General features: G+C 41.1%; 3 protein-coding genes and 1 long non-coding RNA gene across 5 annotated transcripts; 3 read left to right on the top strand and 1 right to left on the bottom strand.

Annotated features, from left to right (window-relative positions):
• The first annotated feature begins 5,412 nt into the window (after positions 1 to 5,412).
• LOC145435849 (uncharacterized) lies at positions 5,413 to 9,528 on the top strand. The gene is made up of 2 exons (XM_080313114.1): positions 5,413 to 5,532; positions 5,750 to 9,528. The coding sequence occupies exon 2, from the start codon at positions 7,231 to 7,233 to the stop codon at positions 9,247 to 9,249; it is 2,019 nt and encodes a 672-aa protein (XP_080169240.1). The 5' UTR covers positions 5,413 to 5,532; positions 5,750 to 7,230; the 3' UTR covers positions 9,250 to 9,528.
• An 83-nt stretch (positions 9,529 to 9,611) lies between these two features.
• On the bottom strand, positions 9,612 to 12,414 carry LOC145435851 (uncharacterized). Of its 2 annotated transcripts, XM_080313118.1 has the most exons (3): positions 11,811 to 12,414; positions 11,119 to 11,761; positions 9,612 to 11,007 (listed from the first exon to the last, which is right to left on the bottom strand). In XM_080313118.1, exons 2-3 carry the CDS (start codon positions 11,624 to 11,626, stop codon positions 10,526 to 10,528), a joined length of 990 nt encoding a protein of 329 aa, XP_080169244.1. In that variant the 5' UTR covers positions 11,627 to 11,761; positions 11,811 to 12,414; the 3' UTR covers positions 9,612 to 10,525. The 2 variants fall into 2 exon arrangements, with proteins under 2 accessions (XP_080169244.1, XP_080169243.1); XM_080313117.1 differs by having other exon boundaries at positions 11,119 to 12,407.
• LOC145435852 (uncharacterized) lies at positions 9,653 to 10,396 on the top strand. The gene is made up of 3 exons (XM_080313119.1): positions 9,653 to 9,862; positions 9,923 to 10,108; positions 10,169 to 10,396. The coding sequence occupies exons 1-3, from the start codon at positions 9,653 to 9,655 to the stop codon at positions 10,355 to 10,357; spliced, it is 585 nt and encodes a 194-aa protein (XP_080169245.1). The 3' UTR covers positions 10,358 to 10,396.
• Positions 12,415 to 48,952: 36,538 nt separating the features above from the next.
• Positions 48,953 to 50,977, top strand: LOC145435848 (uncharacterized). Its single transcript, XR_013914067.1, has 2 exons — positions 48,953 to 49,313; positions 49,874 to 50,977. It is a non-coding gene; the product is annotated as an uncharacterized LOC145435848 (long non-coding RNA).
• Positions 50,978 to 65,158: the final 14,181 nt, after the last annotated feature.

Here is a 65,158-nt window from a genome sequence, read left to right as displayed (position 1 = left end):
AGAGGAAAAGGCGGAACGCGGGACAGTCGGTCATTGACATTTGTGGATCTCATAGAGGAACTCTAAAGTCTAAAACGACGAAGCTGCGGGACACCAATGTTAGAGTGAGGCGAAGTAGAACTTATAAATGGCAGAGAACTGTTGATGGCGCTTCTTCGTTTTACAATACAAAAATTTATAAACGTCAAAATAAATTGTTTTTTCCTTGGGAGAGACGGATTAGGGTTGGCGGAGGGGGTATATTAGGGTTACGTGAGGGGGATATTAGGGTTGAGGAGAGGGGAGATATTAGGGTTGGGGGAGAGGGGGATGTTAGGGTTAGGAGGGTTAGGGTTAGGTTAGGATTAGGGTTAGGGGAGGTGGGATATTAGGGTTAGGGTTAGGATTAAGGGAGGTGGGATATTAGGGTTAGGGGAGGTGATATATTAGAGTTAGGTTAGGGTTATGATTAGGGTTAGGGGAGGTGGGATATCATGTCCCTAACCCTCTTCTCCAACCCTAATATCACCCCTCTCCCCAACCCTAACATCCCCCTCTCTCCAACCCTATATCCCGCCTCCCCTAACATCACCCTCTCCCTCAACCCTAATATTCACGTCCCCTAACCCTAATCATAACCCTAACCTAACCCCTAACCCTAATATCCCACCTCCCCTAACCCTAATATTCCACCTCCCCTAACCCTAATATCCCACCTCCCCCAACCCTAATATCCCACCTCCCCCAACCCTAATATCCCACCTCCCCAAACCCTAATATCCCACCTCCCCTAACCCTAATATCCCACCTCCCCTAACCCTAATCATAACCCTAACCTAACCCTAACCCTAACCCTAGTATCCCACCTCCCCTAACCCTAATATCCCACCTCCCCTAACCCTAATCATAACCCTAACCTAACCCTAACCCCTAACCCTAATATTCCACCTCCCCTAACCCTAATATCCCACCTCCCCTAACCCTAATATCCCACCTCCCCCAGCCCTAATATCCCACCTCCCCAACCCTAATATCCCACCTCCCCTAACCCTAATATCCCACCTCCCCTAACCCTAATATCCCACCTCCCCCAACCCTAATATCCCACCTCCCCCAGCCCTAATATCCCACCTCCCCAACCCTAATATCCCACCTCGATGACCGCGTTCCCGCGTTCCGCTGTTTCCTCGTTTTAGTGCCTACTGTGTGATATATAAAGGTCAATGACCGACTGTTCCGCGTTCCGCGTTTCCCTCTATTTCAGCGCTTTAGGAATCGAGGTTTCCCGCTTTTTCCGCAGTTTCCGCGTTTTAGGGGCCGTTTCCGCGAGTTCCGCGTTTTCCGCAGTTTCCGCGTTCCCTCCTTTTAGGGTTACCCATAAATGTACCTACATTTTCTTGCAAAGCAATAAGTTTAAAAATGTAAAGAAAGTTAAATTCATGGATTTCCTAAGTATGCAGCTTTCAGGATGCTAAATTTCTTATTGCTCATCAATGGTTTTTGGTCATCGCCAAAAATAACACGATAAGCCGAACGTAGTAGTATAGGTAAACCTTAGTTATCTATAGTAGTAGACTCGTCAGTAGTGGTCACTGGGTTGGAACAAAACATTTGAGGTCATAGGTGAACGAACATAATTTATTCAGTTTATCAATCCGGATATGAGATGAACACGACTGACAGAGATAATAGTCGCATAAACTAAGCGACAATTTCTGCATATAGTAAAAATGATATCATATCGTTAAATCATATTTTGGAAAAGGCAATCTCACAGGCATTATTGCAGCTATGGTTCATCTATAGAGGATGTAGGATGGAGTGACGACCCATTGTTCTCTTCAATTGAATGCATTATGACGCTTTAGATAGGTCATGGTCTAGTGCTTAGGGACCGATGTTCTGTTGCGAATCAAAACTGTGTACGGTAAGTAGCAAGTAGGTGAGTACTGCGCTGTCATTTTGTTACTTGTATATGTCTATAGTCTGGTGGACTGATTGGTATGGATGAAGAAATGATATGGGAGGATTGGGAGGGAGTGACGGAAGAAATTATACGTTTCTTCGGAGGCTTGGATAACTGGAGAGGAGCTTCGTGTGCAGAATGTTCTGCCACCTTTCCCACAATAAAGGAGCTTAAAAACACGCCAAAACCCATGATCATCCAACTCCCGACAGCAACATGGATGATGATAGAGCGATCTCCGTACTGACGGCTGCATGTGAGTCAGCCAACTGCTTGATAAAATCAGTTCCACCATTCGAGCAGCTTAATCTATATTATATTTCTTCATTCATAGAGGAGCTTAATTCCAGATATTGTGGAGTTGGCGTGATTGAACCAGTTTTACCAATATTATTTTAACATTTGCCACCAAGCTTCTTCGTTGTTTGGCTTTCCACAATTAGCTGCTGCAATGGTTTTGCTAAAGGTTTTCGATGAGTTGGTGCGTGTAAGAGGAGGAGCCTGTTACTTCTGCTTTTGGTGTCAATGGGCATGAGTCAGGTAAGGAATTATCATTTGCAAAATATTGTCAAAATAGTAGATGGTTTGATATTCACTTATGACGTAAATATGATATTCATTATTAGGCTCTCGAGATGCGTAATAATTCCTGAGATGGTCGGTAACAAAGTAGGCCTTGCTTCTACATTTTCTAAGTAGCCGATATAGGCTTACTCTAGCAGATTTTACCCACTTACATGTATTACCGGTGGTTATTTTTTTTCACTACCTGTTAACTTACAGTAAAGGTGAGGCAAAAGTACTTACTTTTTGCACTCTCAATTTTGTAAAGTAAGATTTTAGTTTGGGATATAGCCATCATGTGTATGATTTAAAATGCCATAAAGAGGCATAAAGAGGGATTGCAACAGTAACTACTTACTTGAGTACATTTCAAATATTATACATCCACCTGAAGTGGTTTTTACATGCCGTGCTGGCAATTTTTTACTGATAATGGAGAGAAAGAAATACCGCCTAAAATATCCGTCAGGTAAGTTCACTGGTATTCTATTCAGATTTTCATTCTCCATGGAAAGGAAGCATCAAAACAAACAGTAAACAGTATCCTCGGATAAATTCGTCAAGACCATTGATATCAAAAGTTGGTTGATTTAATAGTTTTACAGACTTATGAAAGTGTGGAGATCGTGGAGGATGTACTGGACAAGTCCATGATGCACTTTAATAGGATTTTTTAATATAGTTTTGTTCGCTATACCTTTCAGAAAAAGCAAGCCAAAATTTCTAAATATTCAAAAGGGTTACATGATGGATTAAAGGAGGTATCTAAAGTAAGTGAAAATTAGCCTTTCTCCAAACAGTTTTTTTCCCTATTGGACGAGTGCTGCCTATTCCCATGGTGGTTCCTTCTGTCGCCAAGGAAACCAATGCAAAGGTTGGAACCTTGACGTGGTGTGTTGGCTTTTTACACTAATACCGACCGGCAGCGTCTCTCAATACAAATCACTTGTAAATTAAATAATCTTTATTGAAAACTGAATAGACTCTTGAAGGTACAGAGCTCAAACATACAATAAAATCATATTGAAATAAACCCCAATATTTTCGGCTGACACTCATCGGGGATAAGTGCTAGCAACAACAATTCTCTACTAGCTGCTGACGATCACGCCTGATGAGTTTCAGCTGAAAATATTCGGGTTTATTTTAATTTAAATGAAGATTGTCCAGGACCGTTGAACAATCATCATCTGAACCACGTGGAGTACTTTGTCTGTTTGAATATTTTCTGTTGTACCTTGTTTTCAGATCATATTTTCTGCAGACTGTGGATGCCGTATAATTGTTCCATACTGAGAACAGATATACCAATGGTATCAAATTAGCACATTCGTCAATGTTGCTCAATAGCGTCATAAAAAAAATCGGTTACAAACTTACAACTTCACACTGTGGAGCTCTGTACACCAACACAAAGTCTCATTCCCAACCTATACATTGGATACGCCAAATTTCAAAAAGTAACAGACATTAGAAATTGCATATGTATATTCAAAAATTGCTGAAGAGTAGAAAATTTCAAATCACAATTCTGAATCAGTTAGGCTGACTTTTCTATCCATGAAATGCAGCTGAGTCAATATTCAGACTGCTTGAAAAAAAAAATCCTGAAAATTAGTTTCATAGTAACATAATATGAATTGATCACCCATAATTCATTCAATTTATAATGTAGGCTACCCCAAGATTGATACAATTTCATCATCATCATCATCATTGATTTATTAGCAATTTTATTAGTTCAATACACCACAAAAAATGCGATACAATGAAAAGACAGGAAGATGTCGAAGCGACTAGGAGTAGTCTATGGAATCTGACACCCACCTTGGCCTAGGCGATATCAAGAGGAGGCATGCCCACTGAATGAAAGTGAAGAAGATAGTATAGAAAAAGAAAGCGACAAGGAATAGGGCGGCATGTCATGGAAAGCGAGATCGATAGGTCAGTCGCGGTCCGGTAATCTTGAGGATGGACTGTATTTATTTAGTAGTAATTACTTGTATTTCGACTTGAATGTGGACATGCTCGTCGACTGCCGGATGGCAGGCGGGATACTGTTCCACACATCAGGTCCGGCATATTTGATAGAGCGATGATCTTTTCCGTCGATCATATGATATTTGGACTACGTGGACGCGCGTGTGTTGTACTTGTGCGCTTTTGATTCCGAGGTAAAGAAGTCATTGAACAAGTTACCATTTCTCTTACTGAAGCTCCAGACGTCTGCATAAAATATAAGGGTATATGTGAATCATGTTTAAAACTGCAATCACTCGATATATGATTGCTTACTCCTGTATGATTTAATTAATTTTTGTTATGAGAGGACAACATCCTTGATTTCTATGTGTTGGAGTTTCTCTGGAAGTTGCTCCCGAACTGCAGGTCATTTGTCTACCTCCTTCGGCAAATTCGAGTATCAGGTTCACTGGGACCATCGGGCAGCTTCCAATGGATAAGATATTCATGATGCTTCCTCTCATCTGCTTCCGGCACTAAATCAGGTCTACGAATCCTGAAGAATGATCTTTTTTGTTCTTTACTAGCCCGTTTATTAGAGTAACTGCAGCCTTAAATCGCGCAATGAGTCGCCATATTCCGTACACTAACTGTTCAACTGCACCTGTTATGAGAACAGATCTGGCGAATAACTAACTCGCGAGAAAATCGTCTAACAGCAGAATAAAATGCCATTCCACAAGCGCTGCAGCTGATTTTATTTACCTTAGCGACGCGCGTTGTCCCTAATCACTCAAGCGTAGCCAGCCTAAACGGAGAACAATGGGTCGTCACTCCATCCTACATCCTCCATAGTTCATCGCACACTAATCCAACAGAATGAATGTTTGGTTTGTTATTGTTGGCTCATGTTATACCTAGCTCTGCCACTTTATTTATGCCGATTTGCAATGAAAAATGTCATTGTCTTTTGTGTTAGCTGAGGGTGTGTTGGTTGAGGGAGAATAAGAAGTGTCCCGCTGTCGGAAATTTGTTGGATTTAAAATTTATACAGAAAGCAGGTGAGCTGTATATTTCTTTCAATTGGGATTTTGCATGAAATTATGTTAGCTTTGATGATAAGCAGTATCCAAACTAGTTCTTGTAGTTTTCGCCTATCAGGTATACGGTATTCTCCACCATGTAAGAGGAGATCGGTTGCTCGTTACATTGAGAAATAGTAAATAATAGTGTATCGTAACTACTAAAAAGTCGGTAAAGGTTTTGAATTTTACCCAGGTAATCCAATGGATAAGCATCAAAAGAGAAAGTTTTCGGACATCAACCGACATGCAAAAACTGCCGCCATTCCCTATCTGCATGCTGCATCCTACAAAGAAGAGCATATAAAGTCTGCCAATTGTTGAATGGAATTTAGTGCTGAAGATAAACTTGAACAAAGAAAGTTAACATTTACACCCATTTCTCGGCCAATTGGAATGGAACACTCATAGCCGTCAGTACTGATACCCATTGACAGTGCACAAGCCCATGGAAACTCCTGCTCACGATATAACTACTATTGCAGCGATGGTTTTGCAAGTGTCTCTTTTTTCAGTCAGTGCCAGAAACGAGTTTGATAGCAAATCTTGAAACAATTGCAATGTCAAACATTGATCCGGCAATGAGCAATGATTTCAAAACATCTGCTGGCGACAACATTGAGCCTCATCGACAAATTTTACAATGCTACAATCCAAAGAAATAGCCTACGGCGATGAGAAACAGGAGATTTCAATCCAACTCTTCAAAACGAAATCTCAAGTCTTATTCAAAACTCATCCCTGGTTAACTTGTAACAAAAATGACAAGACTATGAAACGCTGTCCATGCCTGAAATTCAACAAATCAAATGATGGATGCAAGTATTCGCAATGGAGGATGCCTCATAAATTGGTTAATCATGCAAAGTGCAAGACTCATCTTACAGTGATGGAAAAATTCTGACTGCGGTTCTGAAAGTGCACTTTCGAAGTTGAAAAGACAAAAAAACATCTCAGATAGACTATGGGTCAAGCATGACTTACCAATATGGCGGTATTTTACCTATCGTCAATATTGAGCACATCATTGATGTAGGCGTATTTGGGTATGCATCATGGCAGTGGCAGAGACAAATACTTTTTTTTGAATCGGTTACACTGACTGCTCAGTCATAAATATCCGAGCCTTGAAATAATTTTGGATTTCGCTTCAGTGATGGGTTATCTTTGCTTTGACTGTATTGCAGTTTGTCCTAAATATAGGTAAGTTCTTCCCAGAGCGTCATTTACACTATTAGGTGCTTTTTAGCTACTTTTGTTGCTCACCGTCTATTTGAGCAAAAAAAAAATTCGCATCCCCAAAAGTTTTTTCTCCCATACACCTATGTTCCTAATAAGTTGACAAAATTGTTGTAATGTGAATGATTGATGATTAATTGATTGTGCTAGACAGCAACCTTTAGTGTTGCCCCTTTTCGTTACTGTGCACGTGCTAGTATGTAGTCTGGCTTATTCCTTGTATTCTGCTGCTGTGTGAGGAACTCGCGTTCCTGCCTTGACAATAAACCGGCTCACACTTGGTAGTTGTGGCGTGTCTGCTGTTAGAATTCAACAGGTTATGGGACCAGCACGCTCCCGCTGCGGCAAGTAACGAGTTTGGGGATTCCAAAGAAGAGATATTGAGAATATTGGATCGTACGGAGAGCTTACAGTTTCTACAATTTGCGTTGGAGCCTAATGACTACTATGGCGTCCGGTGAAGTACAGAAATTCACGGCGGACAAACTGCATAGTGATAACTGGCTGACGTGGAAATACCAGATAACTTGTTTGCTGAAGGCGAAGGAATTATTCCAATATGTTGATGGATCGGAAGTGTTGCCAGGAGGCGCTAATCAGCAGCAGACAAGGGAACATCAGAAGAAGTTAGATAAGGCGCTAGCCATCATTACTTTGGCTGTCTCTACGTCGCAACTGTATTTAATTACATCCTGCAATACGCCGGAGGATGCCTGGAATGCCTTGAAGGAACACTTTGAGGGTGACTCCGCCGGTAATAGACTTTTGCTAATGAAGTCGTATTTTCGATGTGAAATGAGTCAGTCTGACTCAGTCGAGAGTCATTTGAAATATATGAAGAAATTGACTGATCAAATGGCTGCTCTTGGCTCGCCAGTTGAAGAAACACTGCAAGTTGTGACGTTGCTGGGAAGTTTACCTAAGCCTTACGCAACCTTGGTCACTGCCCTGGAAACTCATAGCGAACCAGGTCTCGAGTTGAAATTTGTTCAAAGAGCAATTTTGAATGAAGAATATAAGCTGTATGGCAAGCAAAAAAGGCGTAAACAAAATCGCTATGAACTGGAAGAATCAGCTATGGTGTCGATAAAGAAATTACGATGCTATAACTGCGACAAATTTGGTCACCTGTATCACGAATGTCCAGAGTCTGATGACAGTGATGAAGAATACACATTTTCTGTTGGTGGTCAAGAAGTTTGTGATGATGCTGATCCAAGCTGGAATGTAGACAGTGGTGCATCAAAGCACATGTCGAAGGTGAAAGAATCAATCTCGGACTACACAGAATTTGAGGTCCCTCGACCCATTCACTTAGCCGATGGTAGCACCGTTTCAGCCTTTGGAATTGGAACAGTAAACCTTGAAATGTTTCTTGAAAATGAAGAAAATGTAACTGTGACACTGAAAAAGGTTTTATACGTTCCGAAGCTGGCAAGCAACCTTTTTTCTGTGCGAGCAGCATGTAAATTTGGTGGTAAAGTTGCATTTATTGGAAATGAATGCAGAATCTACAATAAGCGTGGAAAGCTTTGTGGAACTGGCTCAGTGGCAGGAAGACTGTACAGATTGTGTTGCCGTCCTGTTATATCTGACGTTGCAAATATTGTCAATGGACATGTTAAACCAGTGGGAGAATTGAAATCTGCAAACCACCCTACTGGAAATGGATATCACCAGTATGATGATGTGCCTGATGAATCAACTGATGTGAGGACTGGTACTGAATACACTGCATTTGCAGCTGCTGGAATATGTGAACCTATAATCTTTGATGAGGCAATGAAATCACCACATTCAAGTGAGTGCGAAGAAGCTTCTTACAGGGAATACGCTTCTCTGTTGAAGAATGAAACCTGGAGTGTTGTGGAGCAACCACAAGGAACTGCACCAGCCGAATGCCCCTCTGTATTCGAAATAAAATGTGGCATAGATGATAATGAGACATTTTCACCAGTTGTCAGATTTCCGTCGAGTCGAGCTATGCTATCTGTAGCACCTGAAAACGATATGTTACATCAGATGGATGTTGATACTGCATTCATGAATTGTCTGCTTGAAGAAGACATCTATATTAATCGAACACCTGGTTATATTGCATTTGGTTCTGAACATTTGGTGTGTAATCAGTCTTTGTATGTGTTGAAACAGCCGCAAAGCTGTTGGAACATTGTGCTTAATCAGTACTTTGAGTCGATCGGGTTCAAACACTGTTATTCTGACTCATGCGTTACATTCACTGATAAGAATCTGTTCATTGCTGATGTCATTTTGGCTTCGCCGTCTTATGATCGACTAACTGAAGTGAAGTATAACTTCGGCCCTGAATTTTGCATGGCGGGTATCGGTGAATCGCATTACTGCCTTGATGTTTGCATTAAGCAAGAGCTCACTGAGAAGTGTATCTATTTGCATCAAAAACGATACATTTGCAATTTGATTGATAGATATGGTTAGTCTGATACCAAAATGTGTTTCCACTATCTTTGACACTTTCTGGAACTAGAAAGGGATAACGGCTCTCGAAATGCTTTAGTATTGAAATATCAATCAAGTGGGAGTGTTGTAATGTGAATGATTGATGATTAATTGATTGTGCTAGACAGCAACCTTTAGTGTTGCCCCTTTTCGTTACTGTGCACGTGCTAGTATGTAGTCTGGCTTATTCCTTGTATTCTGCTGCTGTGTGAGGAACTCGCGTTCCTGCCTTGATAATAAACCGGCTCACACTTGGTAGTTGTGGCGTGTCTGCTGTTAGAATTCAACAAAAATCACATATTGACCTCGACTCATACAGCAAAGTTCGTTACCTTCTTAACTTCAAAATTATTGCTGTACGATTCCACTTTGTAAATTTTAGATGAGAGTTTCACTGGCGAAAGATGTGCTCAGTTACGAAGTTGGGAAGTCACTTGTGTACGATATTTCAAATTCCGCTGGGACGTCAGAGTTCGTCTTGCTGTTCGATCGATGGTTTAACATTGTAACATCTCACTCCATCTCATCTGTAACTGATGAAAGATTACTTTGGCTGAAAAATGTGTTCATCAAATACTTGGAGGATTGGCAGGTGGGTATTTTTTAAAATCTTCAGAGCAAGAACTATACCGGTAATACAATCTCCCCACAGAATGAGGTGCACACAAAACATCCTGGTGAGCACAAACGATTAATGGCCACGCCAACACTGATTGGCCTCATGTTTACAACCAGAAATATGGTTCGCCTAGTAATTCGGTTACTTAATGCTGGACATAAATCGGTAGCATTAAAAGTCTTGACACAAGATGTACTCGAAGCAACTTTCGGATCCTTGGTAAGGAAAAGTGATTTTAAATAGGCTTCAAGATTCAAAAACTTGATTGAAATTTTTCAGAGGCTGACAGGGAGATACTCCAGGAATCCAGATGTGGCGCAGGCTGGATACTCGATCACAGCTGTATGCCAAAGGAAAATCATCAAAATGGTTAAGGGTGCCAACACAACCTACGCTCATGGATCATTAAATCCATGGACTACTGTTTGTGAAGATCAACTACCCAAACGCAAGCGAAAGGCTAAATAAATTTGTTCAAATAATGGACCGTCATGATATATGGCTGCCGGCCAATATTAGTGTAAACAACAAGCCAATGCACCACGTCAAGGTTTTGGCCTTAGCATTGGTTTACTTTTTTTGGTAGAAAGAAACCCATTGTACATAGGCAGCATCAGTTGCAATGGGAAAAGAAAACTACAGAAGAACTCCGTAACTAAGCAAGGACTTCAACTCATCTCGTAACGCCTTGGAAAACTTGGAGTTATTTTTTAGCTTACTGTTCAATTTAAATTTCACTAAACCATGCGTCAGAATCCTGTTCAAATGCTTCATTGTCATATCAAGAACATCTTCCACATAACTGTCACATTCACCTGTTTGCATGACAACATTTTCAATAAGACTTCTATACCATGGATCCTGGTGAATTTCATCAACTAGTTGTAGAAAATCAACTTGCGAGGCAGGTTTAAACCTTTCTCTGCTATGGAAACAGTAAAATCGCATAATTACTCCCTTGAACTTATCTGATGGGTACTTCAGGCAGTGATGCTTTCTTTCCATTATTTGAATCAGTTGTCCGGTTGGTGCATCCTCCGACAAGCAAGCAGCAACAGCCTTGTGTGATTTCGTAGAGAGTGAATGAAGCAGTACCCCTCCAATGTACTCAAGAATGTCTATAAAGTCATCCAACTATAATGAATTGAATAAATACTAGGCCGGCACACGGAACTAGAATATTGATTGGTATGCTATAAAATTCAACAGAATTGCACAATATACCATACCCGATTCCCTGCTATTGATACCAGACATTCTTGCAGTGGAAACTTTTTCCTCAGCTTGAACCAGTGCATCAACAATCTTCACAAGCAAAGATGCAGCAAGGAGCTGATGCTGCAGTCCAAGAAGTTTGCTTGCCTGTTGGCAAATGTTGGAGTAGTATTGATAAATACCATCAGTACCAACGTCCCAGAACACAACATTCAAGCGTTTGACAAGTGGAACAATAAGATTCAAATCCAATTCCTCAAATCGTGGTCCACACCTGGAAATAGAATGACAATTACGGCAAGCAATTTTCAAAATGTCAATTATTCGGTCGATGTCAATTTCCGCAGTTGGTGACGGGAGCTTATGCACTTTCCCGTGCTTCTTGAGTTCCCTTACGGTGGGAAATATGGCTTCACAGACGTCACAACTTATTCCACTCCACTCATCCAATCCTTCAAAGCATTGGGAAATTTCCTCCTCAGTGATGGATTCCCAATCCTCCCACAATGATTCTTCTGCCATAACTTTTACGAAAAAGTATCGGTTATAAAGGAATCAAAATTTCTGTGAAAGCATAATACTCAGAATTTTATTTCCGTTTTGCTAATCAAATAACAATTAGGCTACCATACCGGAACAGTAAATGAAGATAGCTCGCTAATTCTATAGTATCACAGCAATGTCCTCCAATAGTACGGTAAGTGACTTATATTTTCTCGTCGGCAAGTTAAAATACATACAGATTCTGCTGAATGACGCCTTCCAGAAGGACCATGATATGGCATACCCACTTCGCCTGCAACGAAATGCCGTTTCATTTTCATCGCCTGCCCTATTATTGTTATCTTCTATAATCATAATACGCCACTATAATAGCTATTATATCATAAATCATCGCTGGTATTCACCGACCGTGCGCATTGTGCAGCGATTATATACCGGTATATTCATCGCTTCGTACGGCAACAAACGCAAGACCTTCACGCACGTATCCAAGATATTCACTAATCAGGCCAAACATATTAAGACGTCCAATTAGTCACAGAGTCCCTTATAAGTATTCAACCTCCAATACTCCGACTCATTCCAATAGACAACCATGCATAAAACCAACCGAACACTCAACTTTCCACCGTCTGAATTCCATGTGGGATTATTAATGGTACACGTAACAATGGGTAGCTCCCTCCGCAAAGCGGAGCGTGACCAATCTAAAGGGAGTTGAAAATATTATTGCGCGCAGTCTAAATAGAGTAGTTCAACTTATATAGATACTTCGGTATATCAATGCACTAATACCGGTATAATATCTCATATTTGTGGTATTATGGGCAATAATACCATAAATATCCATTTTTACGAGATAATTGCTGAAAAATCACGCAAACAAAATATGTCGCGGATGAATACTAATTAGGCATTTAAATCAGTCGTCACTCCATCCTACAATCTCTATAATACCATAGCGTTCTATATAACATAACATAACATAACATGGTTGGGTTATATTTTTATCTGAACAAGTCACACAGAATGTACAATGCGATAAGACAGAATATGGTGTCGACACAAGCAAATCACACGGTTCAATAAAATTGTATCACGTCACAGTTTCCATTTGGCTACAGGCAATTTGACGGTGATTTTTGACCGGCTTGCCGAGCAATAAATTTGATGAATCGGGTATCAATCGAAAGCGGACTCTGCACTGATTACGAAAATATAAATTTTATTCCGCTCGCGGCCCTGGAACCCCCACAATCAACCCCCAATTATTGATTGTAGAGTAGATTGGCAGTGTGACGCAACAATGCTGTCTGGCGAAACGAGAGACTAGCTCAAGAGCAAGGATGCGGCCGAGCGACGAGAGTGGGATCAGCTGACGTCGCGGCAATAGCGATGTGCAAACGCGCCACAGAGAAACGCTGCGCTGTTGATACTTTTTCTATGCGTTTCGGTACAAGCGAGCACGCACCAGCCTTTCCTTGACTTGTAAGGGTAGAACTGGGTCCACGGAATGTATTAGGGCCGTACCAATTTTCGCGCAATATCCTTCAGCTGATAAAGATATGTAGGCTACATCTAAGTAGTCTACATTGGATATGTCAGATTATTATGATATCGATTGCCTTAGCCCGCTTGTTGCGTAGGGCTCCAGAGCAGAAATGAGCATGGATTAGGATTAGGTTTTGAAAAAACAGGATTTGTGAAATTTTGTCGGATTTGGATTGGATTTGGATTAGACATTTTTTCCAGAACGGATCAGGATTTGGATTGGATTTAGCTATTTTCGGGGAGATTGAAATGTCGTGCGGCGAATGGCGACAAACTTTATTCAGATCAGTTATTAATGTACTTATGGTTACCAAGTTATCTTGAATCAAGTGAATCGTTGGTTGTGAAAGAAAATTTTCGATTACCTCTGTTGCATAAATTAGTATTTTTTCTGAATTTCCAGTTGGAATCGGATTAGGATTGGACATGGACTTGATTATGAAAAATTTATGGATTAGGATTTGGATTTGAAGGTTCGGATTTGGATTGGATTAGGACATAGAAATTTCAAATCCGCTCATCTCTGCTCCAGGGACACGTCGCGCTGTTGATGGTGGGTGTCGATACTTTCTATAGTCACTTTTATGGTTAAGTGTGAGCAAGGAGCATTGAGCATGAGCATACATTACAAGCTTTTATTTGATCCGTATGGGTAGGACTTGGACGGCGAATGCAGCAGGTAAAATGTTGATTGTTGAATAAAGTTTAAGAGCAGGAGTGTCGAATTAAACTGGTATCGCTGTCCGGATTCAATCCGTTACAAGAAAGCTTGCGGGCCATACCTGCCAAATGATTCCAAAATGTTACCACCAAATTCATACCTTTGTTTTTCACTGGAATATATCTGATATCACTATAAACGTTGACGTTGGAATTTGGTTTAGCATTTTTCAATCACCAAATAGTTTTTTTGAATGCCGGGGACCTTTTGCGTCAAAAGTATTACAGTGGTATCACAGATATTTCAATTATATTCATTCTGTAGCCTGTATATATATTCCTAATGTAACTTACGTAAAACAGATTTTCAGTATTTTTTTCGCATCTGTGAATAACTGAATGTCCATTGTCCATTCGGCCCAACAGAGTTTGCACTTTTTCGCCTTCTCGGAATTTGGCAAGGTCACCGACGTGGTGCTTATGGGGACTAGAGTGAAAACTCAACACTGTAGTTGTATTACTACAATATGATATATTTACAATATCTAAATTTGCTGTCTTGAATGAATCTTATTACTTGAAAGTATATTTTTCTTACTAGAAATATCTCTAACAGCTGAAGGATTGCGCGAAAATTGGTAGGGACCAAATACATTCTGTGGACCCAGTTCTACCATTACAAGTCAAGGGAAGGCTGGTGTGTGCTCGCTTTTAGCGAAGCGCATAGAAAAAGTATCAACAGCGCCACGCATCTCTAGAGCCCTACGCAACAAGCGGGCTAAGGCAATCGATATCATAATAATCTGACATATCCAATGTAGACTACTTAGACGTAGCCTACATATCTCTATCAGCTTAAGGATATTGCGGGAAAATTGGTAGGGCCCTAATACATTCCGTGGACCCAGTTCTACCCTTACAAGTCAAGGAAAGGCTGGTGTGTGCTCGCTTGTACCGAAACGCATAGAAAAAGTATCAACAGCGCAGCGTTTCTCTGTGGCGCGTTTGCACATTGCTATTGCCGCGACGTCAGCTGATCCCACTCTCGCCGCTCGGCCGCATCCTTGCTCTTGAGCTAGTCTCTCGTTTCGCCAGACATCATTGTTGCGTCACACTGCCAATCTACTCGACAATGAATAATTTTGGGCAGATTGTGGGGGTTCCAGGGCCATGAGCGGAATAAAATTTATATTTTCGCAAGCAGTGCAGCGTCAGCTTTCGATTGATACCCGATTCATCAAATTTAATGCTCGGCAAGTCGGTCAAAAATCACCGTCAAATTGCCTGTAGCCAAATGGAAACGGTGACGTGATACAATTTCATTGAACCGTGCGATTTGCTTGTGTCGACACCATATAGGACACTATGGAGATACCATAGATGTAAATTTGCCGGTGGATGTCGCCAAACTTCTGGTGGTACTGATAACCGTCGTTGTTACGCACGCGATTGCTGCTGTCATAATCCAGTAGGCTACTTTTGATTATATAGGGGATCTTTTTTACAATAGTATTGGCAACAAGGTATTCTACATGGACCGTGAGCTAGCTAAACAATGAACCAAAACTTGGGAAAGCTTCTACGAGACGGAAGAAGGCATATTCATGATAACTAGGGGGCATATCAGTGTTCCGGCCCCCCTTGATGATAGTAGATGATTTGGCGCACCCCTTATCGCCATATCAGAAAACTATCAAAAGAATGCTAGCAATCCCGAAGCATAGATTGATGGCATTTAAGGTTATGACAGCCGAAAATATTCGGGTTCATTTCAATATGAATATACTATGCAATTGTATATTGAAGTTCGCTGTACCTCCAAGAAGCTATCTTCATATATTGGAATGATGACGATCGATGTGACCCTGAGGGTGAACTAGTCTGATCACACCCACATCGAACAGGTACACTTGACTCTATATACGGTCTGGCTGTAACAAATGTTACAGAAGTGACTCAGATAACTTCAAAACACGAGATAACTAATGCTCACTGATTTCAAATAAATCACGATTTTAGTGCGTAGTAAGCCAATAGAAACGAATATAGAAAGTTATGCGTTCGCCGTATGAGAGAGAGAGAGAGTCTTTATTTTCATCCAACAAAATACGTAAAAAAAACAGACGGCAATGATGGTGGCACAGCAAATATGCATGCACAGCATTCGGTATCAGATAGGAATGATCGATACGACCGTGAAGGTCAACTAATCTGGTCAAACCAGCATCAAACAGGTACACTTGACTCTATACAGTCTGGCTTACATATTCCGGATCGTTTCTGAAATGCGTGATGCCGGACTGAGCTCGCTACGGAAAGCGGGTGTGGGTGTGTCTGTGAATCGCATTGAAAAATGGCAGCGATGAAACTACCCGCAGAAGAAGCGGTCTGTGAAATGAAGCCCCAACAATTTATATTGAATCTCCCTATGGCGGAAAGGGGAAAGACCAGCGCTTTTGTGGGTCTGGCAAAGTGCTGTTTCGGTACTGCAAGGGATCTTTCGTGTCACACTTGTCGATGTAAAATGTTTCATAGTAATATGATAGTCATTTAAACGTCATTGTGGCATATAATTTTAGAAGTAAACTGGTTATACTGTTGTAGTCGGAGTTGGAGCTCGGAGTCGGAGTTGAAGTCGGTATATATTGAAATGTGCGGAGTGGGAGTCGGAGTTGGAGTCGTTATAATGAAAATGTTTGGAGTCGTAGTCGATGATAAAATTTACCGACTACACAGCCTTGGGCATCAACATCGCTGTATCAATGACTTCGTTGTAGTGGCTCGCCTTTCATAGAGTTGCGTTGCGCAGGGCCTACAACTGGTTGTCTGGATCTTCCCTTATTTCATACATATCCCCGGCAATAGGCCTATGTATCATATGAGAAATGCATTTCCTGTGATGTGGGAGGCTTGGGTCGCGAGATATCGATTAAACCTACAGTTTAGTCCAATAATTATAGCTGGAATATATCGCACTCACATTGTCAACATCAGTATGCACTGATTGCATATACTAATTGAATAATATTCATATAATAAATAAAATAGTACAATAAAAAGGTGATAGTCGGCGAAGACGGATAAAACAGCTGGTATCGGTTACGAATCTGAGGGTATAGGATTATATTAAATATACATCATGATCAAGCTGGACACTTCATGAAATATTATCAACTGCATGAGAGCATTCGGAAAGAAATTAACAGAGATTGTGGAGCTGTGCTTCAACATGTTGTTGTGAGATGAGTAAAACGGCATGGTTTGCAGCGCGTTGGAAAATTATGTTGTCCCCCATAAGTTGCTGTTAGTAAAACGAAATAATCCGTTGGTGGTCTATTGTCCGTCACTTGAATGATCACATGAATATGCGTTATGCAATTCATCATTAGACAGAATGACGGCGAATATGTGGCCCGCAGTCGTCTGGGACTGTATGAGGCAGCACACAAGTGAGGCCCGGAGGCACGACCGTCATCTCGGAATCCACTGCAGAGTTAACTGGCATGTAGATGTATGGCGAAGAATTGTCCGACAACACATCTATCGGTGGGATGATAACATGTGCCAATACGCTCGGCGACGAATCCACAGGGTTTGTCGTTACCACAACCTCGCAAGTATTCGAGGCTATGTCGGCCGATAATGTGATCGGCGTCTCGGAAACCATCATCTCTCTATTCCCCACGCTTGCTTGTTTCTGTTGACGTAATTGTTGCTTGTCAGCACTCACCTGAAGTTCGTTAGTCGCCGTCAATGTACGAAGCGCATGATTTCTGAACCGTAGGCAATCTGCAGTTGCTTTCCGCATGTCTGAAAGCATGCGCTTAGTTTCGATTTTTATATCGCTGGATGCAAGATAGTAGATAAAAGGATTAACACATTCGCACACGCGCAGGATGCCATGGGCAGTTAAGTGGAGTGATACTATGACATCTCCGGGAACCAAAAAACCCTTTACTATCATGTACGTCTTTACAGCATAATCAGCTGAGTATCCAATAACATACATCAGTACAATTGCTGCTAATTGAATTAAGGCTTGTTTCTCCTTTCGACGCGAGGCGGATGATGATGAAATTCCATGCAATCGACGATGAACAAGGGTTACAATAATCGCAAAACAGAATACCAATATGAGAATGGAAGGAATAACCATAGCAATTATTTGTGAGAATAATGAGGCTATCACGAACCATCCAGTAACCCCCTTAACGATACCACAGTAATACCAGTCATCACGATTCAGCAATTCCGTTATCGGAGCCGAAAAGAGCACCTGCACGATAAATGTTGTTAAGTATGTGGTGACGACGAACATCCGACATCTCCTAGGTGTCACGTCCATTTTGAATCCATTTATTCTTGTAATGTTCACAAATCGTATGAAACTCAACAGAAAAACGTGATAAGTAGTAATGCAGGTTGTACCGGTTTCCACGGGCAACCAGACGAAACAAAAGATCCATGGTATTCTGAAATCATGTTGGTTCAGATGTGCGTAGATGTAGATTGGGCTGTTGATGGCGGAAATGAGATCGGAGAAGCACAATCCTGTTGTGATGACAGTAAAAAAGCTCGACTTCATCCGCAACAACGTAATAATCAATAGCATATTCACGACTGATCCGAATATAGTCATGATTATGAAAGCTGTCCAAATAATTGACTCTTGCATCTCCGTACGGTTGGTAACGTATTCGTATTCAGGTGATAAATGCTCATTTGAGCCATTCAAATTCACAGGATCCATTTGATAGAACTCGGAATTTATTACACTTGTTACAGTACTGAACAAATTGAAAGAATGAGATAAGTTGAGGGTTACCATATACGTTCTCTTTTAAGAGGATTTGACCTCTTTTTTGACTTTTTTGAAAGCGTCATCGCAGGACGCCCTTTTTCCCTATTTTTTTTTGCGGTTTTGGCTTCTTTTTTGAGAATTTCGGTCAAATTTACGGCCAAATTCGACTGAGATGACGTAAATCAGCACCGAAGTGCGCTCCGGCGGGTACTTCGGGAGCTGAGCCGGAAAGTTGACCTTTTCTTTCTTTTAGTCAACCTCCCGATAACGTGAAGGAAAAACTGTAATTCGGCTACTGAGCGAGAAAGTTGACCTTTTTGGTAAACTTTAATTCTGTGGTTCCTAATCTTTTTTTTCAGTGAGAACCTCATTCCGATTTTCGAAAATATATGCACATTGCACACTCATCCATATATTAGTTGATGATAGGTATCACCTTGACGCATCGCGCTTGATTATTATGTTCTGTTTGATAGCTCCATACTTACCGTCGCTAAAATTACACACCTTTCTCACAATCTTCATCGCCTTTGTTTTTGGTGATATCAGCCTGCTCTATAGCAGTAAGTGTTGGGATCAAGTCACTACGTTCTAGTTACAATACATCTCGAGTCATTGTACAATTTGACTCAAATCAAGGCAACTCGCTGGATTTTTGGAGGTGACTCGAGTCTAGTTAACTCGAGTAATTTTTGTGTTATGGCTCTTTTAAAACAAGAATATTTGTAATGCGGCTCGCGCATGAACCAGGTCTAACCATCCCGGATATATGAAGTAGATGAAATCGTACGTTATATCAAATGATTCAAATGTAGGGCCGTATATGCTTGCTTTGAAACAGTAAAAGACACAGGACGTCCGCTTATCCAAAGAACCAAGTGGCTTACCATGCTAAATCGGACATCCTGATAATATGCTTATAATGTCGAATTCAACATGTATTAACGCGTGTTAATTATTCTCCAGTATCGATGTCACATTAAATCGTAATCGAGAAATGCTGTTTCTGAATTAATCTTCTAAAACAGCGGTTCTCAAACTTTTTTTAGACACGTCCCTCTCGGCGAGAGTGCAAAGTTTTTGCGCGACCCCCACCCCGCCCGTTATTGTCATATTAAAAATATCTTTAAAAATATAACCAGAATGTTTGCAATCTCAGCTCATAGTTTCATGGTAAAATACAAATATAGGCCTACAGGAAGGTATCGAAACAACTTCGAGGAGTCTTTTCAATCAGACACCCAATAGGAAATGATATCAATATATATATATATATATAGGCTATATTTGAACAGCTTCTTGGAGGTACAGAACTTCAATATACAATTGAATAGTATATTCTTATTGAAATGAACCCGAATATTTTCGGCTGACATTCCTCAGGGGTGATTGTCAGCAACTAGTAGAGAATTCAAAAGAACAGCGTATATCAACAAACGTAACACGAGTGTCAGCCGAAAATAGTCGGGTTCATTTCAATATGAATATACTATTCAATAATATATATATGCTTTTATATTTTGTGTTCGAAATGGAATATTATATTGAAGAAGTGACCATATACTTTTTGCACATCGCTGAATAAACTTTGATCAACATGTTACGTTTTACATATCTTCCACTCACATCATCATTCCTTTCTAGCTTCATCCATTGAGTATCAATCTGCAGACGTCAATAATATCTTCAGAGTCGCATCGGTGACAGATATACATGACAATGGATAAAGCTCTGGATACAATAGAGATGATATATGCGTATCAATGAAAACGTATCAATATATCTGTCGATATCAGCACGAGATTTTTTCCCGGTTGACAGCACGTACCCGAATTGCATTGCAGGTACGAGAAATATAATTACCTCCATTCAACGTATCAATTTCTTGAGGAAACAAATAACGTCTCTTCATGTTCACATGTTATTGTCCGCAGTACCGAAATGATCAAGCTCTTCAGGGAATGACGCGCTGCAATTTCGTGTATGATTACTCTAAAATGAAACAATTGTATAGGAATCTTCTAATTTATCTGCACCTATCTGATGTCAAGTCTAGTTGATGCGGCCTTATCCGAGTTTAGGGCATACTCCTGTAGGCTAATAACCATGTCACTACCAAATTCAAATCAAATAAGCTTTAGATTTCCCTTCGAATATTGGAACAGATCAACAACAACTAGAATATAATGATTAATGTGCCATGGTAATAGAAATGCCCAATCGCAAAAAAATCCATTGGTGTTGCAGCGGTGAAGTGTAGGTACCACAAACACTCGCCACTTTTAATTGGCGATACTATCGTGGATAGAGACCCAAGATGACACAGGATGTAACAAAGTATACATCACCATGGCAACATAATGCCAATGGTTGTCATACCGAACTGCTTAGATATCTAAATACGCATCGCAAGCAACGACGTTTTGATATATTACTATTACTCATAGCCAGGCCCTTAACTGCCGCACCCAAACCCCCCAATTGGGGGGGGGGGGGGGCGAGCTCAAAGGTATCAAAATCTTACTGGTAAGTGCTGATATTCGATCTGCTTTTAGAACAGGTTCGTGGGCTACCTGGGGCAGTAGGGGTCTCAGCTTTCCCGTGGCCTCTTACTGGACACAGATTTTTCCGTGGCCGGCCACCAATATCTCGTGGCCGGCCACAGTGAATTTTATGGCCGGCCATACGAAATCATCGTGGCCGGCCACGAGTTCATGGCCGGCCACGAGTTCATGGCCAATTCGTGATTTTGGCGCATCTAGTTCGATGAAAATCCTCCCTTTTGCTCTACTTTGACTATATTCGCGTAGATCTTCTTCATTTGCACTACGAATTTGCTGGCGGCTAGGTATTTGTAGACGGTTTAACGGAGTATATTGGTATAACGCCATTTTAATAATATTCGATAAGGAGTTGGTAAACCTTACGTAATTCCCTGAACCTAGACCCGATAAGACCTTTGTGAGTCGTATATTTTGTCGTGTGAACGTAGATAACAATTGGTGCATGTAATCTCTCGTGGCTATGAGTGACGGTCATTCAATTCAATTCGTACGTAATGCAATAAAGTTACAAGTCGTGGAGACAGAAACAAAATATATTCGTCAGTGTGATTCATCGAATACGTGTGCAATAGACAGGCTTCGTGGTACGTCAGCCAACAAGGCCGTAAGGCGCGGTTACGCCGGTCCGTCAAAAGAAGAAACACGCAGCGAATTGTAAACGCAGCCTTCTGGAGTCAATTATACAATTCTACAACTACAAACATTCGCTCTGCGTTAAATGGTGACCCCGACATTTCATTAATCGAGACCGACCGGCCTACCGAAGACAATCAATATAAAGATACGCCCTGCCCGACGGCGAGAAATAGCAATACAGCATCGGACCACGGAAACGATAAATATAAAGATTCGCCTTGCACAGCGGCGAGAAAGATCATTCAGAGAAAACGTCGAGGCGTTACTGCCAGGAAGAAATGCAGCGGGGTTGTGCTTTCGACGATCAATACTCCAGAGAGAAGACAATAATGAAGACAACGTCTGCAGTGTCAGAAATCGGTCGGAAATCGCAGAAGTTTAGCAGATTTGCGGACGGTGGTGCTCCAAGCATGCATCACACGGATTAAAAAAATGTGAGGTAGATCGATTTTGTTCTCTTGCACTACGACGTTAGTTGGTTACTGTTATTGGGATATTGACAAAGTATAGTAGTAGTAAGATAAATGTGCGGAAGGTCCCCATTCGCGATTTATAAAGAACAAACAAAGATTATCAGTATAATAAACAATTAAAGAATTACCCGATTCTCATTTTTGCAGCAATACTTTTATGACCCTGTGTGCGGCAATCAAAAAGGGGGAATAATTAACGCTAGAGAGAAAAAGAACAAAGAATCTCGATTGACCTTTGTACTCTGGCCAGACATGAAACTTATTGATTAGTAATTCTACTTGTACTTTTCCACTCGCCTCCTGATTTAATCTGTCTCGCTCGACCTCTGGACAAGGACACGAAACTAGAGCTGACTTCGGTCGTACGCGACGGGGCTTGGTAATAGTTGCCTGCCGACAAATCGCCCTGACCTATCGTTTTGTGGTCCAATTTCGTGACGGGGCTTTAGGAATAATTTCCCGTCAAACCACCCTGGTTGACTTGTCGTTTCGCGGTTGACTCGATTTCATGTACGGGGGGGTCATAGGAATAATTACCGGTCGTGACGTGAATAAAGTTTTCTCCTGATCGGTGAGATCCTGGTGCGTGTTTTAGGTGTCTATACGTTCGGCTGTGCATAGTGACGCTTGTAGTCTGTTCCATACTGTCGTACTTGCTCTTGCTTTGTTGTCGACTTAAATAGTAAGGAGAAATGATCTGTTCTGGTTATAAATATGTGTATCATTTTGAGTCATATCGAGAACCAGAAAGAATGTCGTGTATTAGAAATAGGTATTAGGCGCCCCCGACATAGATTAACTTAAATAAAGTAACATTTAGAATATAATAAGTAATTAGAGAAATAGCTGATTCTCAATTTTGCTCGCATCAACGTGTTAACCCCCGGTATTACGTACCTAGTATTCGGTGCAAGCAGCAAATGTCGCTGTTCCATACCTATACAGCGTTCTAGCGTCTTAGGACAGACAGTCCGATCCGAACAATGTATTTATGATGGGTTCTTTTTACTGCTTCACGTCCGGTCAAGCGTAATCATACCAGTGCCTATAAATGATATGTAATTTACCGCGGGATATTAATTTTGTATGCTGTATATGATATACAACTTGAATCGATCAGTTGTCGAACTGATGCTTTACCCGTCTGTACGATATATATCGATCACGAGCTCACCACGCAATTGTCGTTCGAGAGCGACTCATTTCGCTATAGACAATCAGTTGTGTTCGCGTGTACCGTAACATATCCTCAACACTTGTTATGCCAACGCCACCACGCGTATTTACAATATCATACTAAGGAACTATTGCTTCGGCAGCCACGCACTGTCGCTCGAAGTCAACAAATTTCGCTGCAGACAGTCAGTTGTATTCGCGTATGTGTCGTAAATATATCCTCAACACATGTTATGCCAATACCTCCGAGCATATTTGCGGCATCATGCTACGGGTATATTGATTCGGGGGATTGTTACCGTCAGAGAATTGCTGTGTCACCCCTTTGAGCCTCGCATTTCCCGTTCGAACTCGGTAACTGCGAGTACGATGGCAGATTCAACGGTACAGTGACGAATCGGGATAGCTCGCTTCATCGGGGATCAGTGGACTTACCTTTATTTTGCTGAAACGCGCTCGGTTGCGGTGGTGCAATAATGAGGGATTAATTGTGTCAGATCATACGTGATGCAATCTAGCCTACTTTCGGTGAGGTGTAAAGATGAGTGAGAGATTTCGATATCTGACTCCGCCCCGACTCGGGCTGCTAAATCAAAGTCCAAAAAATCCGGCTGGCTCGTAAAGTCCTGTTATTTCCACATGTTGTGAGGGTAAAATATAGCATAAATCCGACTCTCAAGGCCATTTGGCCGCATCCAGTCTGGCTTCGCTGAAAACCGATGAAATCTGCGCCGGGTCCGGAGATGTTTCGTGACCTCCTCCGTCCAGACAAGATTGTTCTGCTGTAATATAGGTGTCGTTGTATAATAATTTACGTACAAGGAGACTTGGTATCGCCCCTTTGGTGGGATTCTGTTTAATTCGTCTGTATAGGTGTTATTAGTGCGATCAGATTTGGCACCTCAAGGAGGATATTGGTAAAAATCACACAACGATGACAATAACTTTACCGGTCAACAATGTACGTAAATCAGCTGTGATCAATCGAGCGTGACACAATCGCTGTCAGTCATCAACCCGCCTGTTTGACAAAACTCGCGTTTTCGGGTTGACATCAACACAGTGCGATATATTTGATGTCCCCGTCGACCCTCCTATTTTAATAGGGTTACCATGCGGCCTCGTTTAGGGGAGCATATGTCCTCCATTTTCCAGATATGTCACCCAATTCACCTAAATGTACTCTCTTTCTGTCAGTTTGTCCTCCTTGTTAGCTCAACATTTCCAAAAAAAACACCACGAGTAACGCAAAGTATGGACCTAGATTACGAAAGTCAGGTATTTAGGTTGCCAAATCGGAAAAATGACGCTATGATGGGTATTGTGCAGGCTATTACGTGGATACGGGGGCCCGTGTAAACACGTATAGATGAACAGTAAAAGCGCCGCAAACTACCATCACATGAAAAAGATCGAGCGCACTCGACCATCCCCGTCGGGGTATACCCACCTTAGTACAGCCAAATGAGCAAATGTCGTACCGAGAATAGCCGGGGTGGTGGTATATCATCCCCCCAAGATGTACTTTGGAATGCGTGTGAAATCGACATCGTCCGCTACTCGACTGAAGCAAGTCGCCACTGCAATCCCTCTCTGTGTATACACAACGTATACTAAGCACTACAGATTCAGACGAAACTACGCATTCTGGCGAGGTTATCGAGATAGCTGGATCGATTTACGACACATGCTAAATTTACTTCAAATGGAAGGACAAAATATAGCTTTGGAGTACTCAAGTAATTTTAAAGAAATGTCGGTATCGTGAAATCGCTTTTCTATCCTAATTATAAAAGAGTAGGTCCCCATAAAACTGTCGAGCTCAAACACGTTGGTAACTGTGATAGTAGACAAGACTGACTCGAGTACCTCAGAAATAGTGTCTGTATTTCGTTGCTGACCACGCGCCTGCTTATTCACACCGACTGACTTGTATAGTAAGCAACTGCGCCCCCGTCATCTTCTTATTGCTCAAATAATTTTACAATACACGAAATTCATTCTAATTTGTCGTTAGTGTTATCAGCATAAAAGACACAGTTACTCAAGTCCCGCAAAAAGGTGTTGATACACTACAATCGTTTTATCGCCACTATTTAACTCATAGCTCGATCGCACGACTGACGTTCCCGCAGATCAATTTTTGGCGTTTGATCAACTCTTGTCTGGTTATGGGGTTTCTAATCACAGGACGATTGAGATTCGGGTGTGTCTTTTCGATACGTTGCGCAAACTCGATACCTTTTGTACGTATTACGTATTCGCACTGCGGAAACCATTTAGCATGTTCCGTCCAAACCTCGTCTTCACGGTCCCAACGAAGCCCGCCGTCACAGTAAAAGCATTTGGTTCTGTCCGAATCGACGTAGTAAAAACCCGCTTTTGCTAGCTGTTCAACACTAGCCTTAATTTTATTCGGTTCCCAACCCTTGTCGAAGGTTGCGATTCTTTTTGACAACGACGACATGAGAGGATTCACGGGGTTAAGACAAGGAAATAGTTGCTCAAGACATCGCTTTTCGTCCTCGGAGGGTTCCTGTGGTTCTTGTAGATGTAAAGTGAGACGTCGTATTTTGTCGCCAAGCAACTTATCCAAATTGTCTCGTTCGTGCTCGGTTAGCGCCACATTCCCCGAATCGTCGCCACGTGCGAAACAACAATCCGGGAGATACGTCAAGTGTATTTCAGATACATCGTCTGTAGACCTCCAATTGCGGAGAACACCGGAGCAGCTGAAGCACTGTATTCTGTCCAGGTCACCGAGGTAGAATAAACCTTGTTTTGCCAACTCGCCGACCGCCCGTGGTATGGGATAGCTGGGCCATTTCTCAAAGGTTTCGCGACGCTTCGACTCCTTTCGCAAGTCGAGATTCCTAACCCGATACTCGTGCTCTTGATCAACGATATTCGCAAAGTTGATGTTTGCGTTTCCAGCGGCTTTAAACTGTCTCAATAAACTTTTGAAATTCGATTTCGCAATAGGTATGTTCAACGCGTCTCGTACACAATTCACGTCATGACCCCGTGCACTCGACCCGGTCCATCTTTCGAGGTACACACTGCATCCAAAGCATTTGATTTTGTCTTCAAATCCAAGCCAGTAGTATCCTTCAGACGCTAAATCGGTGCGTGTTGCGTATGATACTTTAGAGAATTTGGCGAAGGTGGCGAGTCTGTACAATTCACTACGGTGAGAGCCGGAAGCGATATACACGCGTTTCTGTCCGGGTGGATCAGAGTATCTCTCCATTCACGTTATGCCAAGCTCTTTCATAAACATGAAGTACCAAGACAGAGCTTTTTGTGTCTAGACCTGCCCCATAGGCCAACCGAGTCGGCTCACACATATATTCCTAGTTTATCCTTGCGAACTGTATATATTAATGGGTAGCTGTACTTTTATGACTGATTGACAACCGCTAGCTGTCGCTATTGCATCATTTACATATGTGTTTACCAGGAGCGGGTAACTTCTGTAGTCCGCGGGACGTGTATAGCATAGTACCTCGTGGGTGCGAATTGCTGCATCGATACATTATTCGACATCTACTTTTTTAAAGTCAAACGTGTAAAGAATATGTAATTTCACCTGAAACGGTTGAGGAGTAAGTTAAAACGACTTGGGTATACAGCAAAATTACCGAGTACTCGAATCAGTAGCGACTTTTGACACCATTACTCAACCCAAGTCCACAACAGACAAACCGAAGAAATAATATACAGATATGGAAATAACCCACGATATTTTGCGCTTACACGTGTCAGTACAACTCGACAGTCAAGTCCACCTGGCTGCGGCTTGCAATTTGAAAGAGTTTGAAAAACTGGGGGTGGTACCTAAAAACGTGGTATTGTTTTGTGTATTTCAGTGAAGCAAATTCAATTTAAAGCTCAAACCACTTTATCCTGTGCCCGACCTCATTAAAACCCGATAAAAACCTGATCACCACCTGCGTAATCAATCCGCGGTGTGTAAAATGGTATACCATGTTGGTGTCGATCGTATAGTCATTTTGCGCGCGATTTGCCTCGATCTGCCGTCGAACAAATATACTTTTGCTTACCCTTGAAGTATACAATATTACCGTGTTGTCTGTATTACGGCTCTGTGGGTAGACAATACAGATTAGCGACACCCCCAGACTGATCAATAGTCGGCTACTCAAGGCCGTAAAACTCTTATTGGCCTGTGAAATTATGCGACGCGTTTTGCGCCCGACGTTGTCTTTGTAGATCGCTATTCAATTAGATCCCTCTCACCAACAGACATACCGCCTGGTTATCAAGCGTTTTTATGTTGCGAGACGAGTCCACGGATTTTGGTGTCTGATTGATAATGTCGTAAGAGTGTGGTAAATTCCTTTGCAAAACTACTTTACACATTTCAAAATCCCAGCGTCCGAAGAGTAAGTAAACAAAATTCAATATGTGACTCAGCAAAATATCTCGGCGTCACCATTGATTCCAAATTGTCTTGGAAGCAGCATATTGAATGCACAATATCAAAACTAGCTCGGTGTGTGGGAATAATGACCCGTCTCCAATCTTTGGTTTCCAGATCAGTACTACGAACCATCTACTTCTCTCTTTTCCACTCGCATCTGCAATATGGAATCGTAGTATGGGGAAATGCCTGTACAACATTTTTGTGCAGAATTCGAACCCTGCAAAACCGTGCGATACGGCTGATCTCATCTGTACCTTTACGTACCAATTTATCGCCTTACTACCGTAAGCATCGAATTTTGCGAGTTGATGAACTGTATCGCTTCGAAGTATCAAAAGTTGTTCACAAATATTTTTCCAATAGTCTCCCTCCTGTGTTTGATGACTTTTTCATACCTGCTAAAGATGTCCATTCCCATTACACGAGATCTTCGTCTAAAGGAAACGTCTACTTACCCCAACCCAATAGCAACCTAACTAAGAGATCTATCGACTACTCGGGACCTATCATCTGGAATGCATTACCATCACATATCCGTGAATTGCCTTATAATAGATTCAAAAAAGCCATACTTGATCGCCTCTTGTCGTTACACTAACACTGTTGCCCTACCTCGCCCAGACATTGCTTCATTGATCATTTGCTACCATTGTTTAATTTTTTATTATATTTTCCTTTCCTAACTAAACATTTTTTCACAGCCAGACTGTTCTGAGTCAAGTGTACCTGTTTGATGCTGGTGTGATCAGACTAGATGACCTTCACGGTCTTATCGATCATTCCTATCTAATACCGAATACTGTGCACGCATATTTTCTGTACCACCATCACTGCCGTTTGTTATGTATTTTGGTTCGATGAAAATAAAGACTCTCTCTCTCTCTCTCTCTTACAACTGTTGAAGCGGAAGCAGTCTGAGACATAACGACTCACATAGCACAGGTGGACAAATCCTTATCGAGTACTTCGGATAGAGTTGCATACTTGAAATCGTTATTTCCTCGACAAATCGATACAAGAATGGATCTGCATTGCAATAAGCCTGAATATGTTCTGGTGACACTCGCCATGGGAAGCTAAATTCGCAATTCACCTGCTATGTCGACACCCCCAACAGAACATATTGGCAATTAATATCAGTCATATACTACAGAAATATCCATTTACTTGAATGGTACCGTGACTTAATTACTGTAGTGTAGGCGAATCAGCGTCTACGGATCCTCACTTTTACCGTTCAAACAGGTTTTTGCTGGGAGAGGGTCAACTGTGATCGGTCACGGCTCATCAATCTGCTACTTACAGTCCAGAGATGAGCATGGATTAGGATTAGGTTTTGAAAAAAACACAGGATTTGTGAAATTTTGTCGGATTTGGATTGGATTAGGATTGAAGATTTTTTTCTGAACGGATTAGGATTTGGATTGGATTACCGATTTCCTGGGAGATAAATATGTCGTGTGGCGAATGGTGACAAACTTTATTCAGCTCAGTTATTGATGTACTTATAGTACAATACACTATGGTTCACTCGGTGCAAATGAACATAAGAGGTGCAGCCCTATGCTAAGTTATCTCAAATCAAGAGAATCGTTGGTTGTGAAAGTAAATTTTCCAATCCCTCCCTTGCATAAATTAGCATTTTTTTCTGAATTTCAAGTTGGAATCGGATTAGGATTGGACATGGACTTGAATATGAAAAAGTTCTGAATTAGGTTTTGGATTTGGGTTTGAAGTTTCGGATTTGGATTGGATTAGGACATAGAAATTCCAAATCCGCTCATCTCTGTTACAGTCTTATACGCGTGTACGTTGAAAAAAAATATTGGGGTTCCGCATATATCCTAAATCCTTTCGTTTTCACTCGCTCGTTTATGATCCCCAATAATCAGACGAAATGGTCTGCCTACAGCGATAGCCCGTTAAACTAGGACACAAAGCTGTGAAAACATCATGCGATAAGTCCACCCGCGGTGCAAAGAGGCTTTCTGTATATCCAATAATACGCGTCCACCCTTACGAAGGTTGATTTTGATGCTTTTTTTGAAGATGTCGTGTTTTATTAGACGAAATCAGAGGTTTGTTTCACACGGTGGTGATTACGAGCGATAAATTGCAAACATAATAGCACACAGCAGGGGTCCTGACGGGTCGCGGTACGGGACAATAAAGACGGTTACCGTGCGAGACGTACAAGTCACCATAGCTACACAGAGGTTGTCAGCAATGCCGCTACTTTTTTCCGGGTACTCGAGTCGATTCTGTCTACTCGCAATCCGTCAAGTTATCAATGTGGCTAGCCTTCTACGTTTCTCTAGGAAGCCACGTACTTTTAATAGTTTATAAAAGTTTAGTGACACCCTCCATATCATGCAACGATAGCAGAACTGATCGGCTTGACTAGAGTTGACCACGATTCGGGTGCGCATTTTCATCTGCTCGATGTGGAACTGTCTTTAAGAGTCACCCGGGTTTTACCCCCATAATACGCGGGAATAACGAGGCTTTACGTACCAACCGTATCGTTTAGAACTTCGAATTGTCGCCCTAAGCTGGGAGTCGAATCTAGCATAACAGCCGAGCCAATATTTTTTCAACCTACACGCGTATAAGACTGTAAGTAGCAGATTGATGAGCCGTGACCGATCACAGTTGACCCTCTCCCAGCAAAAACCTGTTTGAACGGTAAAAGTGAGGATCCGTAGACGCTGATTCGCCTACACTACAGTAATTAAGTCACGGTACCATTCAAGTAAATGGATATTTCTGTAGTATATGACTGATATTAATTGCCAATATGTTCTGTTGGGGGTGTCGACATAGCAGGTGAATTGCGAATTTAGCTTCCCATGGCGAGTGTCACCAGAACATATTCAGGCTTATTGCAATGCAGATCCATTCTTGTATCGATTTGTCGAGGAAATAACGATTTCAAGTATGCAACTCTATCCGAAGTACTCGATAAGGATTTGTCCACCTGTGCTATGTGAGTCGTTATGTCTCAGACTGCTTCCGCTTCAACAGTTGTAAGAGAGAGAGAGAGAGAGAGTCTTTATTTTCATCGAACCAAAATACATAACAAACGGCAGTGATGGTGGTACAGAAAATATGCGTGCACAGTATTCGGTATTAGATAGGAATGATCGATAAGACCGTGAAGGTCATCTAGTCTGATCACACCAGCATCAAACAGGTACACTTGACTCAGAACAGTCTGGCTGTGAAAAAATGTTTAGTTAGGAAAGGAAAATATAATAAAAAATTAAACAATGGTAGCAAATGATCAATGAAGCAATGTCTGGGCGAGGTAGGGCAACAGTGTTAGTGTAACGACAAGAGGCGATCAAGTATGGCTTTTTTGAATCTATTATAAGGCAATTCACGGATATGTGATGGTAATGCATTCCAGATGATAGGTCCCGAGTAGTCGATAGATCTCTTAGTTAGGTTGCTATTGGGTTGGGGTAAGTAGACGTTTCCTTTAGACGAAGATCTCGTGTAATGGGAATGGACATCTTTAGCAGGTATGAAAAAGTCATCAAACACAGGAGGGAGACTATTGGAAAAATATTTGTGAACAACTTTTGATACTTCGAAGCGATACAGTTCATCAACTCGCAAAATTCGATGCTTACGGTAGTAAGGCGATAAATTGGTACGTAAAGGTACAGATGAGATCAGCCGTATCGCACGGTTTTGCAGGGTTCGAATTCTGCACAAAAATGTTGTACAGGCATTTCCCCATACTACGATTCCATATTGCAGATGCGAGTGGAAAAGAGAGAAGTAGATGGTTCGTAGTACTGATCTGGAAACCAAAGATTGGAGACGGGTCATTATTCCCACACACCGAGCTAGTTTTGATATTGTGCATTCAATATGCTGCTTCCAAGACAATTTGGAATCAATGGTGACGCCGAGATATTTTGCTGAGTCACATATTGAATTTTGTTTACTTACTCTTCGGACGCTGGGATTTTGAAATGTGTAAAGTAGTTTTGCAAAGGAATTTACCACACTCTTACGACATTATCAATCAGACACCAAAATCCGTGGACTCGTCTCGCAACATAAAAACGCTTGATAACCAGGCGGTATGTCTGTTGGTGAGAGGGATCTAATTGAATAGCGATCTACAAAGACAACGTCGGGCGCAAAACGCGTCGCATAATTTCACAGGCCAATAAGAGTTTTACGGCCTTGAGTAGCCGACTATTGATCAGTCTGGGGGTGTCGCTAATCTGTATTGTCTACCCACAGAGCCGTAATACAGACAACACGGTAATATTGTATACTTCAAGGGTAGGCAAAAGTATATTTGTTCGACGGCAGATCGAGGCAAATCGCGCGCAAAATGACTATACGATCGACACCAACATGGTATACCATTTTACACACCGCGGATTGATTACGCAGGTGGTGATCAGGTTTTTATCGGGTTTTAATGAGGTCGGGCACAGGATAAAGTGGTTTGAGCTTTAAATTGAATTTGCTTCACTGAAATACACAAAACAATACCACGTTTTTAGGTACCACCCCCAGTTTTTCAAACTCTTTCAAATTGCAAGCCGCAGCCAGGTGGACTTGACTGTCGAGTTGTACTGACACGTGTAAGCGCAAAATATCGTGGGTTATTTCCATATCTGTATATTATTTCTTCGGTTTGTCTGTTGTGGACTTGGGTTGAGTAATGGTGTCAAAAGTCGCTACTGATTCGAGTACTCGGTAATTTTGCTGTATACCCAAGTCGTTTTAACTTACTCCTCAACCGTTTCAGGTGAAATTACATATTCTTTACACGTTTGACTTTAAAAAAGTAGATGTCGAATAATGTATCGATGCAGCAATTCGCACCCACGAGGTACTATGCTATACACGTCCCGCGGACTACAGAAGTTACCCGCTCCTGGTAAACACATATGTAAATGATGCAATAGCGACAGCTAGCGGTTGTCAATCAGTCATAAAAGTACAGCTACCCATTAATATATACAGTTCGCAAGGATAAACTAGGAATATATGTGTGAGCCGACTCGGTTGGCCTATGGGGCAGGTCTAGACACAAAAAGCTCTGTCTTGGTACTTCATGTTTATGAAAGAGCTTGGCATAACGTGAATGGAGAGATACTCTGATCCACCCGGACAGAAACGCGTGTATATCGCTTCCGGCTCTCACCGTAGTGAATTGTACAGACTCGCCACCTTCGCCAAATTCTCTAAAGTATCATACGCAACACGCACCGATTTAGCGTCTGAAGGATACTACTGGCTTGGATTTGAAGACAAAATCAAATGCTTTGGATGCAGTGTGTACCTCGAAAGATGGACCGGGTCGAGTGCACGGGGTCATGACGTGAATTGTGTACGAGACGCGTTGAACATACCTATTGCGAAATCGAATTTCAAAAGTTTATTGAGACAGTTTAAAGCCGCTGGAAACGCAAACATCAACTTTGCGAATATCGTTGATCAAGAGCACGAGTATCGGGTTAGGAATCTCGACTTGCGAAAGGAGTCGAAGCGTCGCGAAACCTTTGAGAAATGGCCCAGCTATCCCATACCACGGGCGGTCGGCGAGTTGGCAAAACAAGGTTTATTCTACCTCGGTGACCTGGACAGAATACAGTGCTTCAGCTGCTCCGGTGTTCTCCGCAATTGGAGGTCTACAGACGATGTATCTGAAATACACTTGACGTATCTCCCGGATTGTTGTTTCGCACGTGGCGACGATTCGGGGAATGTGGCGCTAACCGAGCACGAACGAGACAATTTGGATAAGTTGCTTGGCGACAAAATACGACGTCTCACTTTACATCTACAAGAACCACAGGAACCCTCCGAGGACGAAAAGCGATGTCTTGAGCAACTATTTCCTTGTCTTAACCCCGTGAATCCTCTCATGTCGTCGTTGTCAAAAAGAATCGCAACCTTCGACAAGGGTTGGGAACCGAATAAAATTAAGGCTAGTGTTGAACAGCTAGCAAAAGCGGGTTTTTACTACGTCGATTCGGACAGAACCAAATGCTTTTACTGTGACGGCGGGCTTCGTTGGGACCGTGAAGACGAGGTTTGGACGGAACATGCTAAATGGTTTCCGCAGTGCGAATACGTAATACGTACAAAAGGTATCGAGTTTGCGCAACGTATCGAAAAGACACACCCGAATCTCAATCGTCCTGTGATTAGAAACCCCATAACCAGACAAGAGTTGATCAAACGCCAAAAATTGATCTGCGGGAACGTCAGTCGTGCGATCGAGCTATGAGTTAAATAGTGGCGATAAAACGATTGTAGTGTATCAACACCTTTTTGCGGGACTTGAGTAACTGTGTCTTTTATGCTGATAACACTAACGACAAATTAGAATGAATTTCGTGTATTGTAAAATTATTTGAGCAATAAGAAGATGACGGGGGCGCAGTTGCTTACTATACAAGTCAGTCGGTGTGAATAAGCAGGCGCGTGGTCAGCAACGAAATACAGACACTATTTCTGAGGTACTCGAGTCAGTCTTGTCTACTATCACAGTTACCAACGTGTTTGAGCTCGACAGTTTTATGGGGACCTACTCTTTTATAATTAGGATAGAAAAGCGATTTCACGATACCGACATTTCTTTAAAATTACTTGAGTACTCCAAAGCTATATTTTGTCCTTCCATTTGAAGTAAATTTAGCATGTGTCGTAAATCGATCCAGCTATCTCGATAACCTCGCCAGAATGCGTAGTTTCGTCTGAATCTGTAGTGCTTAGTATACGTTGTGTATACACAGAGAGGGATTGCAGTGGCGACTTGCTTCAGTCGAGTAGCGGACGATGTCGATTTCACACGCATTCCAAAGTACATCTTGGGGGGATGATATACCACCACCCCGGCTATTCTCGGTACGACATTTGCTCATTTGGCTGTACTAAGGTGGGTATACCCCGACGGGGATGGTCGAGTGCGCTCGATCTTTTTCATGTGATGGTAGTTTGCGGCGCTTTTACTGTTCATCTATACGTGTTTACACGGGCCCCCGTATCCACGTAATAGCCTGCACAATACCCATCATAGCGTCATTTTTCCGATTTGGCAACCTAAATACCTGACTTTCGTAATCTAGGTCCATACTTTGCGTTACTCGTGGTGTTTTTTTTGGAAATGTTGAGCTAACAAGGAGGACAAACTGACAGAAAGAGAGTACATTTAGGTGAATTGGGTGACATATCTGGAAAATGGAGGACATATGCTCCCCTAAACGAGGCCGCATGGTAACCCTATTAAAATAGGAGGGTCGACGGGGACATCAAATATATCGCACTGTGTTGATGTCAACCCGAAAACGCGAGTTTTGTCAAACAGGCGGGTTGATGACTGACAGCGATCGTGTCACGCTCGATTGATCACAGCTGATTTACGTACATTGTTGACCGGTAAAGTTATTGTCATCGTTGTGTGATTTTTACCAATATCCTCCTTGAGGTGCCAAATCTGATCGCACTAATAACACCTATACAGACGAATTAAACAGAATCCCACCAAAGGGGCGATACCAAGTCTCCTTGTACGTAAATTATTATACAACGACACCTATATTACAGCAGAACAATCTTGTCTGGACGGAGGAGGTCACGAAACATCTCCGGACCCGGCGCAGATTTCATCGGTTTTCAGCGAAGCCAGACTGGATGCGGCCAAATGGCCTTGAGAGTCGGATTTATGCTATATTTTACCCTCACAACATGTGGAAATAACAGGACTTTACGAGCCAGCCGGATTTTTTGGACTTTGATTTAGCAGCCCGAGTCGGGGCGGAGTCAGATATCGAAATCTCTCACTCATCTTTACACCTCACCGAAAGTAGGCTAGATTGCATCACGTATGATCTGACACAATTAATCCCTCATTATTGCACCACCGCAACCGAGCGCGTTTCAGCAAAATAAAGGTAAGTCCACTGATCCCCGATGAAGCGAGCTATCCCGATTCGTCACTGTACCGTTGAATCTGCCATCGTACTCGCAGTTACCGAGTTCGAACGGGAAATGCGAGGCTCAAAGGGGTGACACAGCAATTCTCTGACGGTAACAATCCCCCGAATCAATATACCCGTAGCATGATGCCGCAAATATGCTCGGAGGTATTGGCATAACATGTGTTGAGGATATATTTACGACACATACGCGAATACAACTGACTGTCTGCAGCGAAATTTGTTGACTTCGAGCGACAGTGCGTGGCTGCCGAAGCAATAGTTCCTTAGTATGATATTGTAAATACGCGTGGTGGCGTTGGCATAACAAGTGTTGAGGATATGTTACGGTACACGCGAACACAACTGATTGTCTATAGCGAAATGAGTCGCTCTCGAACGACAATTGCGTGGTGAGCTCGTGATCGATATATATCGTACAGACGGGTAAAGCATCAGTTCGACAACTGATCGATTCAAGTTGTATATCATATACAGCATACAAAATTAATATCCCGCGGTAAATTACATATCATTTATAGGCACTGGTATGATTACGCTTGACCGGACGTGAAGCAGTAAAAAGAACCCATCATAAATACATTGTTCGGATCGGACTGTCTGTCCTAAGACGCTAGAACGCTGTATAGGTATGGAACAGCGACATTTGCTGCTTGCACCGAATACTAGGTACGTAATACCGGGGGTTAACACGTTGATGCGAGCAAAATTGAGAATCAGCTATTTCTCTAATTACTTATTATATTCTAAATGTTACTTTATTTAAGTTAATCTATGTCGGGGGCGCCTAATACCTATTTCTAATACACGACATTCTTTCTGGTTCTCGATATGACTCAAAATGATACACATATTTATAACCAGAACAGATCATTTCTCCTTACTATTTAAGTCGACAACAAAGCAAGAGCAAGTACGACAGTATGGAACAGACTACAAGCGTCACTATGCACAGCCGAACGTATAGACACCTAAAACACGCACCAGGATCTCACCGATCAGGAGAAAACTTTATTCACGTCACGACCGGTAATTATTCCTATGACCCCCCCGTACATGAAATCGAGTCAACCGCGAAACGACAAGTCAACCAGGGTGGTTTGACGGGAAATTATTCCTAAAGCCCCGTCACGAAATTGGACCACAAAACGATAGGTCAGGGCGATTTGTCGGCAGGCAACTATTACCAAGCCCCGTCGCGTACGACCGAAGTCAGCTCTAGTTTCGTGTCCTTGTCCAGAGGTCGAGCGAGACAGATTAAATCAGGAGGCGAGTGGAAAAGTACAAGTAGAATTACTAATCAATAAGTTTCATGTCTGGCCAGAGTACAAAGGTCAATCGAGATTCTTTGTTCTTTTTCTCTCTAGCGTTAATTATTCCCCCTTTTTGATTGCCGCACACAGGGTCATAAAAGTATTGCTGCAAAAATGAGAATCGGGTAATTCTTTAATTGTTTATTATACTGATAATCTTTGTTTGTTCTTTATAAATCGCGAATGGGGACCTTCCGCACATTTATCTTACTACTTATAGTTTTGTAAAGTAACTTGCAATCATTGGTTTCTAAACTCAGGTAGGGTTGCATTTCCTGCTGGTCAAATCCTGCGCTGTTGACAGCGATAGGACGCAGGTGCTTATATAGCATGATGTTTTGTTAAGAGATGTGTGCGGGTAAACCCGTGGCAAGAAGGCTACCCTATTTATTCGATGCCATGATGCATCCAATAGCTGAATAGCTTGACATGTATGTGTGATGAATGATGATATATTGCAAGCCTTATGAAGAGATATTACTCAGGGTTGTAACCAAGTCACATGGTTCCGAGTCACGAGTCAATCATACTTTTGTGGTTTTGACTCGAGTCGAGTCGAGTCATTTTCAATTCATCACAGACTCGAGTCCGAGTCCAAGTCACCGTTTAAAGGGTCAAGTACGAGTCATGGTGTCATGACTCGAGTCGAGTCCAAGTCACAGTATTGAAGTCATGTTCAACTCATGTTTTCAATCCTGCCTGGGTGATATCGAATTCCCTGTTTGCGAAACATGCTCATTTTGTCCCTATCAGAGTCTTGGCACGTGTTTGTTTAGGCAGATAACGGACAAGTCCTGGCCTTATTTACCGATGCTAAAGATAACTTTACTAATCTTAGAACTTGAAATCAAATATCTCTCTTGTCAGTCTGATACATCACCAATACAAGCATTCAGTTTTTATTATGAACACATCGACGATAGCTCACGAATAGCTGATAGAGAACCAACGAATTCAGGTCTACATACTATCTGATAGAGAACCCACAAATTCACGTCAAGATACTAGTTGATAGAGAATCAATAGATGCATGTTTATGTAGAGGTATTTACAACAGGCCAGCATGCTGTAAAAGCGTGCATGCAACTATGTGCATTGTGCAGTGACAACAGAACAGATACCTTTTGATTATACTAAAGGTTTTCCCAATTGCATTACAGACTACATCGCAGTTACAGCATTGGAGAAATAATTGTACAATGGGGCTGTTCAAAAACATTTTTTCAAATATTCCGGCTACTTCTTAAAATTGCTAGTTTGCCTAAAAAATCAAATTTGGCCCAATTCCAACCAGTAGAAAGCAATGCTATGAAAGAAAATTTTAGACTAATTACAAATAGAGATTTTCGAATTTTACCGGCTATCTCATGATATTGTTACATTGTGTAAAAATATGATTCCTAGCAAATTTGACTCAATTCCAACTAGAAAAAGTGAAGTTATTAGAGTAGAATGTTTTGGATATGAAAAAATAGTCGGCTTACTACTATGTAATTATATTATATGAAAGAATTTCTCACTAAAATACTCCATTCATTTTCAAATCCAAAATATTCTCCTCTCACATCATTGATTCCACTATTTTCAAATTAAGCCAGATTCAGTGTTCCTTTTATGCAACATAACTTTTTTATCATGTAACCACCCAGTAAAATAAAAAAGAAGGTATTTTAGAACAGCCATATTGTACAAACATCACACAACACTAGCTATTCATTATTACTCACGTGTACAATGCACATACCTAACATAGCTTTCAATACAACATCCATTGTAGCAGTATATTTATTAAACTCGAAGACTTTTCGGGTGCCTCTTTTCAAGAGTTATCGGCACACTAAAGGGATTTGAACAGATTTAAAAGCAAAACCAAAAGGCAAAGTATGACGCAACAATCAAAATCACAGACCATGAAATTCGTATTGTATCAATGGCAACAATAACAAACTACGAAGTATACGGACATACGGTACTATAGTAGCAGCACAATTTGTAAATAAACAGTTACACGCACGGAACAACACGCACTAATGAGAAATTTGTAGGTTATAGAGGAAATCTTTCTGTCTGCATAAAATAGGTTTGCTCAACTGAATAATAGTAGACTCCAACACTTTTAAATGAAACACAGACCTACCACGCGTAATGACAGTGAACATATTGTCATCATAGTGCTGTGCACAGGCAAGGTTTTCACTCAGATGCTGACCGATTGACGAAGCATATGCTTGGTAATCATCATAGCAGTCTGTTTTTGCAGCCAATTTGCACTGACGTGCGAGCTCCGTGCGATCATTTGCGCATGTTTTTGACCGAATCAATTTTGGGATATGCTGCTTGATACGCTCAAACAATCTTTGAGATGTACGTCCTACATACCTACTATCACAGTGGCACTTGTATTGGTAAACAACATTACTTGCATCAGTACATCTTTTCGAGAGTTGGGTAACAAGGGTTTCGTCGTGTACACTACATGCGTGTTAACGCTGTAGTAGCAACGGCGAACAGCCGATTTAATAAGCTTTTCAAATCGGCTAGACACGTTACCTAGCCAAAGAGAGAGAGAGAGAGACAGTTTTTATTGAGCAAAAAAATACATTCAAAAACAAAATACATGTTGCAGCGATACGGTTCCTTAGGGACCATCTAGTCAGCTGCAGCGATGGAGTACAAAAATCGTCTTTTAATAGAGTCTCGCGTCAAGAATAAATTAAAAACAGGTAGAACAGTGGTAAGTTGGAACAACAACAGAGTAACAGGCAACAATAATTAAGAAGTAAACTAAAGAATGAAATGCAATGAAAACAACAAATAAATAGAAGATGGATAAATGTACAGAGTTGTCAGTTCAAATTCTAAAAAAGAAACAATTTGGTAACGTATGATTATCAAATCCAATAAACGGCAAATACAATGCAAATCTAACTAACTTCAATATGACAAGAGTAAATGAGATTTAAATTCGCGACAAAAGGCTGAAAAAGACATTTCCCTCAGGGCTAAAGGAATGTCATTCCATATTTTTGGTCCATGATATATGATTGATCTGCGGCACTTACTATTCGTCACACGAGATACAAATAATTTTTTTGAAGTCGAAGACCGAGTACGGTGTGTATGTACGACACTAGATGACGTGAGCATATCACTAAACAAACTTGGGAGATCACCTCGATCATACTTATACATCAATTTAGCAACCTCTAGAGTGCAAAGGTCCTTTACTTTCAAGATGTTCAGGGATTTATATTTGGGGGAGAGTCGTTACCGTTCTTTCATACCACTGATGTATTTAATTGCCAAATTTTGAAGTACTTCGATTTTCGAATAGTACGTTTTGCAGCTAAGTCCCCAGAAGACTATGCCATAACTGAGTTGACTATGAAAGAGTGAGAAATATAAATTTCTAAGCACAGGTCTTGGGAGACTGTGTCTTAGACGAGAAAAAATCCCTACAACCCTGGAAAGTTTAGTAGTAATTTTATCGATATGGGATTTCCATGATAAATTATCGTCAATGTGAATTCCAAGGTACTTCACACAGGAGATGGGGTTCACATTTGTATTATTCAGATTAAAAATGGAGAGAAGAATGTAACAGGATTAGGCTTTTGGTTAATGATTAGAATTTGTGTTTTAGACGGATTTATGAGTAGCTTGTTCGCATTCATCCAGGAACTTATTCGATGCATTTGGGTGTGAACTAATTCTTGCAAGATTGGAAGAGAGGAAGCCGAGACATACAAGCATGTGTCATCCGCAAAAAGTGTAGTGTGAAAAGGAGAGCATGCGATCAAGTCGTTCAAGTATATATTGAACAGTAACGGCCCAAGGACCGATCCTTGTGGGATGCCACAGGTAACTAACGATGAAGCAGACTTGACTGAAGATAGATCATCAACATATTGCATGCGGTTTGATAGATAAGATTTTATTAGATTGTGCTGAGAGCCTCTCACCCCATATCGAAATAGTTTATCGAGTAAAAGACTGTGGTTTACTGTGTCAAAAGCTTTTTGAAGGTCCAGAAAAATACTACAGCCAATTTCATTTTTAGATATTGTTGAATAATATTGAAGAAGAAGGTTGAGTACTGCTTGGTTAGTATTGCAGTTGGTACGAAAGCCAAATTGGTTAGGGTACAGTAGAGGTTCAAAGTACTTATTTAGACGTGTATGGATGAGCTTCTCAAACACTATAGCCATGCAAGATAAGATGGATATAGGCCTATAGTTAGACATATCACTTTTGTCCCCTTTTTTATAAACTGGAACCACCCTTGCAATTTTAGGTGAGTTAGGGAAAATTCCATTTTCTACACACTGATTGAAGAAGTGGCAGATGTATGGTGCAATAGCTGGTGTTATTACTTTGAGCAGCTCAACTGGTAACTTATCGTAACCCTCTGCCTTCCCACCCTTCATATTTCTAATTATATCATGAATTTCTGGTTCATTGGCAGGCACCATGAACATGCTGTTAGCATTGCTCGGGAATGGAGGCAAGATGCATCTGTTATGCGAATTTTTACACTTCAAAGCAAGATTTGCACCAATTGATGTAAAATATTTGTTGAAAGTGCATGCTATTAATGCAGGATCAGATATCACCAGCCCATTTTCATCGATAATTTGGGATGGTTTGGTTGATTTATGTGAGCAAGGATTGATGAGATTCTTTATCCCACGCCACATCTATTTTTGATTTGAGCTATGTTGATTGAAATATTTGTGAAAGTATGATTTTTTTGCCTTGAATTTGATCTGGTTTAATTTATTTGCATATGTTTTATACTTGATTCGGTCTAATTCAATACCATTTGTGATCCATATACGATGAAGTTTATTCCTTTTCTTAATGGAGCGCAGAATACCTGGAGTGATCCAGGGTTTGAGATGTAACTTGCGTTGTCTACGTGTAAGGCGCTGGATAGGAATGTGTTTATTGACTAGGTCAGTGATCTGAGATAGAAAGCTCTCAAACTGAGCATCAAGATTTTCTTTGGTGAGCGGCTGTAGATCATTACCAGGAAAATAGTCGAATGATTCAACTAATAATGAAGTCTTGGACTCCATTGTAGGTAGTCTTTTATAAACATAACTACTTTTAAATGGTGGAGATTTGGTAACAACATCGGCCAAAACTGGATAATGGTCTGTGAGATCATTCCGGATAACCAAAGGATGAATAGGGCACGCAGTTAAGTTGGTGTATATGTGATCAAGTAGTGTTGCAGAGTGATGAGTTACTCGAGTCGGTAGAGTGATAAGAGGAGCCGTACCGTGAGAGTTCAAAATATTCAAATGGTCAAGAGTTCCCGTTGTAGTAGATAGTAAGTTGATATTCAAGTCTCCGAGGATGAAAAAAGTTTTCATTTGAGAATTTAGTAATGACAATGTGCGGCTCAGTTCCGCAGAGAAATCTGAGAAGGAGTGACTTGGATGTCTATAGATAACACCAACTATGAAAGCGGGCGAATTGCCGATAGGATGAGCTATTTTGGCCCATATTTGCTCTACACCATGAACATCTAGGTCATAAGTATCTGTCAGGGAAACTGGATAAGTCGATTTTATGTAGAGGCCGACACCACCAGCATTTGTGGGGGATGGTGAATGATAGAAATCGAAACCACCAAGATTAAGATCAGGAGCATCTGTATTGGGTAACTTAGTTTCGGATATTCCTATAATAGATGGTGCATTATGCAGGCTATAAATCATGTCGCTAAGGTCATCAATATGACTAGCTAGAGATCTAAGATTGAGGTGCATTAGAGTAACTTTTTCACGGTGCCCTATGTCATCCAGTTTATGTGCAATGTCATCAATGTCGGAGGAGTAACACTCATATACATTGCTGAAGTTAAATTTGGAAATGTCCAACATTTGATTATCATGAGGAGTAGCAATTACCGTATCATGTCGTGATGATGTAGAGGACATCTTTGAGAGTTATTTCTTGATATAATGGACATCTGTACTGAAGTCACTTGATCTTCTGTAAGTCACTTTCATTGCATATTTGAAGAATCGATGCATCATCATTCTTTCTCACCAGAACTCTGCCAAACTTTGTCCAGAGGTATGAGTAGCCATGATCCCTTTTCAATTTCCTGGCACCGAAGAAGAGTTTGCGGTTCTTTTCAGTCAGGTTTTCAATAATGAAGACTTTGTCCATGTCAGGAATCCTTGGTGTGTCGGTCGAATTTTTTAGGTTATGGCGGCTTGAATAAACATTGTTTCGGATTTTTCTGGAGGAAAACTTGACTATTATTGGTGGAGGCTTGGATGAAGTCTCATCAGCATGAAATTTTCGGTGTGAGTACGAAATGTCGGTTTCACTCAAGGTAATATTCAATTTGGATACAACTTCATTAATCAAGGAGTTAGTATCCTCTTTTTGAGTTGCTGCAATCCCATGAAATTCCAGGATATCCATTCTGCATTGACGATCCATTTCTTCCATTTTATTGGCTAGTTTTTTAATTACTGCAGATTGACTTTGTATCATTTCTTCATGCTCTTTGATGAGCTTTTTGTTATCTTTCAATGTTATTGAGTTGGTTTCAATTCGCTTTTCGAATTCATCAAATTTATCGGTAATAAAGTTCTGACTTCTTTTTATTTCGTCCAGCTCTAATTTTAGGTCTTTGATGGATGAATTGACTTCCAAAAGAGATTTTTGTAGATCAGGATTGGATAAATTGAAGTTTCCTTCTTTGCAAACTTCTTCAAGACAGTTCTTAATAATAGTTGGAAGTTCCGTACGAATTTGCTGCAGTACGCTCTGGTGTAGGGTACCGGTAGTCACACCAGAATTGTTGGCAGACTTTTGTTTGCTTCCATGTCCAGCAGAAGACCCAGTGGGCATGTCACAGGACTTCGTCATAGTATTTAACGTAAGACTAGTAGTGTTTTAGTTAAATCTTAATACAACCAAATACTCCAAGGTAGGTGTAAAAATGCCGGGCATTTTTCTGGGCCATATTTTGGAGCTGTATCCGATTTTTTCAATACCCTAGAGATGTAGCATTTTAATATGTGGTCCGGATAGCCATTTTTGGAGAGAATCAAGTGGATATCATCCAATTCGCGTGACAGTTTTTCCGGTGAGCAGAGGCGCAAGGCGCGATTAACGAGAGATGAAATGAGGTTTAATTTACGCCGCTTCGGGCAGAATGAATCCCAACGAATGTAATGACCAGTGAAAGTAGGTTTTCTGTACACCGACGGTAAAAACGTTTGTCCTGATCTCTCTACTAAGACGTCTAAAAAGGGAAGGGCAGCATCAGTTTCCTTTTCCACGGTAAATTGTAGAGCTGGATGGAGACAATTCAAATTTTCGAAGAAATTATTACACTCTCGCTCATTTTTAAAGGCAACAAAGGTGTCATCGACATATCTAAAATAGAGGAGAGGTTTTGTGACGTTTTCAAACAATTTCTTTTCATGGTATCCCACGAATATATCGGCCAGACTAGGTCCCAACGGTGAACCCATCGAAATACCATTGCATTGACGGAACATCGTGTCATTAAAGCTGAATTCAACGCTACTAGTAGCGGTTTGCAACAATTCAAGAAATATTTCACGCGGTAGTTTCGGAGGTTCAAGCGTGCCATCATAAAGCGCGTCTGCGCAGATTTCGAAAGTTTCCGACAATGGTACGTTAGTAAAAAGACTTTTCACATCAAATGAGCTAAGAAATACATTGGACGGATTTAATTTGGCGCGTTTTAATTCGTCTACAAACGTGAACGAGTCGCGGACGCAGTGGTGCGTATACAAGGATCGAACTGGCTCAATGACGGTGTTAAGCCATTTGGCTAAATTATGCTGTGCCGATCCACACATAGACAATATGGGGCGAAGCGGTACGTTATCTTTATGTGTTTTCGGTAAACCGTACATACGCGGCCGTTGTGATCCCGTTGGGCGTAGAGACTCGTACAGATTTAAAGGAAGTACTCCATCCTTCTTCAGTTTGAGAAGGCGACGCTGCAGCTTCATTTCTAACTTGCGCGTGTTATCGTTCATGTCGGCAGGACCCAGGTTGGTGAACTTTGACGAATCTTGAAGAATGGATTCCATTTTCATGTTGTAATCTGCCCGGTTCAAAATTACAACTCCAGAACCTTTGTCAGGTTTTGTGATGCAAATTTTTTCGTTTGACCGTAAGGATTTGATGGCTTTAAGACAATCCTTGTTCATCAGAAAATCACCGGCGTCCACTGGGGTGCCACAATACGCATGTGCAAGATCACTGAGCTTAGCTTTCATCGCAGAAAAATATTCCGGAGATAATGGTCTATGGTGTTGTAGTTGACCAATTAATACCTCGAAATCGGCGAATATTTCTTCTCTCTTAACGTTGTTGGGAGGCAAACAAAAATCCATTCCATGAGACAATACAAATTCTTCGATATCACTGAGTTTATAACTAGAGAGATTTGCTATGATTTTCTTCCCCGTACTTGGCGAATTTCCAAACCGATTTTGAAATAAAACTTTGAGGTTACGGTCATACTTCCTCTGGTTTTCCTTTTCCTTGCGAGTGTCAATAATACTCAAGTAACGGCAAAAACGCATCAAGTCAAAAAATGACAGGAAATCTCTGACTTCTTGTTGAAGTGATCGACATTTCTTCCACCAGTGTGGTATAGAAGATTTCTTTTTCTCGATCTCATCGAAAAGAAATGCCCGTTCGATGTTGGGGTTATGTCGAGCGCGAGACTTGTCGATTCTAATCCTGATGCACTTCGGAACTACCCGTAGTTCAACGCATTTCTTTAAGTGATCTATTGACGACCGCAAAGCTCTGATCTTCCCTCGGCTCTTGACTAACAAATTCAATTTGTTCATCTGAGCGATACTGTACCTTTTCCGGAAGTACTTAAATAGCTGGTTCGTGGTACAGAACTTGAATATAGCTTTTAATACAACATCCATTGTAGCAGTATATTTATTAAACTCGAAGACTTTTCGGGTGCCTCTTTTCAAGAGTTATCGGCACACTATAAAGGGATTTAAACAGATTTAAAAGCAAAACCAAAAGGCAAAGTATGACGCAACAATCAAAATCACAGACCATGAAATTCGCATTGTATCAATGGCAACAATAACAAACTACGAAGTATACGAACATACGGTACTATAGTAGCAGCACAATTTGTAAATAAACAGTTACACGCACGGAACAACACGCACTAATGAGAAATTTGTAGGTTATAGAGGAAATCTTTCTGTCTGCATAAAATAGGTTTGCTCAACTGAATAATAGTAGACTCCAACACTTTTAAATGAAACACAGACCTACCGCGCGTAATGACAGTGAACATATTGTCATCATAGTGCTGTGCACAGGCAAGGCTTTATGATGGCACGCTTGAACCTCCGAAACTACCGCGTGAAATATTTCTTGAATTGTTGCAAACCGCTACTAGTAGCGTTGAATTCAGCTTTAATGACACGATGTTCCGTCAATGCAATGGTATTTCGATGGGTTCACCGTTGGGACCTAGTCTGGCCGATATATTCGTGGGATACCATGAAAAGAAATTGTTTGAAAACGTCACAAAACCTCTCCTCTATTTTAGATATGTCGATGACACCTTTGTTGCCTTTAAAAATGAGCGAGAGTGTAATAATTTCTTCGAAAAATTGAATTGTCTCCATCCAGCTCTACAATTTACCGTGGAAAAGGAAACTGATGCTGCCCTTCCCTTTTTAGACGTCTTAGTAGAGAGATCAGGACAAACGTTTTTAACGTCGGTGTACAGAAAACCTACTTTCACTGGTCATTACATTCGTTGGCATTCATTCTGCCCGAAGCGGCGTAAATTAAACCTCATTTCATCTCTCGTTAATCGCGCCTTGCGCCTCTGCTCACCGGAAAAACTGTCACGCGAATTGGATGATATCCACTTGATTCTCTCCAAAAATGGCTATCCGGACCACATATTAAAATGCTACATCTCTAGGGTATTGAAAAAATCGGATACAGCTCCAAAATATGGCCCAGAAAAATGCCCGGCATTTTTACACCTACCTTGGCTAGGTAACGTGTCTAGCCGATTTGAAAAGCTTATTAAATCGGCTGTTCACCGTTGCTACTACAGCGTTAACACGCATGTAGTGTACACGACGAAACCCTTGTTACCCAACTCTCGAAAAGATGTACTTCCTGCCTTTGATGCAAGTAATGTTGTTTACCAATACAAGTGCCACTGTGATAGTAGGTATGTAGGACGTAGCCTACATCTCAAAGATTGTTTGAGCGTATCAAGCAGCATATCCCAAAATTGATTCGGTCAAAAACATGCGCAAATGATCGCACGGAGCTCGCACGTCAGTGCAAATTGGCTGCAAAAACAGACTGCTATGATGATTACCAAGCATATGCTTCGTCAATCGGTCAGCATCTGAGTGAAAACCTTGCCTGTGCACAGCACTATGATGACAATATGTTCACTGTCATTACGCGTGGTAGGTCTGTGTTTCATTTAAAAGTGTTGGAGTCTACTATTATTCAGTTGAGCAAACCTATTTTATGCAGACAGAAAGATTTCCTCTATAACCTATAAATTTCTCATTAGTGCGTGTTGTTCCGTGCGTGTAACTGTTTATTTACAAATTGTGCTGCTACTATAGTACCGTATGTCCGTATACTATGTAGTTTGTTATTGTTGCCATTGATACAATGCGAATTTCATGGTCTGTGATTTTGATTGTTGCGTCATACTATGCCTTTTGGTTTTGCTTTTAAATCTGTTTAAATCCCTTTAGTGTGCCGATAACTCTTGAAAAGAGGCACCCGAAAAGTCTTCGAGTTTAATAAATATACTGCTACAATGGATGTTGTATTGAAAGCTATATTCAAGTTCTGTACCACGAACCAGCTATTTACATACCTAACAAAACGTCAAATGGACGAGGGGCATTGTGTGTTTTCACAGACAGCAGATCAAATCAATGAGTTACACCTCAAAAATACTAATGTGGAAAGGAGATCCTCAGATATGTTAAAGCGGCATGGCCGTAGAATGAATACCCATCTACTGAATACACGTTCCACTAGTGCACTAGATGCAGGAATTGACAAGCATTTTTGAACCACACTGAAGAGCATTAAATACTCATTCTTTCTAGTCGCCCAAAAATGCAAAGAATCGTCGCCTTCAAATCTACACATGAGCTTATCAGTCTCTTCACCATCTGAGTCATTTCATTGGCTCTAATTGAACTTTGATTCAATTGTTTGCTTGCATAATTGAAAAGTCTTGAGTACTTTAATTGCGGAGGATCTATTACATCTTCATCACTGGACGATTTTGTACAATGCATTGCTACTATGTATCATTTTCTGTTGTTTTTACGGCGGCATATCTGATATCAGACAATTGCAACGAAAGTAGTGGTGACAAATAGCGATGTCAGCAGAATTCGTCGGATGCGTTGATCTAGCCATTTTGATTCGCAAATTTCTTCATCTTTAAGTCATATAAAATGAGCCGAGTCAATGACTTGGTTCGAGTCATGCGTAATGACTCGAGTACAAGTCGAGTCAATCCAAATATTGACTCGAGTCGAGTCGAGTCATTTTCCCATTTCAAGAAAATGACTTGAGTCAAGTCGAGTCATGAAAAAATCGTGACTCGAGTCTGACTCGAGTCGAGTCATGACTGGAGTCATTACAACCCTGGATATTAGGCCTCTGCCGTACGACGATACCCTTTGAGAAAATATGCAACGCGGTAGTGTATGATATTTGCACACATTGCTTTGCATGTAATACAATAAATAGGGCACACTCTCGTTCTGTTGGTATATACCAATGTTAAATGCTTCGTGATATGAATTAGGAAGTTTCATATCAATTTAGAATAAAAGGATTGCAGGTGAAAATTCGATTTTTTTTATACCCATAACAGTATATTGCTGATTAGTCGGCGTGCAAGTGATATTATCGGTTTTCTGAATGCCCATTGCCCAATGTAATGTATCCTTTAATGTTGCCGTAATATCGTGTATGTATTGTTTTGAGGTATTAAGTGATGTTTGTGTTTTTTTTGATCGCCTAATGTTGTTGATTTGTATTTCAGTAGTCTGCATAAACAGACTGAAGTTACTTTTCTCCATTTGATGTAGATAACGGCGCGTTCGATGATTTCGTTCAGCAGTTTCCGCCCGTTGATGCGGACAAATCGGTACTAAACTCCGCGGCAAATCCGGATGACGCACATGTAATTTCGTCCGGTAGTGATGACAGCGAGAGCGACTGTCCTGGTAGTGTTAGTGACGCATCTCGAGAGCGTGTATCTGATTGCTTACCTGTTGCTGTTGATCGCGTAATTCGTAGGCGTGAATCCCGCGTGCGCGATAATGCTAAGACCCAAACATGTAATGAAGGCAGAACTCTCAACGAGTTAAGTCCAAGATATACGTCCAGAGGGAGACGAATTGTTAGACCAAGACATTTGAATGATTACGTGTTGCATTAAATCGCGTAGAATAAAGATATGCGTGATGAAAATTGTGCCTTGTGCATTGATATGTTGCGTAAATGCAGGATTGCTGCTTCATCGATTGTTGAATCGCGTAAAGTAAGATAGACGCGGTTAAATTGCGCTTTGTACAGTGATGTGATGTGTTATGTAAATGCAGGATTGCTGCATCATGTTGTGACTCCCCGTCGTATAATGTAACGTGGGATCACCGAAGCTCATTGCTGGAGTATACGTTGTAGAAATGAATGCTGACATCAAAAGGTTAGTCTCGTGTAGGCCCGGTTGTGGTCACGGAACGGTGCGTCATGTTTGAGTTGGTCACTGTAGAATGGTTGTTGGATTGTCATAAGCCCTCTGTTGTTGCGCGCGAACAACACGGATTTGGAAAGAATGATTGTTGATCCCGTTGCCCAGGGGTTAACAGTAGTGATGAGAAAGTAGAAAAAGTAAGTGAATGACAGTAAATAGCATGTTCTGTGGGTTTTGAAGCATGATTGCTGGATGAATTATGATGTTGGCCTTGCATACACGTTGATGGCATTCGTCAGTGCACATCGACTTTTTCTGTCTATGAATTGTATTGTAGTTACTTTAGTTGTTGATCTTTATTATTCATTTTCATTACTTTGTGGTTTTGCATGCGAAGTGACCTTTAATGTCGCTGATGGTACCGCTTTTGTGCTAGTTAATGTCTTTTATTTCATTAATTGTATTTGAACGCTAAATATGGTTGGTTTGCGTTTCAGTTGCCTCTAGGGCGTCATAGTGTGATTTCGTGTCATCCCGGGATGGTTATGTAAAATAGGGTTTCCGAATGCCACGCTTGGATGGTATTTCGTTTCATTAGTTTACTTTTGCCCCTGCATATAAAATCGTTTCATGTCTCCAGTCCCTATGATTAGCCCCAGTCCATATGTTGTATGAACTAGGTTTGATATATTGACCAATATACTCGTTTTTTTTACACCAAGTTATTTTGGTGGGAAGGGGGAACTTTTAACGGAGTATATTGGTATAACGCCATTTTAATAATATTCGATAAGGAGTTGGTAAACCTTACGTAATTCCCTGAACCTAGACCCGATAAGACCTTTGTGAGTCGTATATTTTGTCGTGTGAACGTAGATAACAATTGGTGCATGTAATCTCTCGTGGCTATGAGAGACGGTCATTCAATTCATGATATTTCGCTGATTCGGAAGTCCGTTACTTTGTCGTACGTAATGCAATAAAGTTACAAGTCGTGGAGACAGAAACAAAATATATTCGTCAGTGTGATCCATCGAATACGTGTGCAATAGACAGGCTTCGTGATACGTCAGCAAACAAGGCCGTAAGGCGCGGTTACGCCGGTCCGTCCAAAAGAAGAAACACGCAGCGAATTGTAAACGCAGCCTTCTGGAGTCAATTATACAATTCTACAACTACAAACATTCGCTCTGCGTTAAAACGGCATCCACTAATATCGCACGTACTCAAGTTACATTACCACTTTATTGAGCAGTTCGGGGATTGGTTCGAAATTACCATAGTTCTACACATGTTTATTTTCTGTGTTCGTTGTAGAAATTAATTTAATTCCCTCTGACTATGAAAAATTACTCTGGGGCTGTGTGTTGTAAACTATAACATCGAAACATGTGTTCCTTGAACTTCCTACATAGTTGATAGAGAAATGTTTGAACGTACATCATATTGCTCGGTCAGACAAACAAACGACTTTACATTAAAACTGTTGTCCACAGCTTCCACGCCAGGCGCTCAACGCACTGGGATTGTGTGGAGAAATAAAAGCGTGGTGCAGACTCGATAGCCCTGCAGTCTCTTCGCTTCTCGAACGTCCAAGCCCATTAGTGATGCAAACGTAGATAACCCGACTTCCTGCCCCTCCTTACTTTTCTACGTAAAGAAACCGTCATATTTTTCTTCAGAAAGTTCGTTTATTCCGTTATTACCAATTTCCCAAAATCGAAAGCAATTGAAGATATGATTACAATCATTCATATACAAGTAGTTCAATACAATGTGTCGAATGCATGCTTTTCATTAAAGACACCCAGGGACACGAGAGATCAGATGCACTTTACACAGCTATAAGTATATGCTAAACCATAATGAACGATTCGAACTTGTCATCAAAATTGTTCCCTGTACATTGTTTGGGGAAACTTTCCATTGTTCCTTGCATTAACCACAAATATATCATGAGTATTGGTCAATACACAGGCATAGGCATAGGCATTTTTTCGTCGGTCGATGGTACTGCATTTGATAACGCAAAGTATCTGGAGTGATCTTTAAGCCCTATTATAAAACTAATTTGATTATAAAGCAGACGCATTTACGTCCTATGCCCACCACGTCGGTTAGCAGCTTGATCTAACAACGACATGCGATACAAAACGGTCCTCCCACCCAACTAATCATATATCCTCTGGCATGCGCGCCATCGATAGTGACTGCGACATCCATTTTGTTCGTAGGGGAGATGTGGTACCGATGGATCAAAAATTGCAAAATTATCTCTGGCCCTCAAATCTTCAGCCGAGAATAGCGGATCTTTTGCTGTCTCAACACTTTGATACAAGCTCTAACTATCGCGGACATTTACATGAATATCCGCTTTTTCAAAAAATATTTATGAACGTTTAAAATTTGTTGCTCGAACGTGTCATCGGTCCCCACCCAGTGGGTCCAAAGGCACACGACCATGGGACCTATGAGACATACGCTCAAAAACTCAAATTTGCTAACTTGTTTTGTTGTGTAGTATAAGCTAAGCTACAACAAGCCAATGAAGAATGTTTCGTCGCAACCTTCAAGAATAAAATAAATTATATCAACGCAAATGTTGGCATAAAATCATATTTTGATTTACGCCTAAACTTACAAAATTAATGCCACATACATATTACCCGCAAATCGACATTTTGACTTTCAAGTACCTCGTAACATCGATAAAACACCACATGTAGGCTAACTATGATTTACAGCCTATATATATGCAGGCGAGTTTCTGTTGTTAAGTGATTGGCTCATCTATTTTGCTTGATTTGGCTATGGTACCATAGGTCCACCACCCCATAAATATTGTAATTGACTTGAAAATAGTCCACTCGAGGATGGTATTGATTCAAAACATATGTGGCATTATATACCCTGATACAAGCCCTATACTTCACATCAAAAATTATGGCGGGTTTGTTAGTCTGAAAGGTGATATAGAAAAATGCAAATGTCAATCTAAATTTACTTTACACCCCCTAAAACGTAAATCATTCGTCACGGACCCCATAACTCACGCAGATCGATTTTTTTTGCATGTGAGGAAAGATTCTGTTTGCATGTAATTGTAGACGAATTCACGGAGTGCAATCATGAAATTATCATGGAAAATTTTTCAAGTATTTTCGATCCCAGTGATCCATCGGTACCACATCTCCCTGCATTATTTGTTTCAACCTTAAACAACGGCTCCTAAATGCAGATATATACAAATTATATCGGATCGGAAACGTGACCAAAATAGAATTTCTGGAAGCAAAGCCCCACATTTTATCATTAGTACCGGCGGTAGGTTAGGCTACATCAGTGGTTCCCAACCTGCGGTACGCGTACCACTAGTGGTACGCGAAGGTCTTCCAGGTGATGTGTGAGTAGATTCTGTTTTATTTTCGACCGAAGAGATATTATTAGTTATTGTTCAAGTTGATTTTGAGTTTTTTTGAAGCTGTCGTTGTACCTTTATGACCGATCCATTCCCTGTTGATCCACCCGACCTGCCCGTCGGGACTGGGGAGCATGAGGAACTCACATACATCTAGGACAGCGTTTCTCAACCTTTTTGTACATGTGCCCCCCTTGGGGATGGTCGAAAATATTGCGCCCCCCTGACCCCTCCCTACACTTTTCGTCATGTCTGAAAGAGCACATCATCTAATACAGAGGTAGGCAACCTTTTTGCTAATCGCGGCACATTTCGATTACTTATGTAGCCCAAGGCCGCATTCCAGGGCATAGCCGTTATAAACTAACTGGACACGAAATACCTAATCTGTCCATATCTATTGTCGGTGAACTTGGCGAGATTTCTTGAATACGAAATAAGTTTCATGTTTAACAATCGTCTTCTCAGAATGATTTTGAAGCACATTCTTAGTCAGAATTCATACAGATGTGGTCAATTTCTCGCGCCCCCCTGTGAGCTTCCCGACCAGGTTCTCGCGCCCCCCAGGTTGAGAACCCCTGATCTAGGATAAACAGACAGCAAAGACGAAACACAAAGATTGTTATCCTGGGCTGAGCATGGCTTCCTCGTACTCGACGCTAGCTTCTCACTCTATTCCCTAGCTGCTAATTTTCCCTTCTACGTGGGAGTGCGAGCAAGGATTTTCATCCCCGATTAATATCAAGTCGAAAATACGAAACTCACTTGTTGCGCTCATGCATGACTTTCGATGCGCTGTGAGCAAACTTATGCCACGCCAGCTGGTGGAAAATTACCAAATGCAGCCATCGCTCCAAATAAATTGCCTTTCGTTGTTTGTTGTTATTTCATTATGTTGTTCTTCTTGTGACCCTCGGCGAACAAAACAATTCCATGCATCCCATCAACCCCTAGTGTTACCATACGTCCTCCTTTTTCAGGTTTTTGAAAATGTCCTCCGAGGACGCCTGAATGTTCTTATTTTTGGCAATTCGTCCTCCTTACGGCTTTTAGAGCTAAGATAGTGGATAGATTCGAGTGAAAATGGGCATAAATGACGTTAAACAGGAAATTCGTGGTTTAAACGAAAGTGACGACCTTTTTTATAGTCAACCGACCCCGAAGTGGGAAAAATTAACCATTTTCAGGATTTTCCTCCGGTATTCTTAGTTTGGAAATTTTGAAAAGTGTCTTCCTTCCCGATTCCAAAACATGGTAACCCTAATCAACACCGGCTGATAATGCCTAGTTTAATAAAATTTAATATTACACCCTGCATAGGTCAAATACGTGATTACAACGTCATAGATGGCGTGCAGGGCGCATGGGTAACTTATGTAGGGGGTACGCGAGCACTGCATAAAACCCCGAAATGGTACGTGGGTGGAAAAAGGCTGGGAACCACTGGGCTACATCGTTGAATTGTTCCACATATGCAGCAAATCTGCAGTGCGTCAAGTTCAAGTGCTGCTCTGCTACAGCATGGAAATATTCATAGATTCATCGAGAAAATTATCATCGTCCAACAATATGAGTGTAGCAAGCTCCATTGACGTTGAGAATAGCGAACGTCGTATGTATAGCAGAGATGAGCGGATTTGAAATTTCTATGTCCTAATCCAATCCAAATCCGAACCTTCAAATCCAAATCCAAATCCTAATCCATAACTTTTTCATATTCAAGTCCATGTCCAATCCTAATCCGATTCCAACTGAAAATTCAGAAAAAAATACTAATTTATGCAATGGAGGGATTCGAAAATTTTCTTTCACAACCAACGATTCACTTGATTCAAGATAACTTAGTAACCATAATTACATTAATAACTGAACTGAATAAAGTTTGTCGCCATTCGCCACACGACATTTCAATCTCTCAGAAAATAGGTAAATCCAATCCAAATCCAAATCCGTTCCGAAAAAAATGTCTAATCCAAATCCAATCCATATCCGACAAAATTTCACAAATCCTGTTTTTTCAAAACCTAATCCTAATCCATGCTCATCTCTGATGTATAGTAGAGATGTACAGGATCAGGATTTTGGATCCTACCCGGACTGGAATCCGACAGCGCCCACTAGCGGATTTCAAAAGCGGATCCTCTCTCCGCCCACATGATCAGAGTTCGCGGTAGAGCTGGTGAAGGATGATGACTTCAAAAATGCAAGGAGCGTAATTGTACATCGTACATCGTTAAGTCTGATTGCCAAGATTATGTATCAGGTCTTCAGATCATTGTGGTCAAAGTCCCGAAAATTTCAACGACTACTTTACCTATGAATCAGAAGAGCACGAGTAGCCTATAACATACGCGCGTCCTCGAAGAACAACAACCATATAATCAGGACGGAAAACAAGAAGACGCATTGCTCTATCCAGTATGACGGACCTGACTTGTGGAGCAGTGTATGTTGCCGGCTATCCCTCAGTCGTCGAGCATGACGACATTCAAGTCTAAATACCAATGCCCAGGGCTGTAACCAAGTCACAAATCAATCTCACTTTTATAGTTTTGACTCGTGTTAAGTCGAGTCATTTTCAACTCATCACCGAGTCAAGTCCGAGTCCAGTTCATGGAGTTGTGTGTCGAGTCCGATTCATAGGGTTTTGACTCGAGTCCGAGTCCAAGTCAATGTGTTGACTGTTCAGTTCCCAGTTAATGTCATATCCCAGGTAGCACGCCTACTTGGGTACCACAAGGTATCAAGGTGAGATGAATTGTGGTAACCAGCTGGGGAAACCAAGCGGGAACCGTACATTTTTGGCCCCATATTACAGAGGTATTTGCTGGGGGACCATGTGGGTAACCCTCTTAGCTGGTAACGAATACAATATTACTGCAGTAGCAGTGACAGTGTTAGTGGGCCGAGAAGTCGACGTAGAGATTTGCTTGGCGATGTTAGGTAAACCCTACACGTTAGTTAACTTAACATAGTATACTGTACAGTACATACCTGGAACCTGCTACCTCTAATCACGCAAACCAATATATAAGGTAATCTGAGTATATAATAACATTTACGGTGGGTGAGTGAGGCCGTCATCACTGTTTAAGTGTAATCGTTGAGTTTGATTTTCAATTGAACAAGACACACACAATGTACAATAAGATAAGATACAAAGCGATGTAATGAACAGATAGGAGGATGCCGACCGACGCGCAGTTGCCGTCTTTTAGACTGACATCTACCTCGGCTTAGAGTGCCCGCCGTCACAGTTACTCTCGATGTTGATCATTTTCGAGGCCAGAGGGCCCTTGCTAGCGATTTCCATAACTTGTGAGTGCATTCTTTCGTCGAGTCATTCTCGGGTCTCATGTCGCAAGAAAAGGAGCCCGGACAAACCTCCGACGGGAGTCGAACCGAGGCCGCCCGATTCTTAGGCGCTTATCGTCACCAGTACCCGAATTCAATTCATATGGAGGTGGAATTCAATTTGGAAATGTCCCAGCGACTAGCATCGCAAATGAATAAATCGGAAACGGATTATAATATGACTTTACTATAGATGAACAAACCTTGCTGTAGGAAAATATAAAAGAAGCATCGATTTCGGAAAACTACTCGGTCACATGTGGGAGCCGTCTGAAAACTCGACCATTCTTCATTGACGACAAGTTCCAATTATTTGATCACAGAAATTTTACGAGTAAAATTAATCCTGGGTTAAAAATAATAGATACAGATAAGGGATAAAGGTAATGGGATCTACGCAAGAAAATTATAACGCACGCTGTGAGGAATTGAGTACTCTAGCAACGGAAATTTAAGTTAACTTCAGTGTGACAAACGGTCAATTTTAAATAGTTCAAATCACATTGACGAGGTAAAGCATGGTAGGGGTTTTAATGTTCGAGGTTCGAGCAACGAACAGGGATAGCATAATAGCTAGAAAACTTTACTACATACGGAACCACCTTTATTATTCGAGGAAATAAACCAAATAACATTGATGGAAAATAAGGTTGGTTCCTGTGTGGGTGATATATGGGAAATCTGAGCTCCTCTCTAAGTGGTTTTCTCATGTTTCAAGATGATTTAATATCAAAAACTCAACAAATAAACCTTCCCCGAGTTCAAATTGATAGGTACAATTAGAAGAGACTTATTGCAATCTACCTGGGATTGGTATGGTATAACCACGCATCTTTATGGATGGAAATCCCGCTTGGTTTCGATGTGGGTTACAAGTTACTAACCCATTCCGATCATCCATCCCACCTAACCACTTAAATTCCACCTGGATACCAAGTGGGCGTGCTAGCTGGGATGAAACCCACTTTTTACTACTCTGCTCGGTGATATCGAATGCTTCGCATTCATAATATACTAATTTTCTTCACTATAAAAGTTTCTGGTAGCATTTTCAAGTATCAGTATTCATAGACAAATTACTAATAGTGTGATAACTGTACTATTCTTCAGAATTCCAATAAAATGCCTGTCTTGGTAGACCCAATATCGAGTCATATGACTTGGTCCGAGTCGTGCACAATGACTCGAGTCGAGTCAAATGTCATTTTTCATTTTATAAGAAAATGACTCGAGTCAAGTCGAGTCACCAAAAAATCGCGACTCGAGTCTGACTCGAGTCATTACAACCCCGCTAGGGCCTATAACTGAATGAATAATAATCAGCATCAAGATTACCGGCCTAGAATCATACATATCGACGTCGCCTACTGACACATGTCGCATTCATTGCCGTCGCTTCCTTTTATGTCAGTGGTTCTCATACTTTTTTAGACACGCCCCCCCCTTTTTGATAGGGAAAATTTTCACGCCTTCTTATCGTGATATCACAAAATATTAAAGGGAGAAATCAGAATGCCAGCAATCCCAACGGATAGTTTGATGGCACTGAAGGTTATGGCTATTGATGAAAGAATTCTAAAATATGAAATTTCCACAATAGACAGAGTAAACACCATGTGCTGGCGGTAAATTTATCAATTAACTGTGACTTCACGTCCCTCTTTGAATGCTTTCACGCCTCCCCCCAGGGGGTGCGCTCCCAGCAGTTAGAGAACCACTGTCTTATGTTATCCTTTCTTCTATCCAGTGTACAAGCCAGGGATTCTTCAAGCATGGGTCGGAAGCCAAGCATGAGTCGGGATCTAAACATGGGTCGCTTGGGGCATAACGTTTGGGCGTGACCGCCCCAGAGCAATCGGTTAATATGTATGTATTATTTGCTCCGTTTCCTGCGAATCGAATCGTCGCGCTTTACGAGATCACCTGATGATATTGGTGTTATATCTGGTCCCGTTATGTCGTATACTGTATCTGATATGCGACACGCGACAATATGGAGTGACCATGGAAATGTACCGTAAATTCCATAAATCAACACCAAGTAGAACATTTCGAGGCATATTTATTCAGTTTGGCATTTTTCTTCGTGCTCCGCGCAATTCGATGTCGCTAAATATAGTAATCTTATAATATCACTTCCGAGGTAGGGGCTCACATTTACCGCTAACATGCTACTGCCCGACGTGCACTGCCAGAATGATAAACTGAAATAAAACCATGACAAAAAAACACCACTGAATGTTGGTTGCAATCTTTGCTATGAATGTTTCCGGACGCCGATGATTTATTTCCTTGCAATTCTAAACTCGAAAGAATAGTCTTCTTAAACACGATCATAATATAAAGTAAGTTGTCTGATTATTAGGGATGGTGCGAACGTGAGGTTCATGTTAGCGTTCTGTGTGGGAACCTCAGAAATTTAAAGGGTCACGTTCACAAACGAACCTTGGTAGGTAGGGGAGATGTGGTACCGATGGATCACTGGGACCGAAAATACTTGAAATATTCTCCATGATAATTCGATGATTACACTCCGTGAATTTGTCTATGCTGACAGAATCTTTCCTGACATGCAAAAAATTCGACCTGCGTGAGTGATGGGGTCTGTGACGAATGATTTACGTTTTAGCGGGTGTAAAGTAAATTTGGATCGACATTTGCATTTTTCTATATCATCTTTCAGACTAACAAACCCGCCAAAATTTTTGATGTGAAGTATAGGGTTTGTATCAGGGTATAAAATGGCACATATTTTTTGAATCAATACCCTCCTCGAGTGGACTATTTTCAAGTCAATTACAATATTTATGGGGTGGAGGACCTATGGTACCATAGCCAAATCAAGCAAAATAGATTGACCAACAAATCACTTAACAACAGAAATTCGCCTACATATATATAGGCTATAAATCATAGTTACCTGTGGTGTTTTATCGCTATTACGATGTATTTGAAAGTCAAAATGTCGATTTGCGGGTAATATGTACGTGGCATTAATTTTGTAAGTTTAGGAGTATCTCAAAACATGATTTTATGCCAACATTTGAGTTGATATAATCTATTTTATTCATGAAAGTCGCGACGAATCATTCTTCATTGGCTTGCTGTAGCTTAGCTTATAGTACACAACAAAACAAGTTAACAAATTTTAGTTTTTGAGCGTATGTCTCATAGGTCCCATGGTCGTGTGCCTTTGGACCCAACTGGTGAGGACCGATGATACGTTCGAGCAGCAAATTTCAAACGTTTAAAAATATTTTCTAAAAAGACGGATATTCATGCAAATGTCCGCGATAGGTAGAGCTTGTATGGAAGTGTTGAGACAGCAAAAGATCTGCTATTCTCGGCAGAAGATTTGAGGGCCAGAGATCATTTTGCAATTTTTGATCCATCGGTACCACATCTCCCCTACTTCACTGTGGACCTTTTTCATATATTCCAATTTTCCACGTCATAATAACATCTTCGGTTGAAATTCTTTCGGAGCATTTTATGCCTGGGGATGGCAGCATAAATAATCATCACTAAACGACCACGCAACTCGAAATCTCAAAATTTTTACTTCCTTTGTTACAAAAGTTTGTTCCAAATATTCTACCTTCCGTTTGTGAAGATTTAGTGACTCCATGCTGTCAGAGCTTTGGAGCAGCCGTAAATTTGCATCGCTCCAGCTCCAGCTCCAGCTCCGGAGCCGCATTATTACCACTGCTCCGGCTCCAGCTCCGGCTCCGGCTCTGAAAACTATCGAAGGTGTCTGTATATATCAGGGGTGGGCAACCCGCGGCCGGCGGGTCATATGTGGCCCGCGGGGTTTTCAGTAGCCTGCGAGCTATCTTCCCATTATATTATCGAAATTCTGTTATATTATCTAAATTGAATTGCTCAGATTGTGAACTTGCAAGGCCAACCAAAAATATAATTAGTATGGCCGCGACACTTGGGATGTTGATGACAAAAATATCAGTTCCGACCAGACATGGGGTGATTACTTCATGAATGTAATCGATTGCGATTACGATTACTTCTGAATCACGCGATTACGATTACGATTACGATTACAACAAAATCGGGAAGTAGTCGATTACGATTACGATTACATTTGAAAAGTAATCACGATTACTCACGATTACATTTATTTTGCATCGTAGTAGTTATATTGGAAGACAAAACATGGATTGCGCTGGAAAGGCCCGATGATATAACAACTGTCTTTAAAAAAGATGGGACATTTCCTTGTTACGTCATAATGTACCCATAGCCCATTTTATAGAGGACGGTTTATCGCACCCAATGATTTGCATTCTTGCCATGTCCTTGACTGCCGCACCCCCAATTCCCCAATAGGGTGGGGAGCGTGGTTGGAGGGGACTCAAAAGTATTTTGTAAACCAACATAAATTATAGAGTATTTTCGAGAAATTTCATTAACTTCGAATTTCTCTTTGAGCTTTGCGATTTAAATGTCTCTAAATAGCTTGATTTCGAAATGCATATACGTCTCCCCCTCAAGAAATAAAGCATGCATATTGCATAATTCAAAGTAATAGGCATTTAGATGCCAGTCAATACCGCTCCTCGACACATCAAAAGACTTATGCAGTTTCGGCCAACATGAGACTTCACGAAGTGTGCTATTAAAAAAGACATTGGCCAAAACTTAGCGTATGTGTCCATTGTTAGTAGCCGCGCTGGGTGGGCATGACTAACAGTCCATTCCTTCCAATCTGAGCCCACGATGCAAATGCCACCCGGTGCGTCTCACGCAAGTTTTTCTGTTAGTCTGTTGTTTGGGCCACTACTTTGGGCTATATAACAGACCGGAGGTCACAAATTAATAACATACAATAAAGTAATTATTGCAAGATAACAAATGTTATAATTATGAATTACGCCCCCCCCCCACCCACCCCCCACCCCGCTCTTCAGGTAAATCTGACCTTCGGGCGCTGAGATAGGATTAAAAATGCAATATAATGCAATTACCAATATTATTGACGAAATTAAATCGTAAACATAAAATTGACCACCCTATGGGGGCCCAAGACCAAAGTTTGGTTAGGGGACGCTTTTGCTGCTTTGATCCTGATTCTAGCTACAACCCACGCTAACATGGTATATAAGCCGATGCTTCGTTGTGGAAACCGTAATGTTTTATTTGACGAGTACAAAATTTTAAACCTTTGTCTGCTGTACGCTCGTACCATATAGGTCTACTGCTCGCCAAGCAGCAACGGTGAAACTGAATTTAACTCTAGAATTAGAACTATTACATTCTATAGTTTAACTAAGCATAACCAAACATCAATACAGAAGTTGCTATTTTATCTTAGGCAGAGAGGTGATTATGATTTATTATCCTGATGCGAGGTAGTGGCGTCTGAAATTTATTGATAAACCGATATACAGCACGGTGGTTTTTTTACAATCACACTGTGTGTCACACACAATGTACATCGAATATCTATTTACTATGCGTGGACACTTCCTACGCAAAGACGAGCAAAGCTAATAGGCTATCTCTGACGTAATAATGAGCAGTAGTATTTAAAAATCAGACATTTGTGCTCTCAATAACTGGTATAATATCTCTTCCTTGTTCACGAATGTTCAGTTTATGTCACAGTCCTTGTACAAAAAAAGTAATCGTTCTTTCACAAAGAAATCGATTAAATATGGGAAGTAGTCGATTACGATTACGATTACTTCGGGATTTTTTCGAATGTAATCGATTGCGATTACGATTACTTGAAAATGCTGTAATCGTCGTAATCGATTACGATTACTAATCGCGATTACCCCATGTCTGGTTCCGACGCATTGGCAGACCCAGAGTCCAGCAGTCACATTTTTAGTAAATCGTCTTACATTACAATAAACTAAAATAGCAGTAAAATTTTTTTTCACGCTTCGCGTGTTTAATCGCCACACGATTTCTTTCTCTGTAGCCTACCCCCACCTGAAAATGAAAAAATGCCTTATTTAGCCGATTGAGTCTAACTATATTAGCAATTACGTGAGAAAGTATTTGCGCTCGCAGAAAGATCGTCGACGATGAAATGTAGGCATAAAATGATTGTCGTATCGTATATTAGCGGAAATCTTCGATATCGATATGTCTAGATGCCGAATAGTCATGACCCGCAATATACCCAAGTGATAATAACATTAACTTTGAAAATTTTACGCGCCTGGCGCGGCTAGTGGACCACGCACTCGTTCGTCAACTTCATGTGGCCCTTTAGCCGAAAAGGTTGGTCACATCTGGTCTACTCGATTAGGCCTACTAATTTTCCCGTAGGATAGGTATTTATGGAAGTCTAGAGTCTGTCAGCTGTCCGTAACATCGGATGCAGCAACGAAGACATAGGTGCCGCCGTGCCGGCTTGTGACGACATAATGAATACTTATCAATCGTCGATAACATCATAGTTCATTTGAATAAAATATTCATTTTTTTCTGCTGACCCTCGCCAGGGGATATCGTCAGCAATATTGCATATATAACATCATAGTTGCACTAGAACGCACTTTACTCCGTGCCATTGCTGTGTACAGCATTAAAATTCTGATGCGGCCTTTTAACACTGGCACTGTACTCGTTAACATTAAGCCATACAGCTCAATTCAGTCTTTAAATGTGCGATTATTATTCAACTGTAACTGTAGTAAGAGCAATATGGGCGGATGTAACGACGTGATCAATAGAAATTCGATTTGTACCAAATGGCCAATGGTTTGACATTCGATATTGGTGCACTCGTTACCAGTCCATCGGGTGTCGATCAAGTTTATCGGAATATAATATTTTCCCGTTGAAACGAATCGAATATTCGAATGAAACACTGAGCTATGCACATTGCGCTATGCCCAAACGAATTAAACTATGCAGTATATGCACATTGCACATTTACAAGTTTACGAAACAGATGATTACAAATTGGAAATTGCGTACCAAGTCGGTAATTTGTCTCCAACATAAAATACCATTGGGTTTTGCGCTACTCTTCTGCCATCCCCTATTTACGCTCGAAAATCCTTACTGGATTGAATGACGATGATGCGCAGTAATGAATTCCAATGAGCATGCATAATTGCATACTCAATACCACTGTCCAATTTCGCAGCCCGATTAAAGAACTATCACGAAAGAACGAGTAGCCTATTTGCTCATCCGATTCATAGCAACGATGAGATAGAATTTCTCGGTTCGTGCTCGTCATATCGACATGTGCAACGGAATAACGTTTTTATCCTCTCACCCATCTCGCGTAATACAAAGTGATCCTTATTTTCGAACCGTATACAATTGGCCAACAAGGTTGTGCTGATGATGAGATTGCGGGTATGCCGAATACCCAGGGCCGTAACAGCAATTTGCCAGCCCCCCCCAAAAAAACGTTGGTGACGTCATGTGACGTCATATGTTCACAGTTGCATTCACACGAAACTGAACCTTTTAGGGGCTTGCACCATCTCTGTGTGCCCTAAATTTCTTAGGACACCACCTACCTCAACTGCACCGGTAAATCTGATCACATGAACTTGACAAGGACCATAAAATAATTGTAATATGTGCAAGTGCTAATGTTATTGACGAAAGTCACTCACATATAGGATTGCATTTAAAACAAACGGTGTATTAAACAGTGTTTTGAACAAAATCTTTTAAAAATAATTGTTTTTTTTTTCAAGTTGTAAAATTATGCCATAATTGTGTGAATACTTTCCAAGAAACATGTTGCATGAGATTACGGACATTTACCGCCCGGTATAGCCGACGTATATCGATATGGGATGGTTGGAACCCTCAAAATTGTCGGCTCAACATTATTATTACAGATATTTCGTCATAGGAGGTATATTCCATTCACCCTATATTTTCAATTGTCAATGTCAATCAACTATGACGTCACAGTTGAATATTCCTGACTTCATGGTTTGAAAACCAAAAACTACGATACCATAGGGTTACCATACGTCCTCTTTTAAAGGGATTTGTCCTCTTTTTTTGAAAGTGTCCTCGAAGGACGCCCTTTTGTACTCTTTTTTGAGATTTTGTCCTCTTTTTTCTGAAATTTGGTCAAATTCATAGCAGAATTCGACTGAGATGCCGTAAATCAGTACCGAACTGACGCTCCGGCGGGTATTTCGGGAGCCGAGCGGAAAGTTGACCTTATTTTTTAGTCAACCACCCGACAACGTGGAAGAAACAACAGTATTTTGGGCACCGAGCGAGAAAGTTGACCTTTTTTCTAGTCAATCGACCACAAAGTGGGGTAAATTTACCATATTTTGAGAATTCTCCTCCGGTTTTGCAAGTCTGAAGATTCTGAAAAATTGTCATCTTTTCAGATTTCCGAAATATGGCAACCCTACGATACAAGAGTTGTGCGATGTGCCTCAATATTATTCATCAAAATAA

This window comes from Botryllus schlosseri, chromosome 3, assembly GCF_051294905.1.
Source record: "Botryllus schlosseri isolate E-star chromosome 3, Bs_hap1, whole genome shotgun sequence".
NCBI lineage: Eukaryota > Metazoa > Chordata > Ascidiacea > Stolidobranchia > Styelidae > Botryllus > Botryllus schlosseri.
Note: the sequence above shows the minus strand (reverse complement) of the source record. Positions and strands in the feature narration are given on the sequence as shown.

Excerpts from the sequence above, each read along its gene's own strand:
- LOC145435849 (XM_080313114.1), top strand. The coding sequence starts at position 7,231 with ATGACTACTATGGCGTCCGGTGAAGTACAGAAATTCACGGCGGACAAA.
- LOC145435851 (XM_080313118.1), bottom strand. The coding sequence starts at position 11,626 with ATGGCAGAAGAATCATTGTGGGAGGATTGGGAATCCATCACTGAGGAG. Across the intron at positions 11,008-11,118 it reads TATCAATAGCAGGGAATCGG|ACATTCTTGAGTACATTGGA; the intron begins GTATGGTATATT and ends ATGACTTTATAG.
- LOC145435852 (XM_080313119.1), top strand. The coding sequence starts at position 9,653 with ATGAGAGTTTCACTGGCGAAAGATGTGCTCAGTTACGAAGTTGGGAAG. Across the intron at positions 9,863-9,922 it reads AATACTTGGAGGATTGGCAG|AATGAGGTGCACACAAAACA; the intron begins GTGGGTATTTTT and ends ATCTCCCCACAG. Across the intron at positions 10,109-10,168 it reads AAGCAACTTTCGGATCCTTG|AGGCTGACAGGGAGATACTC; the intron begins GTAAGGAAAAGT and ends GAAATTTTTCAG.